At 52.0% G+C, this 72,089-nt stretch overlaps 1 protein-coding gene across 2 annotated transcripts; it reads right to left on the bottom strand.

Annotated features, from left to right (window-relative positions):
• Nucleotides 1–18,170: 18,170 nt before the first annotated feature.
• On the bottom strand, nt 18,171–42,696 carry LOC133359702 (E3 ubiquitin-protein ligase TRIM7-like). Of its 2 annotated transcripts, none has more exons than XM_061578222.1 (7): nt 42,080–42,696; nt 39,745–39,840; nt 38,809–39,042; nt 31,574–31,631; nt 30,184–30,232; nt 28,950–29,065; nt 18,171–18,877 (listed from the first exon to the last, which is right to left on the bottom strand). In XM_061578222.1, exons 1-7 carry the CDS (start codon nt 42,638–42,640, stop codon nt 18,306–18,308), a joined length of 1,686 nt encoding a protein of 561 aa, XP_061434206.1. In that variant the 5' UTR covers nt 42,641–42,696; the 3' UTR covers nt 18,171–18,305. The 2 variants fall into 2 exon arrangements, with proteins under 2 accessions (XP_061434206.1, XP_061434207.1); XM_061578223.1 differs by having other exon boundaries at nt 18,401–18,877; nt 28,996–29,065.
• Between the last annotated feature and the right edge of the window lie 29,393 nt (nt 42,697–72,089).

Below are 72,089 nucleotides of genomic sequence, written 5' to 3' on the forward strand. Positions count from 1 at the left end.
AATAAAGGTGACCAATTATTTATTTTTAGGGGGGCGTTGTCCCCCCGTGTCCCACCCTCCTCCAAGAGACACCGCATCGGCACACATGGCCACAGACCACTACTAACACCACCACCAGCATCACCACTACCACCACACACACCACCACTACCACCACCAACATCACCACCACGATCAACACCACCACCACTACCAAACCACCACCACTACCAACACCACAACCAACACCACTACCACCCCCAACACCACCACCACTAGCAACAGCAACACCACCAGCAACACCACCAGCAACACCACCACCACGCTCCACGCCCACCAACGGAGTGGAGCTGACGAGCTGCTCCACTCAGCCCCCTGCCCCACACCGCCCCAGCTGCGCATCGTCAGAGTCGTGGTTTAGACTGCAGGAGGGGGAATCCGATGAGCTGTGACGCTCTTTAAATTTTCACAGATGTCCAGTAAGGGCACGGGGTCACGGCAAGTTACAGCAGCAAACATTGTTAAATAAAAACAGTTAGGCGTGTAAATAGGGAGAAAAGTAAAGAAGTCACGTAAAAACGTATGCAAATGAAATTATACAAAATATACAAAACTAAACGATGTTTTATCTTAATAGGTAAAGCCGACTGAGGTATTAGCTTCTTTTTAAAAAGGTACGCAAGTCACTAAATATAAGTAAATCAAGATAAATAAATTAAGTTCGATTACATTATCAACTTGAACATACAACTGAATTATAAATGTGTTTATTTGTTATCCTTGTACAAATACAAATAATTGGAAGCTTTCGCGACTGCAGGAATCCATACTCTTTGGTTCTTTCGGTAAGCCACGTAGGTAGAAATGTGCAGCGATTACATTATCAACTTGAACACACAATTCTAGATTTGAAGCTTTCGTGACTGCAAGGATTCATACTCTTAGGTTTTTTCAGTAAAGTCACGGAGGTAAAAATAAATAATAAACATAAAAATAATAGAAATAATAATAGAAATAAAATTATAAATCACGACGTTTTGGAGGCAACACAAGTCTCCGTCATCAGGTGGGACTGTCACAGCTAAATTTACTGTATCAAGTGAAGCAAAATTCCAAGAGACCAGCTCTTAAATACAAGTTAAGGGGGAGGGGCTTATCTGAATGTGGTAGTCAATGAATGGAATGTGTTGGGGGGGGGGGCGAGCCTAAACATGCAACTGAATAATAAATGTTTATGTATTCGTTACCCTTGTACAAGTAACCAACGAGCGAGTAGCGCGTGTGTGGATGTGAGAGTGGCCACTAAATGGCAGCAGCGCAGTGCACAGACAAAGATCCCCCGCGTAGCCTCCACAGGCGGCGGGGGCAAGTGCTGTTAGCGAGCGCCTATTAAGACCGGAAAGGTACACGGGAGGGCTGTGTGTGGACAGCACCACGCCCGACCTCCTTTGTCTCCCCGGTGCTAGCGATGTTTACATGCCACGTTAGGGAATCATTTGAGGCTGAGTCGGTTCAGATAATCGTCGCCGGTGTTGGCCGTGAGCAGGTGTAATAAAGGACTCTTTCACTGTGTCTGTCTCCGTTGTCCTTTATTGGGTTCTTTACACTTGTCCCACACGGCCCTCGCTCACAGCCTCTCCTCTTGGCAGCTCGACAGCTGCCGTCGCACCCGTAGCCTTTCCCCACTCCGCTGCAGCTCCGCTGCAGGCTTCCTTGTGCAGTCCTTCAGCTGCTCTCGCTGCAGCCCCACCGCTGCTCTCTGTTCCTCCTGTGCCCGGTCACGGCTGGCCGACGGTGCCGAGTCTCACCGCGTGGCGATCTCGCCACTCTCCACCCTCTGCCCTGCGTGGCCTCACCCTGTCTCTATTCCCACACTCTCCTCCCGTCTCTTCCGGTTCTCTCCCTTAAGAGCTTACCCCTCTCCCCCCACGTGACCTAACCCCTCCCCCCGTGACGTCATATCCGCTAGGCCGTTTACGCCCGCATTACACAACCCTCCCCCGTGGATAAAATTGCAGCGTTCCTCGGCTGAACAACAACAAGTAATGCGAGCGACTACAACCATCATACCTGTGAGGACAACGAAGCATACAATAAATATAACAATAACAACAAGAACACGAACAGTATAAATCAACGAAACGAAAGAGACTTAAACCGCGTGCGGGTCGCCGGCCCGTCCCGTACGGGCGGCGGCCCCCCTGCAGACCGGGAACGCGACGGGGTTTTAAGAGTGACAGGATTAAGTCGTCCTGTCGCTATTGGAGGCCCGCCAACGTCCCGGTCCCGCATCCCTGAAGGCCCAGAGTCCAGGGTGTCCCGCAATCGTGTCTGTGGCGGGGTCGGAAGGGCGGCGGGGCTCGGTGTCCCCGCAGCCGTGGTAGGCACACCCCGAGCAGAGTCGTCTGTCTCCTGCAGTGTCACGGCCGGCTTGTCTGTAAAAGGCACGACAGGCGCTCTTGCAGGGTCAACAAGCACAGGCAAGGGTGCGTCGGCTGCAACAGACCCCGGCAAGGCAACATCAGGAAATGACGCATCCGTTCGAGGGGCAACATATGGTTTCAAGCAAGACGTGTGAACAAACCAACGCCGAGATCCAAACCGAACGCGTGCAGACTGTGGGTTGGGAACCTCGATGAGGCGAACAGGCCCTTGCCATGGTTTATGTAATTTAGGGGAGGTCCCTGGCCGCACCTGTGGGCAATGCAGCCAGGCCATGTCCCCCACCTTCCAGGGGCACTTCCCCTTAGAGCGTCGAGCGCACCATTCGTTCCGGGCCTGGGCTTTGGCCAGTAGCCATGCGGGCCCCTTCCCGCACCTCAGTGACACGGCGAACGGTGTCCTGAATGTAATCAGGAAGAGGCTTAATAGGTCCCCTCACTCCTGTTCCCAACTGCACATCCATCGGCAGCACGTTTTCGCGACCGTACATAAGGAAAAACGGCGAATATCCTGTAGACGCATGCGGTGTCATCCGGTATGCCGAGAGTACCCCAGGGATATGCAAATCCCAATCTGATTGTTTTTCACTCACCGTGTGGCAGAGCATGGCGGACAAAGTCCGATTTAGCCGTTCGACCATACCATCCGTCTGTGGGTGGTAGGGAGATGTCCGTATCTTTTTGGTTCCCAAAGCCGCACACACTTCCCCCAACAATTTAGAAGAAAAATTTCGGCCTTGATCTGTGAGGAGCCTCTCCGGCGCCCCCTTGTCCAAAACGTACCCAAATAGAAAGGCGTCTGTAATGGACGCCGCCGACTGGTCGGGCAAGGGCCAGGCCATCGGCCAGCAGGAGAGGTACTCCACCTCAACTAGTAAGTATTTATTACCTTTAGCAGATGGCGGGAAGGGTCCCAAAATATCTAACGCGACCAGTTCATTAACTCGAGACACTTGAATAGACTGTATCGGTGGCACATATTGGTGTTTAGGCGGCTTCCACCGGGCACAATCGGGACACGCGCGAACGTGACCGACGACATCTGTTGTCATGCCGTGCCAAAAGTAATCTCGCTGCAACGTCAATAGGGTCTTCTGCACCCCCAGATGTAAGAGCGTGTCGCAATGCAGAGTCCTAATTAATTTGTACCGCAAGGATGCCAGTACAACAAGATGCCAGCGTTCCTGTAACCCTTCCCTCCACATCAGCAGACCATCGCGGAGAGCGGTTTCCGGCGTACCCCCAGAACCCGGTCCCCCACTCTCTTTTGCAGCCCGACTCCGTAAGGTCGCCAATGAATCGTCCAGCATTTGTTCCCGAATCCACACAGCCCTTGGAAGATTCAAAACCCCATCAGCCGGTCCCGGCCCCATTGGAGCCTCAGGCACCTCAACTGCCAACGCAACAGGCTGAGGGGGATGCTGGATCGACGCACACCTATGCGTCCCGGATGCGCACGCGCAAGGGGATCGCTGCGGCAACCTAGAGAGAGTGTCCGCATTCGTGTGACGCACCCCCTTCCGATGATGAATTTGAAAGGAAAATTCTTGCAGCGTGTCCAACCACCGCGCTAGCTGGCCGGATGGTTGGTCCACCTTCAGCGCATACTGCAAGGCCGCATGATCCGTGCGCACAATAAACGAACGGCCGTAGAGATACGGTCGAAATTGGCAGAGAAAATAAACAATAGCCAAAAGTTCTCGGCGAGTGACGCAGTAGCGGGTTTCTGCGGGAGACAAAACTGAGACAACACGGCTCCAATGCCCGTGTCACTCGCGTCCGTATCCAGAATGAAGGGTTGGTCAAAATTTGGATAATCCAACGTCGGCGCCGTAGTCAACCGATCGCGCAGGCCTTGAAACGCCGCCTCTTCTGGCGGTCGCCAAGCAAATTTCCTTCCCTTACCCGTAAGGAGGTGCAGAGGCCTCGCGATCGTTGCAAAATTTGGAACAAACCTACGATAATATGAGGCGAACCCCAAAAACCGACGTACATCCCCCACCGTGGCCGGGGTTGACCAGTCACGGACGCACGCCGTCTTGTCCGGATCCGTGGCAAACCCGTCCGCACTAACGATATGTCCCAAATAGCGCACGGACCGTTGCAGTAGGTGACATTTCTTAGGTTTAGATTTCAAGTTAGCGGAACGCATCCTGGCGAACACCGCCTCCAACCTCAATAAATGTTCGTCAAATGTGCGGCTGAAGACGATAATATCGTCTAAATATATCAGACATGTCTCCCACTGCAACCCAGTTAATACCAGTTCCATCAACCTCTGAAATGTGGCAGGGGCAGCATTCAACCCCATCGGAAGACAATTAAATTGGAATAACCCCTGCGGCGTACGGAAAGCAGTCTTTTCCCGCCAGGACTCATCGAGGGGAAGCTGCCAGAATCCCGAAGAGAGATCCAGCGTCGAAAAAAATTTCACCCCTGACAAGGCATCGAGGGAATCGTCCATACGCGGCAGGGGGTACGCATCTGCCACGGATACTTTATTCAATTTCCGAAAATCAACACAAAATCACAATTTCCCGTCTTTCTTTTTAACCAAGACAACAGGCGCGCCCCATGGGCTGCTAGATGGAGATATTATGTCCGCAGCCAACATGTCATCTACTGCCCCTCGAACATGATCTCGCTCTGCCGGACTCATCCGATGCGAGTTCAACCGAATAGGGGCAGCGTCCCCTGTGTCAATATGATGGGAAAGCAGAGTGGTGCGTCCCAAGTCCAATTCGTCGGAGCTAAACACGTCAGAATAACTCAGCAATAACTTACGAAGGGCGACACGTTGGTCCCCGGAAAGGGAAGGATTTTCCCCACATAATTCGGCGATCCAGCGATTATCTGTGGCCCCAGGGCCCGAAACACCGGCAACCATGACCTGGCTGCCCAGATAATCCTGGGCCGTAAACGCCGTAGTGGCATGTGCCACAACCGTACCAGCTGGCACACACACGTTTTCCGTACTTCCATTAAGCACCTGCAAAAATGGCTGCTGGTCCGGCCGAACAATAGTTTGCGCCCCGACGAGCGCTGATCCGCCCGTTATGGTGGCGGACGGCGACAACAAAATCCCAAGTGCTCCTTCACGACTAGGTACAGGTTTCCGATATCGCAAAGGGATAAGCATCTGTGAGCCAGGTGGAACGTCAACAGATACCTCGGACAGCGCCTGCACCTGGCCGACCGGAGCAGGTCGCCCCCAGGGCGACGGCAGAAATGTGATTTTACGACCCCCCGGTAATTCGATACAGTTTTCATTAATTCTAATCAGAATGGGCATTTTGGCCAAAAATCAGTTCCCAACAAACAAGGAACCGCAAGGGACCTCGAAATTAACACAATCCCCGAGGCGACACTCCCCCGATAGATATATTGGCGTCCACCTGGCCTACAATGCCCATACTACCCTCGTTCGCCGCAATGCAGGAGTCGTAAACCGGATGCACGGCCTCCGGTGGGATGCCCAACAGATGGAAAATTACATCCGATATAATGGTCGCGGACGCCCCGGAGTCCACTAAAATGCGCACGTCAACCCCCTGTATAGAACCAGGTACAGTGGACGAACCAGTAGCGGCCGCGACGACCTGCCGTGCCAATTTACGCCACTGCGTTACCGAGCGACATGGCCCAGTCGATGGCCTTCCGTTATTAACAACACCCGGATCGCGCGACAATGGTGATGAATGAGGTGTCAAGCCTTGCCAGGTGTCTGGTGCGCACCGACTTGCCTGTCCTGGAGGATCTTTCCGCGGCGCGTCCGCTGTCGAGGCCTCTTGCTGGGGCGGACCTGGGATACGGGCCCAGCAGTCCCTGGCGTAATGGCCCTTACGACCGCAGCGGAAGCAGTCGATGTCGTTGCGCCGAGCCGCAGGCACCTCGTCCCGACGCTCCCGCGTCGGCGGCGCCGATCGCGGCCCCGGTCTACTGTGGCCCAACCACTGAGCAGAGGCGGCTGTCAGCTCCTGCGGGCCCCCCCCCCCGCCCCCCCCGTCAGGAACGTACACCGCCTTCTTGGGATCCCAACCCACGGCACCTCCCTCGATGATGGGCCCCCCCGTCCACGCCGTGACTTGCTTCCAGCGGCGTAGATTGAACTGGGCATCCAGACATTTAGCGGCCGCCCGGGATGTCAGCTTTTCGTGCCCACACACCGGCATAGGGATCCCCAAATCCTGGGACAGCTCGAGCATTTGTCCCAAAAAGAGGGGTTCGAGTAGGTCAGGCTCCGTCTCCGGGTATGCGGCCATGGCTAACTCCAAGACAGCACCCCTGTATGCCACCGGCGACTCCTCGGGTGCCCGCTGGCGTTGAACAAACCGACGATGGGCATCATCCGGTGGCTCGTATGCATCAGCCATCTCGTCGAAAACTCCTCTCAACGTTTTCTTCTTCTCGGCCTTTATAGAATGGAAGAATCGCACCGACTCGTCGTCGAGAAGAGTCGGTAGAACCTTCAATGCCTCAGCGTCAGTCCACCTGCGGAGCGCACCGCCGCCAAAAATCTGCAGGCGAAAGCACTCCAGTCGCCACCGATGGAGAATTCTTTAACGGTTGTCAGATGACGACTGCGACTCCTTGGTGCGCCGTCGTCAGCAGATGACTCATCACGCAGCATATTCAAAATGGCGTCGCATCGCAACGTGTCCAAGATGGCGGCCACCCGCCGCGGAGAGCGCAAGATGGCGGCTTCCCGCCGTTTTTCTCCTTCCACGCCCAAGATGGCGTCTTCGTGCCGCGTGGCAGATGGCGCTGACAGCGCAGGCAAGGCGGCGGCCTGCAGATCACCACCGGCCCTCCCCGATGCCGTCCTCGGCGTGACGAGCTCGCACAGTTGCGCCAGCACGATTTTCAAGGTCTCCAGCTGCGCCGCCATCTGTCTCCATTATAAGTCCGCGTCCTCCGGCGTGGACGGGTCCACCAACGCGGCGACATCTTGAACTCCCGGACCCGTACTCGTTCCCGCACGGATCTCCTCCTCCATCGCAGGCAGGTCCACCGCCTGAGGAAGGTCGTCGTCGTTGGATGATGTAGCAGATGATGGCGCAGGAATATTCTTTCTTCTGAGCTGTTTTGACATGCCGTTTCACTTCTGACACCAGTGTAATAAAGGACTCTTTCACTGTGTCTGTCTCCGTTGTCCTTTATTGGGTTCTTAACACTTGTCCCACACGGCCCTCGCTCAGAGCCTCTCCTCTTGGCAGCTCGACAGCTGCCGTCGCTCCCGTAACCTTTCCCCACTCCGCTGCAGCTCCGCTGCAGGCTTCCTTGTGCAGTCCTTCAGCTGCTCTCGCTGCAGCTCCACCGCTGCTCTCTGTTCCTCCTGTGCCCGGTCACCGCTGGCCGACGGTGCCGAGTCTCACCGCGTGGCGATCTCGCCACTCTCCACCCTCTGCCCTGCGTGGCCTCACCCTGTCTTTATTCCCACACTCTCCTCCCGTCTCTTCCGGTTCTCTCCCTTAAGAGCTTACCCCTCTCCCCCCACGTGACCTAACCCCTCCTCCCGTGACGTCATATCTGCTAGGCCGTTTACGCCCGCATTACACAGGGATCGAACCCGGGTGGCACAGCGAGCTGATCGCTACACACAGCACACACGGGGAGCCTGCGTCTCTCTCTCTCTCTTACCGCTTGTGTGAAGCCCTCTGTGTCCTGTCTGTAGACCACTGTGCACGATTCTGTGTCTCTGTGTAGTACTGTACACTATATATACACTTGTGTGTCTGTGTAGTACTGTACATTCTATATACACTTCTGTGTGTCTCTGTAGTACTGTACACTATATAAACGTGTGTGTGTCTGTGTAGTACTGTACACTATATATACACTTGTGTGTCTCTGTGTAGTACTGTACACTCTGTATACACTTCTGTGTGTCTCTGTGTAGTACTGTACACTATATATACACTTCTGTGTGCCTCTGTGTAGTACTGTACACTATATATACTTCTGTGTCTAGTCTGTGTGTCTCTGTGTGTGTAGTGCTGTATATGTGTCTGTGTGTCTCTAGTCTGTGTGTCTGTGTAGTACTGTACACTCTATATACACTTCTGTGTGTCTCTGTATAGAGACCTCTGTGTCCCGTCTGTACACGGCCACCAGCAGCAGCAGTGTTGTCAATGACCTGAAGCGGCCCTGGGCCTCCCCTAGGTCGACTCAGCACCAAATGCATCCTGCCTGGTGCGGTGTGCATTGAACATCGCTGCTGGGCAGAGGCGAAGCCAGGCGGCTGTGGTGCTGACAGCCACCAACTCGTGAGCCGTCACGGCCTCCCTAGGCACTGCTGCTACTCGCTAACGGGACTTGTCCACACGATCTACTGAGGCTATACGGAGGAATATTTGTGGAATCTGTTGGCATATAAGTCTCTCTGTATATGTACAGCCTCTGTGTGTAGCCCTGTACATGATGCTGTGTGTCTCTCGTCTGTGTCGGTGTGTGCAGTACTGTGCATGCCTCTTGTGTAGTCTGTGTCTTTGTGTGTAGGACTGTACGTGATTCTGCGTGTCTGTAGTCTGTGAGTCTCTGTGTAGGATGTGTATCTGTGTCTCCAGTCTGTGTGTATATCGGTGTAGTGTGTGTCTTTCTAGCCTGTGTATAGTAATGCCTATGTTTCTATGCGTTTCTAGTATGTGTTTGTCTCTGTGTGCAGGGAGTAGGCTGTGTATCGAGTAAATACAGTGTAGAGAGTAGGCTGTGTGTGTGTGTGGGAGTTCCCAGCAGCGTCAGTTGTGATCCACCAACCCCCCTCCCCCCCCCCACAGTGCTGGGTCACAGCAGCGAGGCTGCAGGGTGCCCCTCAGGGCCTCTGTTTGTTTTTGTTGTCGTGACGTGCTGACGTCACAGCAACTGTGTTTGTAGTGCAGGAGGAATCCGATGAGCTGTGAAGCTCTTTGTGTTCACAGATGGTGCAGTGGTGAGGGGCGGGCGTGGGGGGAGTGCGTGGGGGGTGGAGGAGAGGGGGAGCGGTGACGTGCTGACGTTGGGGGAGAATTTGTGGTGACGTCACCTCTTTGGGGCAGCGTGCATGGTGACGTCACCACGTCCACGACGCAGCTGCAGCAGATAACTTGAACAGGTCGGACATTGTAATAGGTTTTTATCCTTTCAACTGGTACAAAAACTGACACCTTTATACAAGGCATCATGTTTGCAATAACCACAACACAAGCAGTCAAAATGCAAACAAAAAGAAACAACTCTGATAATGGTCGGACATTGTTGGCACCTTTTGTGTTTGGCGCCATCTCTGTTATTTGTTTATTAGCACGAATGACGCTGCACACAACTACATTGTTGTTGTTGTTGGGGCCGCTGGTCCCCGGAGTCCCTCCCTGCTCCGTGCCTATGGCAGGGGCTCCGCCGTGCGCCGACCCCTCGCTGCTCTGCGAGCAGCTGCTGCCGTCGCTGGGCTCATCGCCCGACGGCTCCCCTCCCTGGTCCGTCCCTCCGCGAGCTCGTGTGAGAGGCATAGCTCGCCGCACGCCCTCGTTCACCTGCAGACGCTGCGTTGTCTCTCCACGGATCACGCGCTATTAAAACGGGGGTCGGGGGCGAACGGCGCTGCCCTCACACTGCGCGAGTCCCGGCGGCGACAGACGGATCGGGGACCTGCGGACGCACCGACCCCTTCACCCACACTACGAGCGCACACACCTGCACACACGCGACACCCACTCGTGCGCCGCTCTACGCAGAGCTCACTCACGTGGTGAACCACAGTGTACACACGCGCACCCACACGCTCACACTGCACGACAATATCACGCGAGACCACGCTTCGCTATTAATGATTTATTATCTGATACCTGGTAATTTAATGTTAAATCAGTGAGTCGACGAGGCTGGCCTACGCTGATACCTTTATACCTATTCCCGATTTATCTGCTATGATTCTAATTCACCTACTTACTTCCTGCTGGATGCCCACGGCGGTTCGTTGATCCCGTGCTCGCAGCGCACCTCGATGCGTCTCACGGACGATCGGGTCGCTGGACTGGAGAGCGTCCTGTCGCCTGGCGCTGGAGAGAAGAGAGCTATTTTCCCTCTGCGCCCCTCTATTTATCCTCCCTACCTCAAAGGGGATGCTGCGCTAAACAATGGGCTCGCGATCCTCTGGCACGCGCACGGCGGTTCTGGGCGCTGTTGATATGCTAATCAGTGTGCTGCGTGCAAGGCGTAAATCCTACTTAATCCCTTACCCTCCCTAACAATGGGGCCTGCGCGCTCAAGCGCAATTATCCCAACCCTCCATGACTATGCGCAACAGCCCCTGTGACCCCCCTATTCATGCTGTCCCGTGCCTCCCCTGCTCGCCCCGTCGACCCGTGGGAGTGTGTGTGGGGGGAGATGCGCTTCAACCGCGGTGGCCGAATGCCCCACGCCGCGACCACACCATATTAAGGCCGGCCGCAGCGCCACGGTGCCACGTAGCACGGGGGAGGTCATCCAATCCCCTGATCGCCGGAAACCGTGAGAATTAATCCCGATAAGGGTCTCTCGGATAAAAACCGGTCGGCCAGGCGACCTCCCCTCGGAGCTCTATGGGGGGGGGGGGAAATGAGTGCGGGTGTGTTCATGTGAGGTGAGGTGAGGGGGACGCGGGGTCGGCTCCGTTGCTTGGTGGTGGCGAGGTCGGGGATTTGGTGCCTGCCGAACGGCTTCGTGGCGGCGGCATCACATAGCCCCCCGAGGTGCCAGTCGCCGTCCCGGGTTGACTGGAGCACCTCGCTTGGGCCGCGCCCACGAGGAAACGTTGCGGGGTCCGGGGGATCCGTCCGGACCTGGTGGCTGGCCTCGGGGCGGGTGGTTCCGTCCTCTGTAGCTCCTGCGGCGGTCTCCTCCTCCACTCCAGCGGCTCTCCCCGTCCCCCGGCACCTGTGGGCTGGGGCACAAACTCAGCAGCGGAAGGGTTTAGTGGCCGTCGTCCGCGCCGTCTCCGGACTGGATCGGGGCGTCTCGGGGACCAGGCGGGGCCCATGTAGTGTGCGAGGCCCCCCAACACGAGGGGTGCGGGTACTCCGGGATTTCGGGGCTTTCGGGTGACGGAGTCCTCTCTCGCCGGGGCCGCTTTCCATGGTTTTAAGCGGCGGACATTGACCACCGTCTCTCGACCCCTCTCCCCGCCGTAAATTAGTACCGTCCAGGGGGATATCTGCCGCACCACGGTCCAGGGTCCCCGCCAGTAGGTCGTCAGTTTCCCCACCTGCCCGGCCCCGACGCGAGGGGTGTGTAGCCACACCTTAGCGCCTGTCAGGAATAAGGGGGGTTCCATGCGGGGTCGGGTGCCCTGTTCCTGCCGCCGATGCGCGGCTTCCCCTTGCGGGTATGCTCGGCCTCGGGCTTCTCGCAGGGTCTCCAACAGGTGTTCCACGGGGCGGCTTCCCTCCTCCGGCTGGGGGGAAGGGACGCCGAATAGCAGATCTGCGGGTAAACGAGACTCACGGCCGAACATCATTAAAAACGGGGTTTGTCCCGTCGACGTGTGTACGGTGGTGGCGTAGGCGAAAAGGGCGTAGGGGAGGTGTTCGTCCCAATCCCGTTGATTTGCGGCCGCCATACGTTTGAGTTTCCCCGCTAGGGTCTGATTCATGCGCTCTACCATACCGTTCGCTTGGGGGTGATACGCTGTGGTTCGGTCCTTCTGGATTCCGAATTCTCGGCACAGTGCCTGGAACAGCTCGGCCTCGAACTCGCTACCCTGGTCGGTGAGGACTCGTTCCGGGATCCCGTGCTTGAGTACGTAATGTTCTACGAATGCCCGGGCCACCACCAAGGCCGTTTTATCAGGGATGGCCACTGCCACGGGGTAGCGGGTGAAATACTCTACTGCGACTAGAATATACCGGTTGCCTCGATGGGATCGTGGGAATGGCCCCTGTAGATCGATCCCGACCAGCTGATTCGTGCGGCTGACGCGGAACGGCCTTAGGGGTACCTGGTATCGTGCCGGTTTCGGCCCGCACTGCTGACAGGCGCGGCAGCCCTGTACCCAGGCCGCCACGTCTTGTGCCAATTTGGGCCAGAGATACTGGCGACGCAGGGTCTCTCGAGTGCGTCGTTCCCCATCGTGGCCCCCGAGTGGGTGGTCATGCACCAGCCGTAGCAGCTGGGGTCGCACCTGGGCAGGAACACAGATGCACCCTGGCTGGCCGGCCTCGGTTAACTCCCGTACCACTCCGTTCTGCACACACAACCGGGCATACAAACCGCTCCAGGGTCCTGGTAGGGCGCTCTTTTCCTCCCGCAGTGCCGCCTCCACGGCCGCCAGATCCGGATCTCGCTGCTGGGTCTGTCTCTGCTGCTCGTCGTTCAGGCCCGGGAAGGCGCAGCCGACGTCCTTCTGGATCCGTCCGATCGGGTCCCGAGCCGCGGGTCCCGCGCTTGCCGGGCGGTCGACGGGATCTTCGGTGCCACCTGTGAGGGTCTCTGTGGCGCACACTGCACTCTCTCTCGCTGGGGGGGGGTCAGTGGCCGCGGCCTCTCGGGGGTCCGTTGCCTGCCGGCAGCGTCCCCCCGTGAAACAGGGGCAGGCCTCCTCCGCCCTTGTCTCGGCGTACACCGTGGGCCGCCTCGACAAGGCGTCCGCGTTTGCATGCGTCCGGCCAGCCCGATACTCGATTTGCAGGTTGTACTCCTGCAACTGCGCCAACCAACGGGCCATCTGCCCCCGCGGCTCCTTGAATGTAAGAAGGAACTGAAGAGCATAATGGTCAGTGCGTACGCGACATCTCCTGCCGTACAAATACGGCCGGAACTGCTTACATGCGAAAATCACAGCGTACAACTCTTGGCGGGTCACGCAATAGTTCAGCTCGGCCCCACTCAAGGTCCGGCTGGCGTACGCGATGACTCGTTCCGTCCCATCCTGTACCTGTGACAACACCGCGCCCAGCCCGCTGCTGCAGGCGTCGGTGTCCAAAATAAAATCGGTGGTAAAATCGGGGAAAGCGAGGGTGGGGGCGTGGGTGAGGTGGTCTTTGAGAGTGGTGAAGGCCGTCTGGCAGGCCCCCGTCCACTGATAGGGGTGCTTAGGGGAAGTGAGTTGGGTGAGGGGGCGTGCAATCTCGCTGAATCCCTTTACAAATCGACGATAATAGGTGGCAAGCCCCAAAAATGATCTGATCTCCGTCAGATTCCTTGGCCGTGGCCACTCCACTACGGCGCGTACCTTCTCCGGATCGGTGTGCACGCCTGCCTCGCTGACGCGATGCCCGAGGTACCCCACCTCGCGTTGTGCGATGTAACACTTACGTGGCTTGAGCTTGAGATGAGCCGCTCGCAGTCGCTGGAACACCTCTCGAAGCCTGGACCAATGCTCAGACAAAGATCTACTGAACACTATCACATCGTCCAAGTAAATCAGGCACTGTTCCCATTGCAAGCCCCGCATCACCAACTCCATCAGCCGCTGGAACGTCGCGGGCGCATTGGTGAGTCCGAACGGGAGTACTCGAAACTCGAATAGCCCCATCGGGGTGGTGAATGCGGTTTTCGGCCGATCCTCCTCCGCCATCTCCACCTGCCAGTACCCGGACGCGATATCGAGGGTGGAAAAATATCGCGCTCCGGCGAGGCTGTCGAAGGTGTCGTCGATGCGGGGTATAGGGAAGGCATCGCCGAGCGTGACTGCATTTAGTTTACGGTAATCGACGCAGAACCGTGTTGACCCATCCTTTTTCGTTACTAGTACCACCGGGGCTGACCAGGGGCTCGCCAAGGGCTGAATTATGTTATCGCGAAGCATGTCCCCAACTGCCTCTTTGATTTGGGCGCGTTCGGGTGCGCCCACTCGGTACGCAGGGAGTTTGATGGGTCGGGCTGCACCGGTGTCAATTTGGTGCTTAACAAGATCGGTCCGACCCACGTCCGAGTCGTGTTCACTGAATACGTCGGCATACTCCCGCAGTAACTCGCGCAGCCGATCGGCCCCTCCCTTAGGTAAATCCGCCCATGGTACATGTAACGCGTCGAGCAGGGGAACGACCTCGGCTCGGGGAGTCGGGCCGACTCGCCAGGCCAGGTCCTGGTCACCCTCAGGATGCCCGGGGTCCTCAGCCCAGAGTGCGAACACCGAGTCGTTAGAGTGGCGTGCGTGCAGGGGGTGTACTGTGGCTATCGGGGTGCGCCGTCGCAGTATCGCTGGGGTATTGTGGGGGTTAAACATTCGCATAAACAATCGGTCCCCATCTGAGTTTACCAACGTGGCGGATCCTACAACCCCATACCGTTTTGCCAACTCCGGGTGAGGAGTTAGCATTACCTCCCCTGATGGTCGGAGCGCGGGGTCGGTGGGGGATGTTGCCACCGGCACCAGCATCTCGGTGAGCGGGCCGATGGTGACTGTCGTCGCCAGGATAGCGGCCACAGGTGCAAAGCGGCGGCGCGTTGGTTCTCGTCCCAGGAACGGTATCCGCTCGCCGTTGCTCTCCATGGTGGCGCATCGCTGGCGGGGTTGCACGTTGAGTCCCAACCGTTCTAGGAGGTCGGTGCCTGCGATACACTCGTGACACAACGCACTCGACACGTAGAACTCCTGCGTGCACACCTGGCTGCCTATGCGGACCTCTAGGGTGGCTCTCCCCAGCAGTCCCATTCCGGCTCCGCTCGCAGTGTGCAGCGCGTGGTCCGGGGCCTGCAGGTGACGCACGTCGACCCCGATCGCGCTGCAGTGCGCTGCGCTCACGAGCGAGGCCACCGCCCCCGTGTCCAGCAGGATTCGGGTACGCACTCCGTTTACCTCCCCTTCCACCAGCGACGTGGCCCCCGTGATCCCTGCCACCAGCTCCCGCAGCCAGTCGCCAGGAGTCACCGTTTCTGTGGGCGTTGTTGCTGGAACCTGTGTGGAGATCACTCGCTCGCCATTATTCTCATTATCGTCTATTTGTATCGGGACCGCGTCGATTGCACCCCTAGTTGGTCCGCTTTCTAGGGGGCGTTGGAGTTTAACCCCCGCGTCTGCCTAGCTCGGGTGATTTCAGGACAGTCTCTCACTAGATGCCCTCGGCGGTCGCACATATAACATGCCCGGGGAGGGGGGGCGGCTCCGTAGCGGGTCCCCTGTCCGCTCCCTCTCCCTCCCCCAGTACGCAGTTGTCCCACATCGGACTCTAATTGGGCTACTCTCCCGGCCAGCCCCCCTACGGTCGAGCGTAGTTCCCCCATCTCAGACTGGAGGGTCTTCATATTTTTATTCGCTTCCTCGCGTACCTGGGTTACCCTCTCACCTACGTGGGTTACCCTCTCCCCTACTTGGGTTACCTTACCGTCCATTCGGTCTACTCGGCCAGCAATATCTCCCATGCCGGTCTGTAACCCAGCTACCCAACCCGGGGTTGTCTCGCGGGGTTTCTGGGCCTCTCTTGCTCGTCTCCCCATGGGGCTGGCGGGCTCATCCTCATCCTCCTCCTCGTCAGGGATCAGGCTCGCCACGGTGTACTCCTGTCCCGACCCTCGGAGCTGCGCGCGTTCGCTGGAGAGCTCCTCACACTCCAGCGCTTGCTCGACTAGGGTATCGAAAGGGAGGCCTGCGCTACTCTTTTTGGGCTGCCACCACGCGGTGCGAGCTAGGTACCTGAGTAGCTTGTCTGCAGCTAGCGCGTCAATGACCTCCTTCGAGAACTCTGGACGGGCGATCCGGGTTAGTGATCGCACGTCCTCAGCGTAGTCTCGGAAGTCCTCGCCAGTTTGGCGTCGGCGCGCCTCTAAGGCAGTCTTCGCCCGTATCACGTTGCGCGTGCCGAAACGCAGGTCTAATCTACGCATTAGTTCTTCTAGTTGGGTTTGCGCGCTTTCGGGTAGTGCCTCTACAAAGTCGGCTGCCCGCCCGTCTAAGTTTAACGTAAGATGTCGCAACGCCTGCGCGTCCGACCAGCCATTAAGCTCTTTAGCCCCTATGATATTACGGGAAAACGCTTTCCATGTAGGGGTCCCCTGGCCGGTGAACACAGGCCTTACCTTTGCGTGGAGTAGCGCGCCACCTTCCCGTGAAGATGTGAGGGTTCGTCCCACTTCTGGCACCAAGTTGTTGGGGCCGCTGGTCCCCGGAGTCCCTCCCTGCTCCGTGCCTATGGCAGGGGCTCCGCCGTGCGCCGACCCCTCGCTGCTCTGCGAGCAGCTGCTGCCGTCGCTGGGCTCATCGCCCGACGGCTCCCCTCCCTGGTCCGTCCCTCCGCGAGCTCGTGTGAGAGGCATAGCTCGCCGCACGCCCTCGTTCACCTGCAGACGCTGCGTTGTCTCTCCACGGATCACGCGCTATTAAAACGGGGGTCGGGAGCGAACGGCGCTGCCCTCACACTGCGCGAGTCCCGGCGGCGACAGACGGATCGGGGACCTGCGGACGCACCGACCCCTTCACCCACACTACGAGCGCACACACCTGCACACACGCGACACCCACTCGTGCGCCGCTCTACGCAGAGCTCACTCACGTGGTGAACCACAGTGTACACACGCGCACCCACACGCTCACACTGCACGACAATATCACGCGAGACCACGCTTCGCTATTAATGATTTATTATCTGATACCTGGTAATTTAATGTTAAATCAGTGAGTCGACGAGGCTGGCCTACGCTGATACCTTTATACCTATTCCCGATTTATCTGCTATGATTCTAATTCACCTACTTACTTCCTGCTGGATGCCCACGGCGGTTCGTTGATCCCGTGCTCGCAGCGCACCTCGATGCGTCTCACGGACGATCGGGTCGCTGGACTGGAGAGCGTCCTGTCGCCTGGCGCTGGAGAGAAGAGAGCTATTTTCCCTCTGCGCCCCTCTATTTATCCTCCCTACCTCAAAGGGGATGCTGCGCTAAACAATGGGCTCGCGATCCTCTGGCACGCGCACGGCGGTTCTGGGCGCTGTTGTATGCTAATCAGTGTGCTGCGTGCAAGGCGTAAATCCTACTTAATCCCTTACCCTCCCTAACAATGGGGCCTGCGCGCTCAAGCGCAATTATCCCAACCCTCCATGACTATGCGCAACAGCCCCTGTGACCCCCCTATTCATGCTGTCCCGTGCCTCCCCTGCTCGCCCCGTCGACCCGTGGGAGTGTGTGTGGGGGGAGATGCGCTTCAACCGCGGTGGCCGAATGCCCCACGCCGCGACCACACCATATTAAGGCCGGCCGCAGCGCCACGGTGCCACGTAGCACGGGGGAGGTCATCCAATCCCCTGATCGACGGAAAACGTGAGAATTAATCCCGATAAGGGTCTCTCGGATAAAAACCGGTCGGCCAGGCGACCTCCCCTCGGAGCTCTATGGGGGGGGGGGGGAAATGAGTGCGGGTGTGTTCATGTGAGGTGAGGTGAGGGGGACGCGGGGTCGGCTCCGTTGCTTGGTGGTGGCGAGGTCGGGGATTTGGTGCCTGCCGAACGGCTTCGTGGCGGCGGCATCACATTGTTGTGTTCTGTATTTTTATTGTGGAATCGACGATACAAGCGTCACAACAAAAAAAGTTATAATGCTACTGTCGTACGCACACATTTATACGTTTAATTGTTAATTATATTATTGTTGCTGTTGTATCCCACAACCCATGACACCACCAGTGTATAAACACATCCCAGTTCACCATTGCTAATCACTGCACCCTACACCACAGTCACACTCCTCTGGCAGGGTAAATACATCCACGTTGGCTTCACACACACAGAACGGTAACCATTTTATCACCCTCCCCCCCCCATGAATGTTGTTTACGCTCAGCCCCCCCCCCCCCCGTTGTGATGGAGAGCCACGCAGCCCCTAGCCCTAGCCACCGACAGCCACCAGCTAGCCACGGGCTTGGCCCTGCGCGAGACGGTGACGAGGGTGGCGAGCGCCGTGTGTCTTGGCGTCTGCCCTCTGCGCTGTTCACGTTAACCTCTCTCAGGACGCGCCACTCAGATCCACAATCCTCACTGAGTCACGAACTTTACCCCCGAACAACCCCCCACCCACCCATAGCCCAGGATGTAGGGGCTGAGTGAAGGTTTGGTGAAACGAGTGCAACGGTGCCATAGAGTGGGCGCTGTAAAACGACAGCAGCCCCGCGTCCCAGTCCAGGTGGACCCCGACTCTCCGTGGAGGCTCTGGCACCGACAGTGACGTCTCTACCCCGCCATGCAGCACTGAGAAGCTGTTGCCATGTTTCTCTAGACACCAGGATACGTCACTCCCTCCCAGGCGGCCCTCAATCGCGTAGGGGGCGATCCCTCTCCGTGGGATCGTCCCGTACGTGACTCCAACCCGACACAGCCCCGCGCTCCCCATGTCCACCTCCCAGTAGTGCTGACCCGACGAGAAGCTCTCGGAGCACAGGGCTTGGCCCCAGACATCAAAGCGATGTGGGTGATGGGGGCGACCCTGGGAGACAGCGCTCCGCGTCGCCGTCCTGAGATCCGTGGAAATCTGGAGGCGGTCACCGGCTGAGTTTGTGTCCAGAGTCGGTGAGCGTCCATCTGTGGTGAGTATTAGTGTACACACACTAATTTTAGTTAGTGTTAGTGTACACATACTAATATTAGTTAGTATTAGTGTACACATACTATTATTAGTTAGTATTAGTGTAGTAAGTATATGGAGGCTTGACGACAGGATCGGAGGCACACTTATTTTTTACACCAACACAGTTATTACAGGTCACTTGGCTACAGGGATTTCTCGACAGCTAACCCCTCTAACCTATACCAATTCCTCCACTACGGGACTAGGGGAGGCTATCTGTCCCAGCTTGGTTAAGCTGGGATCCCGGCTCCCTGAGTCACCAGACCAGCTTCGTCTGGGCTCTCGGGGCCACGCCACCGGCTTGCCCTGGTCGGCCCTTATAAGGACAGCGAGCCAGGGGAGCTCTGGGGCCTACACTAGCTGGTCTTCCGTCTTCTCTGGTTAAAGCTGAGTCCCGACCTCGAGCCCTCGAGCTCATCACCTTTTATAGGACTCGCCCCCGAGGGGGGGCCCGTGGGGGATACACATGCGGACGTCGGTGCGAGCGCCACCCTTGTGTACGGCCGTAACCCCGCCCCTTGTGTTTGTTGGCCATCCGTGGCCATGCATAATCACACCTCAACATTCGTAGCCATGCGCAATTACACCTCTACATCACCCCCCCCTGTACAGCTCGCAGCCATCCCTGGTTGCAAAAAAAAATCAGAATAAAGGTGCATCCCTCACGAAAACCCCGTGTGTGTGCCTCGCGTAAATTTTTTCAACAAGAACAAGAGAACCTTAACAAGAACAACAACAGGAAGAGAGAGAGAGAAAAAAAATAACCCGACGCACCCCCCCCGAATAACCACCCCAAAACCAACATATATACACACTCCGGACGCCGCCCCCCCCATTGTCCGCAAGGCCCCCCAACGGCCGACCTCACAAAAGTCTGCGCGTTTTGGCGCGCGTTCTTGCGGCGGGCCCGTCACAAGGGCCCGTCCTGGCACGTTCAGTGATGGTTGTTGACGGTCCGGGTGCAAGAGAGTCAGGCGTCGCCGCCGAGTGACCCCCGACCCCTCCGGGAGGGGTTGGTGGGCGTGGGCCCGTCACTCCTGTTTCACCTGGGGACGGGACAGTTGGTGCCAGGTTAGGCGAGTGCAGCGGCGTCGGGGAGTCGGCGAAACCCTCACACGTTTGGCCATGCGTGTGTGTGTGTGAACCACGGGGCGGCGCGATGAATGGTTTCAACCTTGAGGGGTGCACATACCACCGGCGCCTCCCCCATTTGACACGAACACATTGCGGCCGCAAAACCTGTACGACCTCCACTGGCCCCCGCCACGGCCGTACCAATTTCGACGAGGTTGCCAGCGGCACCTGAGGACAGTGCAACCACGCCCTGTCCCCTGGTTTCCATTTGACCACCTGCACCCGCCCCAGCCGAAGCCTCTCGTTCGCCCTCTGGCGGAGTTCAGAATTTTGCACGGCCGCTTCCCGCGCCTCAGACAATTTACCGATGTTAAATTTAACGTGTTCGGACAAGTTAGACTTCACTTGGGGCGCCGAGAGCTTCAGCTGGGTCGCCACAGGGGGGTTAACTTCGCGCCCATACATTAAAAAGAAAGGGGAAAATCCGGTGGCCGCATGGGGAGCCATTCTGTAAGCCTGCAACACACCGGCTATACGGAGGTCCCAATCCGTCTGGGATACTGACACCTGCTGGGACAGCATAGACGTGATGGTCCGATGCAGCCGTTCCACCATCCCGTCAGTTTGTGGGTGATACGGAGAGGTCCGAACCTTCTCCGTACCCAAGAGGTCGCACACCTCACGCAGGAGTTTACCAGAAAAATTCCTACCCTGGTCAGTAAGCAGCCGTTCCGGAGCACCCTTGTCGAGGACATAGCCCTGGACAAAGGCCTCCGCGATGGCTGCTGCCGACTGGTTTGCCAGGGGCCAGGCCATAGGCCATCTCGTGAAGTATTCGACCCCCGTTAATAGATACCTATTGCCCCTGGGCGTAGCGGGAAATGGGCCGAGTATGTCCAGAGCGACGAGCTCGTTAACCCGGGAAACCTTAATGGACTGCAGCGGAGGGTTGGACCCCCTAGCAGGTGGCTTCCTCTGCGCGCATTGCGTGCATGACCCCAGGAGATCCCCCACGTCCTTTTCCATGCCCGGCCAGAAGAAATCGAGCTGGAGCGTGGCAAAGGTCTTGTGAACCCCCAAGTGCAGAAGCCGCTCATGAACAGCCCATACCACCTTACCCCTTAATGCTGCAGGAACCACGAGCCGCTGGCGGCGGGTTTTTCCATCCCAGTGCATTAAAAGACCCTGGAACAACCCCCACGAGTCAACGTTCGCCACCCCCTGACCAGCCCCCCTGACGCGACGGCGCAGAGCGAGGAGGGAGGTGTCCTCCATTTGGAGGCGTCCCCATTCCGCGACCGACAACCCCAGCAACGAATCCCTCCCTTCTTGCTCGATAGGACCCGAAGCCGAAGGCGCATCGGCAGCGGCCACGAGGACCGAATCGGTGGTGACGTTCGAGGGCCTACAACGCCCCGAACCCAAGAGGCACGCGCACTCCGAAGTGGGTGGCAATCGTGACAGGGCGTCAGCGTTCGTGTGGCGGACACCCTTACGATATGTGGTGACAAAGTCATAGTCTTGGAGGATCTCCAACCATCGAGACAACTGGCCCGATGGTTGTTGAACCCGCAGGGCGTACTGTAGGGCCGCATGATCTGTACGGACGGTGAACCGCCGACCGTACAGATACGGGCGGTACTGCTGAATGAAATAAACAATCGCCAATAATTCCCGACGGGTAACGCAGTACCGCTGTTTGGCTGGAGACAGTACCCGACTACCGTAAGCCACCACATGCTCTACGCCCCCAATGAGCTGGGACAGCACGCCCCCGATGCCCGTGTTACTTGCATCAGTATCGAGCAAGAAGGGTTGTGAAAAATCGGGGTAATTCAACGGCGGAGCCCCCACCAAAGCATTCCGGAGGGCGCGAAAAGCAGCCTCCTCCTCCGGCCCCCAATGAAACCTGACTCCCTTGGACGTCAAGGCATGCAATGGTTTCGCAATCGTAGCGAAGTCAGCCACAAATCGTCGATAATACGACGCGAACCCAATGAAACTCCTGACCTCTCCCACCGAGGTGGGAGTCGGCCAGGAGCTGACGCATTCCGTTTTGGCGGGATCAGTGGATATCCCCGAGCGCCCAACAATGTGACCCAAATATCGCACCGATTCGCGGAGTAAATGGCACTTCTGCGGTTTAAATTTCAAATTGGCAGCCCGCATTTTGAGAAAAACAGCACGCAACCTCTGGAGGTGTTCCTCGAAGGATTTGCTAAAGACGATGACATCGTCTAAGTAAATCAAACACGAATCCCATTGCAAACCTGCCAAGACCAATTCCATTAACCGCTGAAAAGTTGCCGGCGCAGAATGTAAACCCATCGGCAAGCGGTTAAATTGGAAGAGACCTTGCGGTGTACGAAAAGCAGTCTTAGGTTTTGATTCGTCATCCAGAGGAAGCTGCCAGAATCCAGATAGCAAATCGAGGGTGGAAAAGAATCGCGCCCCCGCCAAGGCATCGAGCGACTCATCCATTCGAGGAAGCGGGTACGCATCTGCCACAGAGATTTTGTTCAGACGCCGAAAGTCGACACAAAACCGCAGTGAGCCGTCGTGTTTTTTCACCAAAACGATCGGCGCGCCCCACGGGCTGTTGGAAGGGGAAATGATATCGGCGGCTAGCATGTCATCAACAGCCGATTTGACATGATCCTTTTCGGCGGGACTCAACCGAAAGGGATTTTGGCGGATTGGCGCGCTGTCACCCGTGTCAATATGGTGTCGCAGCAATTTAGTACAACCAATATCAAATTTGTGTTGACTAAAAACGTCAGCAAATTCGCTCAGGAGAACTCGCAGCTGCGCGCGCTGCGAGTCGGACAGGTCCACTGAACCCGCGCAAAGCGCATCCAGCCATCCGTCATCACAGTCCGAATGCGGTCGCGACGGAGGATCGGTGGATACCTGACCCACGAGTGGTTCCTCATAGGGTACCGGCGTTGCGTGTGCAAGCACGGTCCCTTGAGGAACCACGGCCGTTCGCGATCCCACATTAAGGACTGCAATGAAGGGGTCCCCATCCCCTCTCACCATGGTCTGAGCCGCGAGCAAATCGGGTCCATTTACCCCGGCCCGAGATGGTCCCAACAAGACCCCCCGATCCGCAACCCCTTCATTAAACGGCCGACGCAACCTAAGAGGGACGAGCATCTGAGCCCCCGGAGGTACGCGCACAGTTTTTGTCACGAGCGCCTGCACGGTGGCAAACGCCCGACGCTCCGTGGTGGGGGAAGACAAAAATGTAACGCGTCGGCCCGATGGGAGCTCAATGCACCCCTGGTCAATCAGGATACGGATGGGCATTTTGGCCAAGAAATCCGTCCCCAACAGGCACGGAACCGCGAGTGAGGAGGAAACCAAAACAGGCCCGGATAATTTAATGTCTCCAATGCAGATAGTGGCGCGGATTTGCCCAATAATGCCCAGCGAGCCCCCGTTAGCAGCATAGCATGGCACGTCAACAGGGAGCAAGGGACGACTTTGAACGGGAAGGATGTTATAAATCAAATCAGATATAATGGTCGCCGATGCCCCTGTGTCAATTAAAATCCGCACCTCTACCCCATCAATGTGACCGACCACGACCGATGATCCCGCCGACGCAGCAACGACACGATGGGCGAGCTCCGACCACTGACCCGGTTGGAGTGCTCGCCGCATTACAGAACAATCGCGCGCGACGGACGGGGAATTTGGAGCCCTGTTTAGTTGAGCGCGTGAGTGTGTGTCGGATGTGTGCGTGGGCCAAACGTGTGAGGTGCCGCGACTCGCCGTATTTCTCTGCTGGAGCTTGGGAGGAGACGGCGTGGCGTCCGGACGAGGTGTCGCACCGCGCTGACGGGGAGCCCGGCATCCTGAGGCAACGTGGCCTTGCAGGCCACAGTTGTAGCAGCGTGTGAGCGCCCCCGATGTCCTGGGCTGCTCCTGGCGGCTCGGTCCATTCCGAGCCTGCGGTGCCGCCGATCTCCATTCCCCTCGCCGCTCCACCCCGCAGACCTCCTCCGATGGGAGGGCGGTAGCCGCCATGGCATGGCCGGCCGCCCCCTTTGCCGCCTTTCGACGTAGGGACCGCAAGCCCCCGTGGATGTGGTGCGCGACCAGCAGGGACGACATCTCCGCGTCGTCTTGAGCCAGGACGTTGACGTCCAGCTCATCAGCGAGTAGCAGCAGCTTCTCAGCCACCATGGCATCCACTCCTTCCTCGTCCATCCTTGGAAAAGCAGCCTTCGCCAGGGCCAGGAGAGCCGTCCGGAAGGCCAGGGGCGATTCGTTGGCGCCCCGACGCCGATCGTGGAACAGCTGCCTGCAGTCCGAAGGCGGCCCATAGACGGCTGACAGCAGCTGCAACGCCAGGTGTAGAGTGGCGCGCTTTTCCCTAGGCGCCGAGGTGAGGGTAGCCAGGGCGTCGTTGTCCAGCATCGCTGGCAGCGCGCGTAGAGCCTCGGCGTCCGACCAGTTCGCCATCTCTTGATGAGCGATGAACCGCCTCTTGAAACCACCCCAGTCTCCGTCTGCGCCTACGAATTCTTTAAGAGGCGGCAGACGCTGTTGTAAGGCGGCGTCCGTGGCTGCAGAACGCTCTCCGTCGCTCCCCGCCGATGATACAGTGTGGGCGGGCTGTGAGCATGGCATCGCCGGTCGCTCTGATGTTGACGCGCCGGCCGGTGTTGATGATGTCACGGCTTGTGCTTGGCGCTCAGCAGACACGTGACGCGGCCCGGCCCCGCCCTCCGCTCGCACTGTAGCGATGGCGGGAAATTTGACCGCGAGCCGCGTCGGGGTGGCGGGAAACGTTGCCCCGCGTCGGCTGCCGTCGTCGACCCGCGCTGCTCCTCCAGCCCCCAGCCGCGTGATCTCCTCCAACGCGGCGGCCGCGGCGTAGAGCAGTTCCGCCAGGCGGGAGTGGGCCAGCCGGAGTCCTTCGGCCGACGCATCCCCCCCCTCTTGTCGTGGCGGCGCGGGCGTACTCGGCCCCGGCAGCTCCGATCCGACCCCGGCCATCTCTGGTGGTGATTCGGCCGCGGCGTCTTCCATCTCCGACTCCCTGGTACGTGTCGTCCCTCGTGTGTCCATCGTTGGACGTTTTACTTCTGACACCAGATGTAGTAAGTATATGGAGGCTTGACGACAGGATCGGAGGCACACTTATTTATTACACCAACACAGTTATTACAGGTCACTTGGCTACAGGGATTTCTCGACAGCTAACCCCTCTAACCTATACCAATTCCTCCACTACGGGACTAGGGGAGGCTATCTGTCCCAGCTTGGTTAAGCTGGGATCCCGGCTCCCTGAGTCACCAGACCAGCTTCGTCTGGGCTCTCGGGGCCACGCCACCGGCTTGCCCTGGTCGGCCCTTATAAGGACAGCGAGCCAGGGGAGCTCTGGGGCCTACACTAGCTGGTCTTCCGTCTTCTCTGGTTAAAGCTGAGTCCCGACCTCGAGCCCTCGAGCTCATCACCTTTTATAGGACTCGCCCCCGAGGGGGGGCCCGTGGGGGATACACATGCGGACGTCGGTGCGAGCGCCACCCTTGTGTACGGCCATAACCCCGCCCCTTGTGTTTGTTGGCCATCCGTGGCCATGCATAATCACACCTCAACATTCGTAGCCATGCGCAATTACACCTCTACATCAGTGTACACACACTACTATTAGTTAGTATTAGTGTACACATACTAATATTTTGTTAGTATTAGTGTACACAAACTAATATTAGTTAGTATTAGTGTACACTTACTCATATTAATTAGTATTAGTGTACACACTAATATTAGTTAGTATTAGTGTACACATACTAATATTAGTTAGTGTACACATACTAATATTAGTTAGTGTACACACACTAATTTAAGTTATAATTAGTGTACACACATTAATATTCGTTAGTATGAGTGTACACAGACTAATATTAGTTAGTATTAGTGTACACTTACTCATATTAATTAGTATTAGTGTACACACTAATATTAGTTAGTATTAGTGTACACATACTAATATTAGTTAGTGTACACATACTAATATTAGTTAGTGTACACACACTAATTTAAGTTATAATTAGTGTACACACATTAATATTCGTTAGTATGAGTGTACACAGACTAATATTAGTTAGTATTAGTGTACATATACTAATATTAGTTAGTATTAGTGTACATATACTAAAATTATTTAGTATTAGTGTACATACACTAATATTCGTTAGTATTAGTGTAAACAACCTAATTTTTGTTAGTATTAGTGTACACAAACTAATATTCATTAGTATTATTGTACACAAACTAATATTAGTTAGTATTAGTGTACACATACTAATATTAGTTAGTATTAGTGTACACATACTAATATTAGTTAGTATTAGTGTACACATACTAATATTAGTTAGTATTAGTGTACACATACTAATATTAGATAGTATTAGTGTACACATACTAATATCGTTAGTATTAGTGTACACATACTAATATTAGTTAGTATTAGTGTACACATATTAATATTAGTTAGCATAAATGTACACATACTGCTAATCACTTGTGAATAATAATTAGTGAATTATAATTAATAATAACAAAAGTGCTACACTAACATGAGCATGGGTGTGTGTGCAATGTTCGTGAACAGTGGTGATGCCAGCCCCACGATGTTGACGCCACTCTCAAAGCGTCTCTCTCCAAACACGACGCCTGTACCACAGCCTCGCATACTCTCACATCCACACACAGACATTGTGTGTCACAGCTTCGCACACTCTTACATCCACACACAGACATTGTGTCACAGCCTCGCACACTCTCACATCCACACGCAGACATTGTGTGTCACAGCCTCGCACACTCTCACATCCACGCACACACATTGTGTGTAACAGCCTCGCACACTCTCACATCCACACACAGACATTGTGTGTCACAGCCTCGCACACTCTCACACCCATGCACATAAATTGTGTGTTACAGCCTCGCACACTCACACATCCACACACAGACATTGTGTGTCACAGACTCGCACACTCTCACATCCACGCACACACATTGTGTGTAACAGCCTCGCACACTCTCACATCCACACACAGACATTGTGTGTCACAGCCTCGCACACTCTCACATCCACACACAGACATTGTGTGTCACAGCCTCGCACACTCACACACACACAGACATTGTGTGTCACTCCGCTGCTTGGTGTGCGCCTCCCCACGCCGTGCGCGTCCTGGCGGTGGGAGGTTATTTGACCATACTTCACACGCTCTCGTCGGTGCTCGTTGGCGATGGTGGGGATCGTGAAGGTGGAAGCGTAGAGGTACAGTACAATAATAGTTCACGCTGCACTGCCCTCTGCTGCCCACCCCGTCACAACAGTTTAAAGTTTGTATTTAATTAAATAATATCGATTCCCAAAGCTCTGCCGGGTCCTCCATTTTTCCCTCCAGCAGCGACTGTTTGTCTGCTTCTATAAATGTCCACACTGTGACGATATCAGCCACTTGGTTGAGCTGTCATTTCTAGTTGGCAGGTCGCTTCTGAACAAGATCTAGACAGCTTAATGGGGCCTTACTTGGTAAAATATAATAAGTTCAGTATATGGGTCTCTATGTATCTCTATGTGTCCCTATGTATCTCTATGAGTATGTATGTCTATGTTTCTACATGGATGTTTATGGGTGTTTGGGTATCTCTATGGGTGTTTATGTATCTTTATGTGTCCCTGTTGTATCTCAAGGTGTCCCTTGGTATCGTTATGTTTTCTACGTGTAACTATGAGTCTAGTATCTATATGGGTCTCTCTGTATCTATATGGGTCTCTATGTATATTTGGCTGCTGATATAAATGTCCACGGGATGACGTTGATGTCAGCCATTTGGTTGAGCTATAATTTGTGACAGCCAGCTCGCTTGTGAACACGAGCTACCTTAGCTCAGTGGGTACCTGCACCTGGTCAAATAAAAATACGTTCAATAGGTAGGTCATAGAGCCCTGCAGCCTATCGCACCTGGTATGCACGGTGGTCACCCATCCCAGCACTAGCCAAGCTCATCGCTGCTTAGCCAGGAATCGACCCCACGTTGTGCAGCGTGTTAGCCGCTGTCCCACCGCTCCCCTGGTGTGTATACTAACTGTTAAACATATAAACTAGTGAGTGGGTGAGAGAGTGAGTGGGTGAGCGAGTGGGTGAGTGAGTGTGAGGAGTGGTAACGTAGCGGTATGCACACTGCACTGCTTAGAAGCGACCTGGCCACACATACTGATTGCTCATCGAAGTGCCTTTTCACGTGGAAATGTATAGCAGCCAAATACCCTGAAGGCAGATTTCTAAATGTGGAGGGAAAAAAAACGGAGGACCCGGAGAAAAATTAAAATCTTGCACTAAAACTTTGAAACCCCGTCAATCATTTACATTCCGTTGTACTTTTTTAAGTCCTGGTTGTGAAGGTTACCATCGCGATTAGGAAACAGCTGCAGTCTCCATCCTGCACTTCGTTTTATGTGCACATTTTAATCCCAATTTGCCCCAAGTGAGCACCCTAAGTAGAATAAGTTACTTATCATTTGGCTCACGTTCATCTTAATTATCACCTAGCAGCCACTTTCCTCAACCAACCGTGAACCCACTGCACCCACGCATTATGGTCAGCGTCTAAATGAGCGTGACGGGACTGGAACGTGCTTCGTCCGTAGCTTACAAAGTCGCCCTTTTGCTCTCAAGAAACGCGCTGTCACGTTGCTATTGTTACTTGCAACTCTTGATGAGTGAGACCCTTCGAGTTGTTAGCGATATTTCAACCAGCACCTTGGTGCCCGTTTCATGACCTGAATGTACGCAGGTCTCCCTTGCCAATGGTTCACGCTGCATTAATGCACTCCAGCCCTCCAAATGGGTAGGATTTGTCGGCAATCCGGAGTCTGTAATGGAGTCTAACGAAGATCGTCGTGGCAGAGCGACATACCGAGAAAAGGCAGAAGTTTGGTTTGGACGCCGCCCACTGAGATTACCTTTGCGAGGTTCAGACCGTGGGAGACGGGGTCTGGGTCATCCTGAGTCTCCTGGGAGACGGAGCTCCTTCTGCACTCACAGCACAGGAACACACAGAGTCTAATGAGGGTCCATGTCTCTCTACACATAGCATGGGACACAGTCTAATGAGGGTGCATGTCTCTTTACACACACAGCATGATACACACATAGTCTAATGAGGGTCCATGTTTCTCTACACACACAGCATGAGACACACAGTCTAATGAGGGCCTATGTCTCTCTACACAACAACCGCCAATCGCCACTAAGTGGCGGTGACGTGCACCTTGAGGCCACGTGAATTGTCGAACGCCCGCTGGCAGGAGGTCACGGGGCAGACCCAGGTGCCACAGGTCGACTGACTGAGATGACTGAGATGACTGGCTGATGCACCACCTGTGCCCCCTACTGTGCCAACTTGCTGTGCTTTACCACCCGGCGCGCCGCTCGTTGTTGTGAACGTCACTCCTCTGCCCTCTGTTGTTGTTGGAGGGCAACTGCCAGCAACTGCCCAGTAGCGTCTTTCACGAGCCTCCTCCACAGAGGCCGATCTTGACACTGCTGGTACCAGTCATCGGCAAGTCCACTCAGCTCCACGTCCTCCTGTACCACATCACTCTATCTCTTCTCTAGCCCATGCCGCGCCCGTTTAGCCCCCTCTATCCGGCCGAACAAAAGCTGTTTAGACAACGCAGCTTTGCCTGTTGGAGGAGCTCACCGATTGGACTTTGCCCAGATCTTTAAAGGATTTGTGAGCTCCTCACACAATCCAGCCTGGTTAAACCCAGGATGGATCCTAGGCAGGCCAGCCTAAATGTTTCTAACCGGCGAAGATGCTCCATTAGGGGGATCCACGTTTCGCAAGTCTAGAGAAGGGAGGGATTGACCGTGGCCGAGAAGACCTGAAGCTTCGTGCAGAGCGACAGACCAGGTAGCTTCCACACAGCGTCACGCAACCGATGAAAATACATTGCCGCTCGACTGATTCTGAGACTTTTGCTGTTAAACCAGAACCGGTCATGAGCACACTGTCCAGGTATGGGAAACTCTCCACTCTCTCCACAACTGCCCCATCACTGATTGGGAGTTGTGGGGGTGCAGTGTCCAATGGTACAAAATACCCAGGCAGGTGCTTAGTATTGGTGGGGCTGATGGTAAGGCCCTACCTCTGAGTGGCACGGTCCAGTTTCGGCAGCAGTGTCTCCAACTCCTCCTCTGAATGAGCAGCAATTACCAAATCATCGGCATACATAACGTGGTTGACCACTCACAGCACAGGACACACAGAGTCTAATGAGGTCCCATGTCTCTCTATAAATAGACAAAACAGGCAGCCCTCGACTTGCAAACGCTGGTACTTATAAATCAGCTTCCATGAAATAAAAAAATAACTTTGACTTAAAATACAAACTCGCGGTTGCAAACTGAACCGCAGAACTATTTTGTTCAGAGAAGCGATCCTCTGCCAGATGTAATGAGTCGGCCTCATGCTGTGAGTGTTTGCGTGTGTACGAACATTTGTGTGTGGGTGTGTGAAAGTGTGGTGGGTACAGCTGGTGCATCTACCAGTCATCTCTGTCAGCCAATCCATGGAACCTGGGTCTGTCCCGAGACCTGTCAGTGAGCCTTCCACATTTCACGTGGCCTCAAAGTGCACCTGGTCTGGCCCAGGCGCCATGGTAATGTCACCGTCACTTAGTGGCGAATGGCGGGTATTGGTATTGGTGTGGGGAGCGGTAGCGTCACGTTGAGTGCGCTGTACTACGAAAGCGGCGATCCGAGTTCGAGTTTTTGCTCACGCCAACACTAGTACCTGGTGTGGAGTGTGAACATCGCCACCGGGGCGACAAAAGCAGCGGGCCGTGACGCTGACCACCCGCCCCCTCGTTTGCCACAGTTGCGGCCATCTTGGGCACTGCTCGCTGAGACTACTTGCCCCAAACAGCCTGTTAAGGCGACACGGGGGATTGTTGTCGTTGGGGTGTCTTTGTCTTTGTGTGTGCATGCGTGCCCTGTTTGTTGTGGTGACTCATTGCCCCCCTTTCGACTACAAGGTAGCGTAAATGTAAGTGAAAATAAAGTTAGTTTCTATTTATGTTAATTTATTTTATGTTTAATTTACTATACAGTACATTTTTCAGTATTAGATGCAAATGTACAACATTCCTTATTTATTATGAGCTTAACAATGCTTCCCTTTTTATTGAACCATAACACATTTTATAACCGTGTCGGCATTTAAATACGGTGCATTATTGTTTTTCGACTTCCAAACCGTTCGACTTACGAACGAGTCTCGAGAACAAATTGCATGTGTAACCTGAGGACCGTCTGTATGGGATACAATTGACTATATGGGATATAACTGCATACAATTGGGTTTATTAGGAATCACATCACGACGGTTTGCTGATTAATCCACCAGGTGGCAGACAGAGCTCGAGTTTGAGTCTGGGTTGGTACTGATCTGAGATTCTCACGCAGGGGATTCTGAAAAACACAAACCCGCATTTCACATTAACATTGACATCCTACAGACCTATACAGATGCCCCACCTCCACACAGTCGCCTTCTATTTACAGCGGAGTGCGACATCAGGGAATTAGCAAATACCTGCACACGGAGAACGGAGAAAAAGACAAAACCACTCTTTACAGGTGTAATGCGGGCGCGGGCGACCTCCCGGATGTGACGTCACGGAGAGGTGGAGTTAGGTGACGTGGGAGCAAGGTTAAGGTTCTTAAGGGATGAGACCGGAAGAGGAGGAGAGAGAGTGAGAGACTGGACAAGAGTAAGGCCACGTTGGGCGAAGCCAGGAAGAGTGGCACCGGCGGCCAGCGGTGGCCAGCTAAGGGAGCAGCCAGAGGAGCTGCGAGAGAAGACAGCAGTGTGGCTGCTGGAGAGAGGGTGGTTGAGGAGCTGCGGTGAACACAGCCGGCGAGGCTGTGTGTGTGAGAGGCTACGAGAGCGACGAGAAGAGAAACAGCAGCGAGTGCAGCCAGTGGGAGCTGCGTGAGGGTGACAGCGGCGAGGCTGCGGGAAGGCTACGAGAACAACGGGAGACAACAGAGGAGCTGTTGGCGTGACGGGGTTAACAGCAGTATCAGTATCAGTGCGGAAGGCTTATAGAAGGACAGCCGTGTGGGTTGCGAGGAAGAACCGAATAAAGGACACCAAGCCAGACTTCGTGGTCGAGTCCTTTATTACATTGGTGTCGGAAGTGCAACGGCATGTCGAAACAAGTGAGAAAGAAAAATATTCCAGCGCCAGCATCGGCTTCTTCGTCCGAAGACGACGACTTCCCTCCAAACATGGATCCTGCCGGGGTGGTGGAGGAGAGCCCTGCTGAAACGAGTGCGGGGACTGGGGTTGAAGATGTAGCCGCAGTGTCGGGGCCGCCGACAACATCAGACGCTGATCCGCGATGGCTGCAGATGGCGGAGCAACTGGAGACTCTCAAGGACGTCCTGGGCCAATTGTGTCATCTCGTCACCCCGAGGACGGCGACGGAGAGGGCGGAGAGTGCTCCACAGGCCGCCACGGTATCTTCGCTCCCAGCGCCATTGGCCACGCGGCAGGAGGCCGCCATCTTGCGCGTTCCGCGGCGGGAAACCGCCATCTTGACCACGCCGCGGTTCGACGCCATTTTGAATTTTCCACCAGAGGAGCCATCGGCGGAGGGCGGAGTAAAGAGAAGTCGGAGTCGCCATCTCACCACGGTCAAAGAATTCGCCATTGGGGGCGACTGGAGCGCTTTCGCCTGCAGATTTTTGGTGGCGGTCCGTTCTGCGAGATGGACCGATGCTGAGGCCTTAGAAGTGTTGCCGACTCTTCTGGACGATGAATCTGTTCGATTTTTTCGTTCCATTAAGGCCGAAAAGAAGAAGACATTATATGGAGTTTTTCAAGAAATGGCCGACGCCTACGAGCCACCTGACAACGCGCATCGGCGATTTGCTCAACGACAACGAGCGCCCGAGGAATCGCCCGTAGCATACAGGGGTGCGGTGCTTGATTTGGCAATGGCCGCGTATCCAGAAACAACACCTGACCTGCTCGAGCCTCTCATCTTGGGCAAGATGCTCGAGCTGTCGCGGGATCTTGGGATTCCCATGCCGGTGTGTGGGCATGAGAAGCTCACTTCCCGGGCGGCGGCAAAATGTCTGGATGCACAATTCAACCTCCGACGGTGGAAACAAGTCGCGGCGTGGACAGGGGGGCCCGTCGCAGAGGGTGGCGCTCTGGGTTGGGACCCTACGAAGTCGGTATACGTGCCGGATGGGGGGGGCCCTCAGGAGCTGACGGCCGCCTCTGGGCCATGGTCAGGCCGCGGTGGGCCGGCCTCTCGCGCTGCACCACCGGTACGGGGCCGGCGGGATGCAAGGCCTGCACTTCGGTGCAACGACGCCGATTGTTTCCGCTGCGGACGGAGGGGCCACTACGCGAAGGACTGCTGGGCCCGCATCCCGGGTCCGCCGCAACAGGAGGCCTCATCAACGGCCAAGCTGACCAAGGAACCACCGAACCAGGCAAGTCGGCACGCACCAGACACCCGGCAAGGCTTTACACCTCACCCATCACCTTCGTTGTGCAATCCTAGGGTTGTTGTTAAGGAGAGACCTTCGACGGGGCCTTGTCGCTCTGTGACGCAGTGGCGCAAATTGGCACGGAGGGTTGTCGCAGCCGCTACGGGTTCGTCCACCGTGCCGGGATCTATACAAGGGGTGGACGTGCGCATTTTGGTCGATTCCGGAGCGTCCGCGACTATAATATCGGATGTCATTTTTCATCTGTTGGGCATCTCACCCGGGGCCGTGCGTCCGGTTTACGGGTCGTGCGTCGCTGCGAACGGGGGTAGTATGGGGATCGTGGGCCAGGTGGACGCTAAAATATCTATCGGGGATGTGTCGGCCTCGGGCGTTGTGTTGATTTCAAGATCCTTGGCAGTTCCTTGTTTATTGGGCACTGATTTCCTGGCTAAGATGCCTATTTTGATTAAAATTAATGAGAATTGTATTGAACTGCCGGGTGGCCGTCAAATTTCGTTTCTGCCGTCGCCCTGGGGGCGACCTGCTTCGGCCGTACAAGTGCAGGCGCTATCCGTGACATCTGTTGACATCCCACCTGGCTCACAGATGCTTATTCCCTTGCGGTATCGGAAGCCCCTGCCTAGTCAGCTAGGAGCGGTTGGGGTCTTGTTGTCACCTTCAGCCTCGATAACGGCCGGGTTGGCGCTGGTTGGGGCACAGACCATCGTCCGGCCAGATCAATTGCCGTTTTTGCAGGTGCTCAACGCGGGTACTGAAAATGTTCGCGTCCCGGCTGGCACGGTGGTGGCACATGCCACTACGGCATTTACGGCTCACGATTGTTCGCGAAGCCAGGAAGTGGTTGCTGGTGTTTCAGAGCCTGTGGCTTCGGATGATCGCTGGATTGCTAGCTTATGTGACGGAAATTCTTCCCTGTCTGTGGATCAACGGGGTGCGCTTCACAAATTATTACTGACGTTTTCGGATGTGTTCAGCTCCAATGATTTGGATTTGGGACGCACCTCGTTGCTTCACCATCATATTGATACAGGCGACGCTGCCCCTATTCGGTTGAATTCGCACCGAATGAGTCCCGCCGAGCGAGAACACGTTCGGGGGGCAGTGGAAGACATGTTGGCTGCGGATATTATATCGCCATCAAACAGCCCATGGGGCGCGCCTGTGGTTTTGGTTAAGAAAAAGGATGGCAAATTGCGATTCTGTGTTGACTTTTGAAAATTGAATAAGATATCGGTGGCAGATGCGTATCCCCTGCCGCGTATGGACGACTCCCTCGACGCATTGTCGGGGGCTAAGTTCTTCTCTACACTGGACCTCTCTTCGGGATTTTGGCAGCTTCCCCTTGACGAGCCCTCACGGGAGAAGACCGCATTCCGTACGCCGCAGGGATTATTTCAATTTAACTGCCTTCTGATGGGGCTGAATGCGGCCCCTGCCAAAGGCTCATGGAGCTCGTTTTGACGGGGTTGCAGTGGGAGACATGTCTCATATATTTGGACGATATTATTGTCTTCAGCCGCACATTTGATGAACATTTAAGGCGGTTGGAGACGGTGTTCGCGAGGATGCGCTCCGCGAACCTGAAATTCAAACCAAAGAAATGTCACCTACTGCAACGGTCCGTCCGTTATTTGGGGCACATCGTGAGCGCTGAGAGGGTGTCTACGGACCCGGAAAAAACGGCGTGCATCCGAGATTGGCCAACTCCGGCCACCGTGGGGGATGTACGTCGCTTTCTGGGATTTGCCTCGTATTATCGAAGATTTGTACCGAATTTTGCGACCATCGCGAGGCCCTTACACCTCCTTACGGGTAAGGGACGTAAGTTTGTGTGGGGACCGCCAGAAGAGGCGGCCTTTCAGAGTCTGCGCAATCTGTTGGCTACGGCCCCAACATTAGATTATCCCGATTTCGATCAACCGTTTATCCTTGATACAGACGCGAGTGACACAGGTATTGGCGCGGTGTTATCTCAGTCTAAAGGGGGCGCAGAGCGCGTCGTTGCGTATGGTAGTCGGGTCTTGTCGCCCGCGGAAACCCGCTACTGTGTCACTCGCAGGGAACTCCTAGCCGTTGTTTTTTTCCTACGTCAGTTTCGACCGTACCTGTACGGCCGTTCCTTTATCGTACGTACGGATCACGCGGCCTTGCAATATGCCCTTAAAATGGACCAACCTTCCGGTCAGCTGTCGCGTTGGTTGGACACGCTACAGGAATTTTCATTTCAAATTCAACATCGCAAAGGGGTGCGCCATGCGAACGCTGACGCACTTTCCAGATTGCCACAGCGCTCCCCTTGCAAATGTGCGTCGGGGACGCATAGATGTACACCCAGCCTATCCCCCCCTCAGCCGCTGGTGTTGGCTGTTGAGGAGCCAGATGCTCCTGTGAAACCGGGCCCGACTGATGGGGTTTTGAATCTGCCGCGGTCTGTCTGGATACGGGAGCAGATGATGGATGATTCGTTAGTGTCCTTGCGCAAGCAATCTAAAGTGGAGATTGGGGGTCCGGTTACGGAGGGTGCGCCGGAAACCGCGATCCGAGATGGTCTGCTCATGTGGAGGGAAGGTCTCCAGGAGCGCTGGCGTCTGGTGGTGCCTGCGTCCCTGCGATACGAGTTGATTATAACTCTCCATTGTGACACGCTGATACATCTGGGTGTGCAGAAGACCTTGTTGACGTTGCAACGTCATTATTTTTGGCATGGCATGGCGACGGATGTCGTGGGGCACGTCCGCGCGTGCCCTGATTGTGCCCGACGTAAGCCACCTAAACATCCTTACGTGCCGCCTTTACAGTCAATTCAGGTGTCGCGGGTTAATGAATTGGTGGCACTGGACATTTTGGGACCCTTCCCACCATCGGCGAGGGGTAATAAATATTTGCTGGTCGGGGTTGAGTACCTCTCCCGTTGGCCGATGGCCTGGCCGTTGCCCGACCAATCGGCCTTGGCTATTACCAACGCCTTTTTGTTCGGATACGTTGTGGACAAGGGTGCGCCGGAGAGACTCCTCACGGACCAGGGCCGGAATTTTTCTTCTAAATTATTGGCGGAAGTATGCGCGGGCCTAGGGACTAAGAAGGTCCGGACATCCCCATACCATCCGCAAACGGATGGTATGGTTGAGCGGCTAAACCGGACATTGTCTGCCATGCTGTGCCATACGGTGAGTGAACAACAATCGGATTGGGACCTGCACATTCCGGGGGTGCTTTCGGCGTACAGGATGACTCCTCATGCGGCTACGGGTTATTCGCCGTTTTACCTTATGTATGGTCGGGAAAACGTGCCGCCGATGGATGTGCAGCTGGGAACCGGTGTTAAGGGACCTTGTAAACCACTCCCTGACTACATTCGGGACACTGTTCGCCGGGTCTCGGAGGCGCGGGAGAGTGCCCGCGTGGCTACGGCCAAAGCCCAGGCCCGGAACGAGAGGTATGCGCGGCGTTCCAAGGGGGAATGCCCCTGGAAGGTTGGGGACCTGGCCTGGCTCCATTGTCCGCAGGTGCGGCCGGGTACCTCTCCCAAATTTCACAAACCTTGGCAAGGGCCTGTCCGCCTCATTGAGGTTCCTAACCCTCAGTCGGCGCGTGTTCAGATTGGTTCTTGCCGCTGGTTTGTTCACACGTCGCGCTTGAAACCGTATGTTGCTCCCCTACATGATGCTTCATCTCCCAATGTTGCCTTGCCGGGGTCTGTTGCTGCCGACTCTCCCCCGCCTGCGTCCATTGATCTTGCTAGAGCGCCTGTCATACCTGTTCCAGGCAGGCCGGCCTTGACACCAGAGGGGACGAGGCGCCCTGCTCGGAGGGTGCCTGCCAGATCTGCGGAAACTTCGAGCCCTGCAGCCCTTCCGACCCCGCTGCAGACACATCCGCGGGACACGCCCGAGACTGATCCTTCAGGGACACGGGACGTTGGTGGACTTCCAACAGCGACAGGGGGATTTCACCCTGTCACTCCTCAAACTCCATCACGTTCCCGTTCCGCGGATGGGCCGCCGACCGTCCGGGACGGGCCGGCGACCCGCACACGTTCTAAATCCCTTGTGTTTCGTTGATTGTTACGTTGCGTTATTGCTCTTACTGTGTATTTATTGCCTGCTTCTGCTACGTTACTTGATTATTGAGTTGTGTTGATTGTTCTTACTGTTATATTGCATGCTTGGTGTCCTTTGGTGTGTTAGGGTCGGTTTCGCCCGCATTACTGTTGGTGTTGTTCAGCCGATATCGGCTGGGTTTTTCTCCATGGGGGAGGGTGGTGTAATGCGGGCGCGGGCGACCTCCCGGATGTGACGTCACGGAGAGGTGGAGTTAGGTGACGTGGGAGCAAGGTTAAGGTTCTTAAGGGATGAGACCGGAAGAGGAGGAGAGAGAGTGAGAGACTGGACAAGAGTAAGGCCACGTTGGGCGAAGCCAGGAAGAGTGGCACCGGCGGCCAGCGGTGGCCAGCTAAGGGAGCAGCCAGAGGAGCTGCGAGAGAAGACAGCAGTGTGGCTGCTGGAGAGAGGGTGGTTGAGGAGCTGCGGTGAACACAGCCGGCGAGGCTGTGTGTGTGAGAGGCTACGAGAGCGACGAGAAGAGAAACAGCAGCGAGTGCAGCCAGTGGGAGCTGCGTGAGGGTGACAGCGGCGAGGCTGCGGGAAGGCTACGAGAACAACGGGAGACAACAGAGGAGCTGTTGGCGTGACGGGGTTAACAGCAGTATCAGTATCAGTGCGGAAGGCTTATAGAAGGACAGCCGTGTGGGTTGCGAGGAAGAACCGAATAAAGGACACCAAGCCAGACTTCGTGGTCGAGTCCTTTATTACACAGGTTTAGTCCAGCACCTACATGAGTGGTTTAATAACAATTTTTGTTCTCACTACAACAATTAATGTGTTGCACTCTGAATAAAGTGAACTTTGAAAATTTTTTAGCAGGTAAATTCCACTGAGCAATGTCGCTCTTTTTCAGAAGCAACCTGGCTATCACAAATGACAGCTCAACTCCGTGGCTTATCGCGTGGGAATTTATAGTAGCTGCCTGATACTCAGAATTTGTGATGTTGATTATTAATGTGTAAGAAAAAATCAGAGGACCCGGAGAAAAATCTACGGGACAATGGAGAGAGAGAGAGAAAAACGCAAACTCTAAATTTACAGCAGGCATCGTCAGGGTCAGGGTCAAACCCACAACCTCCTGCATACCAGGCGAGGTAGTTAACATCTCCTAGCCACCACGGCTAGGAGTGGTGCCACCTGCAGGAAGGAGAGCGGGTCCTGCACGGTGAGGGCGGCGAGCAGCTGGTTGATCTCCTGCTCCAGGCCGCGTACTCTGCTCTCATAGCGAGCGATGTCTGCCTGGATGCGGGACAGCACGGAGCGGCCCTCCTCGTCCACGCGCTCCAGCGCCTCCCTCTCCTCCTCCCTCAGCTGCTCCCTCCGGCGCTCAAACTCTCGGCTGATCCGCGCCTTGGTCCCACGCAGAGACTCCTACGCAGAGGTACGATGACACGCTATTGAAACGCAACACAACACAGTGCGATGTGACTTCATAAACGACTTCGATACGGCCACGTCTCATAACTCCGTACAAAGAGGCGAGTGACTTAATTTTTTAGAACGTCGAGTAATGAAATGCATGAAAGGAGATTTAGTGATGATATTTATGGGCACTCTTATGCAAAAGTCTAAGTACCGTATTGTTTGCATGTTTGTCTATATATGCACGTGTCTGTGCGTCTCTCTGTACCTGCACGTCTCTGTGTCTCTCTATTTACCTGCACGTGTCTGTGTGTCTCTCTGTACCTGCACGTGACTGTGTCTCTCTCTCTACCTGCACGTGTCTCTGTGTCTCTCTGTACCTGCACGTGTCTCTGTGTCTCTCTGTACCTGCACGTGTCTGTGTGTCTCTCTGTACCTGCACGTGTCTGTGTCTCTCTGTACCTGCACACGTGTTGTGTCTCTCTGTACCTGCACGTGTCTGTGTCTCTCTGTACCTGCACGTGTCTGTGTGTCTCTATGTACCTGCACGTGTCTGTGTGTCTCTCTGTACCTGCACGTGTTTGTGTGCCTCTCTGTATCTGCATGTGTCTATGTCTCTCTCTGTACCTGCACGTGTCAGTGTGTCTCTCTGTACCTGGACGTGTCTGTGTGTCTCTCTGTACCTGCACGTGTTGGTGTGTCTCTCTGTACCTGCACGCGCTTGTAGGCACCCTTGAGCTGCTGTTTCCGTGATTCTGCCGTAGTCTTCTTCTCCTCTTTCCCCGTCTTCTCGAGTCTGAACGCCTCCTATACACGGGGTAGACAAATACGCGATGTTTGTTACTCCCATCATTATCATCATCAACTGGCCCATGTTTTTAACCCAGAGCCTTGCAGGCCAGTTTTCTGGATCGCCCAGCGATAATCATCGCCTTTTGAATCTTCCAACCTCCCACATTGTGCTGTGGACTTCAGGAGGCAGCACAACATCTGTGTCAGAGGTAGGTGGCTGGATCACAGCGTGGTGTATTGAGGAATCCCCACTTACACGCTCGTGTTTTCTCCAGTTTTTCCTAACAATGCAATCTCGCGGAACCGACAACCATAACCCCCCGATATATCTACAGCACACACTTTGCGTGACAGTGCGGTAAACACCAAACTTAAATCTGAAACATTACAGGAAACCAAGCTGAGTGCCAGAGCGGTATTAGGAGTACAGACAGCTCTGGTGCTGATGGGGCTGCTGCTTGGGTGTGTTGGGACAAGTTGGACAGGACTCAGAAGAGGGAGAGCCATGTGGCCAGGTTCGCAGCATGCGAACCACTACACCACCGCTCCCCAATATAGGAACTGCACACTCATAACACAGTTTAAACATTTCTAGACTATTTCTAAAAGTAAATATATGCAGATTAAGTTAAACAATTAAGCTTTGGCGACCAATACTATTCATAAAAAAGTTTTTTTTGGTTAGAGCGTGTAAATCCAAATGCGTGGTTCAACCCGCCACCACCCGACTCAGTCAATTAGGAAGGTTTGTCACCTAAACAAAACGTGCCAATTAGTCACTAGCTCAGCACCACCGGTGTGTTGAAAAGTAAACCCACAACATTTACAACTTCGAGTACCGTGACGTTTTGCTTCACTACTAATTACAACCAGCCTCATCAGGCGACAGCCAGAATTGAATACGCAGAGTAACATTGTTAGTAGCAGCAAACACAATAATGTAAATCTTTATTTTAAGCTTTCGTGACTGCAGGAATTATTTTCTGGTTCTTTCAGTAAAGTCACGTACAAAGAAAATAAATTAAATATTAGAATACGACGTTTCGATTGCAACACAAGCAATCATCATCAGGTCGCTAAATTTGAGAGAGACAAACATAGACACGGGAACACACAGACACACAAGTGTTGTCTCTTTCTGCTTCTGTGCCTGTGTGTCCCCGTGTCTGTGTTTGTCTCTCTCTCAAATTTAGCGACCTGATGACGACTGATTGTGTTGCAATCTAAACGTCGTATTCTATAATTTAATTTATTTTCTTTCTACGTGACTTTACCGAAAGAACCACAGAGTAATAATATCAATATTAACACTATCATATTAACACTATAACGATAACAGGAATATTACCAGCAGCAACAACGACAACAGAAACAACAACCGCATCCATAATCATGATGATAATGATTGACTTGAATATCCTTCATTGGGATGTTTGACTTAAGCTCTCCCCATTTGATTGCCCCTGGCAGGGCTTGACACTAGCAGGATGAAGCGCTGTGAACGTGAAGCTCTGACCACGTCAAGTCCCACCCAGTCTGCTGGCTGTGCCCTTAGACCCGCACTCTGTTGCCCCATTTCACCTGCCAATAAAAGCGTGGCAGGCTAAACGCTCTGGTAGTTGGTCAAGCTGCACCGTAGCAGCGCTGAATCACAATCCACTGTTCTGTCACGGATTGCAAATACACAGCGTCTATGTTAGAGGCCGGGTGGCATTTTAGACACCAAACATTGCAACAGAATCAAATCTAAATCTGCCCTATGGACAATCAAACTCTGCCTGACGGCCTGACTCTCCCAATGGAATGGCTTCTGATTTGCCTCTTTAAAGTTCATGGACAGTGCACTTTTGAACCGTCTCACATTTGAAGTATCTCGCGTTAGTCGACATTTCTCTCCACCCATCATTGCTACTCAAAAGTACGAATCTTATCGCGTGAAGTGTATTTTACATCTGTGCCAGCCATGTCACAAAGTGCTTGGTCTTCTAACTAAAACATGGAACACCCTGCTTTGCTATCCATTAAAATCAACATTGCCATCATCCGTGTCTCTGCTGTCTATCGTGTGCCAGTTTTTCAATCCGCATTGCCCAAAGTGATTTGATTTACTGTCACAATGCTAGCACAATAGGAGTTACCTAATAATATGCAAATATAAATGATAAAATACAGACTCTCTATCTGAACAACACACACAAAGAATGCTGCAGTCACACTGAGGGATATTGGATTACAGCAGTGATTTATATCTCACCTGTTTTGTCTGTTGTGCATTTTCCACTGGAATGACCTCATGCCCTCTATGTTCCCCAGCGATGGTGCAGACTGTACAGACCAGGCTCTCATCTTGTTCACAGTAGAACTTGATCTGCTCCTGTCTGTGCTGCCGGCACCGTCGTCCCTCCAGGTTCGCGATGGGAGCCACTAGGACGTGGTCACTCAGCCTGAGATTCTCCAAGTGAGGCCTCGCGTGCCTCGCACAGTAGGACATCTCGCATTTCACGCAGGTCCTCACTGCAGGAGTCTGGCCGTCAGTGCAGATGTCACACACGACGGCCGCGGCCATCCCGTCTCCAACTCTGAGCTGCTCTGCCAGGTTGGCGAGGGCCACGTTCTTCCTCAGCTGGGGTCGCACAGGGAAGGTCGCTTGGCACTGCGGGCAGCTGAAGCTGCTCGCCGTCTCCCAGGCGGCCTCCAGGCACCGCAGGCAGAACGAGTGCCCGCAGCTCAGTGTGGAGGGGCAGACGAACTTGCCCAGGCAGATAGAGCAGCACAACTCACTATCCACACTCTCACTGGGAGTCGCGCTCGCCATGGCCCATGACTTCACTGGGATTGCTCGCTGTGTGGCTCAGAGAGACGCTGGACCAGGATCTCTCTCTTATAGCGACGGTGGAGAAGGAAGTAAAATACTTAAAATATTTTCATTGTCGTCATTGACTTCACAAGACACTGCCTGGAATGTGAACCCACGCTCCGAGGTGCGCAAACAGCAGCCTCAAGGTGAACACGGCTATTGTACACACGTTGACATTTAAAAAATTTGTCCTGTTGTTAATATTAATCGGTGAGGCTCAGCTGCGGTGCTCATTCGTAAGATCAGTGTGGAGAGATAAACTGATCCTTCTACAGCAAGTTGGTGACAAGATGTATTCTCCCTCGCCCGGTGTACAAGAGATGGTGGGGTTTGATCCCGACCCTGACGCCTGCTTTATATTTAAAGTTTGTGTCTCTCTCTCTTCGTGGTCGCGTGAATTTTTCTTCGGGCCCTCCGGTTGTTCCCTCCACATTTACAATCAACATCACGCGTTTAGAGTAGTTGGCCAACTACATTTCACGGTGATAAGCCATCATTTGTGGCCAAGTCGCTTCAGAAAATAGCCACATTGCTCAGTGAGCTTTACCTGGTAAAATAAATAAATAGTTGCATAGTTTTAGATATCTCATGATGTCCCGTAATTTCACCTCCGTGTAATTACCCCAACGTGACGAGTTGCTTGAATGTCATTGTAGCATCTGAGATGGAATTTTTATGTTGACTCCCGTGACCCATCCTGGAATCTTGAGCCTTTTGCTAGCAGTGTGAATCTATCACCAACTCTACCTGCCTCCATCACCCACTGCTGGCGATGTCACCGTCTCTCAGTCTCACCTTGTCTGGGACTGCAGATCCGCGTGCCGGCCATTCACAGCCGCACCCACCGCTTACTTCACCTGCGTTGTTGTTTCACATTCACACGCACGGCTACTCAACACGCCTGCACACGCAGCAACACAGATGGGAATCGGAGTTCCCCATGATTGTAAAATAAAATAAAACTATTTTTTATGTTACCAGGTGTAATGCCCCACTGAGCTATTAGCTTATTTTTCAGAAGCGACCTGCCCATCACAAATGACAGCTCAACAAAGTGGCTCATCATGTTGGAAATGTATAGAAGCTAAATAATATAAATACTGTACTATAAACGCTTGCTTGAACCCAAAGACGGTCTCTTGGGCTTTGCTGGTAGGTTCACAGCAGAAAACGAATGCCATAGACTCTGCACCCCAGTCGGACTCGTGGGGAAACCCGACCTGGATTACACTGAACACGGCCTGGACTCATCCACTGCGAGTGAATGGGGTTCCCACAATGTATCATGGCTCAGCACCCGTCGGGTGCCAAGCAGCCCACACCCGGCGACGCATTCAGTTACACTCACACACTCACTCACACACTCACTCGTACACTCACAACAAACGCCATTCGCCACTAAGTGGCGGTGACGTCACCACAACGCTTGTGCCAAGCCATGTGCACCTTGAGGCCACGTGAAGTGTCGAACGCCCGCTGGCAGGTCACGGGGCAGACCCAGGTGCCACGGGTCGACTGACTGAGATGACCGTGACGAGTGGCTGATGCACCACCTGTGCCTCCTACTGTGCCAACTTGCTGTGCTTTAGCCACCCGGCGCTCTGCTCGTTGTTGTGAGCGTCGCTCCTCCACCCCCCGTTGTTGTTGGAGGGCGACTGCCTCCAACTGCCCATTAGCATCCTTCACGAGCCTCCTCCGAAAGCATGAAAAACAACCCATAGCCCAGGCCTTCCTATTGATATCATAGGCCAGGTCAATAAAGCAGAGATGTAGGTGTTGTTGGAACTCCCTACACCTCTGCTGTAGCAGACGGACAGAAAATATGGCATCTGTGCAGGACCGTCCCTTCCTGAAACTGCATTGGGGCTCCGCAAGCCTCTCATCAGCGTGCATAGCAAGGCGATGTTGAATAATCCTTGCCAGGACCTTTCCCGGCACACTGAAGAGTGAGATGCCCCTGTAATTGTTACAGTTTGTGCGGTCCTCCTTCTTAAAGAGACTGTTGTTATGATGTAGGGCAGTCTGTGTACAAATGCCACCCTCCCTCAGCACTTCGCTTGGGAGATCATCTCTGCCCGGTGCCTTTCCTGGTCTCAGACTCTGGATCACCTTCAGTACTTCCTCAACAGATGGCACCTCAGCCAGCCACTGACAGGGGGTGACTTCCTCTTCCAATATTTGAGGCACCACAGCCTCAGGAGGGTCATCCCCACTTTGTCCCAAGTTGTTTTCCTGGCTGAGGGATTTTCCTTCCCCCAAGACCGCACAAAAATGCTTAGCAAATCTGCAAACCTGTTCCTGGGGGTCGGAGATTGGATCACCGTTCTTTCCCCTGATGATAGTAATAGGTATGGTGCTGCAGGTTGCTTTTTTGACGGAGTTAAAAAGCGATTTATGATCGCGTGTCACTGAGGCAGACTCCATCTCGTCAACAACCCGCGACCACCACCTATCCATGCAGCGCCTCACGGCTATCTGAACATCTGAGCGAAGGCTGCGGTAAGCCTCCTCATTTTCCGATGTGGGATGCTGTAGACGATTAGAGTGGGCCTGTCGCTTTTTCTCAACCATCCTGAACACCTCCTCTGTCAGCCAGGGTCTCTGGGGAGGTCTGTACCGCGTACCCAAAGCAGCTATTGCAACTGCATGAGCCACAGTCCTAAACCTCACCCATTTCCCCTCGACATCAGGAGAAGTGGAGGACGATGCCAACCCCAGCTGCAAGTGATGATGAAATTCTCGCTTGCAACTTTCATCAGCTAACTGAGACCAGGCCACTTTAGGTTGGAATGGGGTCCTGGGTGTACACCCACCACCGGAGTGGAATAATGGCAGGCGCTTCTTACAGATGACAAGTCGATGATCAGTGGACAGATCAACTTCACGGTAGGTCCTGGTGTCAAGGACATGGGCCCGCATCCGCTGTTCTATCACTATGTAGTCCAGCAGATGTTCTTGCTTGGACCCGGCATGCATCCATGATGTTGTGTGGATGCGACGATGCCGGAACAGCGTGTTGGTGATTACAAGCCCATGGGCTGCACAATAATATAGCAGCCTCCTGCCGTTGTTATTGAGCTGATCTGGCCCATGCCTTCCAATCATTCCAGAACAGGTGCCAGCATCATGACCAACTCGGGCAATGAAGTCACCCAACAAGATGACTCTATCCCAATGAGCTACTTTAGCTAGCACCTGTGACAGGAGGTCATAAAAGGCATCTGCCTCATCGGCCTTACCTTCATCCCTCCACGGATGTTCGTCTTCAGTGGGGGCATAAGTAACCACGACCACCACTCCTCGCCTCCGGTTGATAGGAAGGCGAGCCCAAACTAGCCTCGGGCTTACAGCTTCCAACGCCTCACCGCCACGCTCCCACGCCCCCTTCATTCTTTTATTCAGAAGTAGAGCCACACCCTGTTTTTTGGCAGTCTCCTGCCCCAAGTAGAGGACTGTCCACCCCTCATGGTGGCAGGAGCCAGAGCCGGTTCACTGGACCTCCTGAATACCACAGAGATCCAGGCGGTACAGGTGCAGCTCCCGACAGGGGATTGGCAGCCTCTCCTCCGCAGTGAGCGTTCGAACATTCTATGTGGCCACACGTAGTAATTTTCTCTTATTTCTGGAGGAGCCCCGATGATAAAGGTTCAGTCTCCTGGCTCTGCCAAATGGGGTTTGGCCAGGAGACGTCATAGATGCCTGTCCCCCCGGGGCCTCCGGCACAAGCTTATTTATTAATCATATTTTGGACGTGGTTTAGTGGTAATTAATTGAAGGTGGGGGGGTTACCAGCCCCTCGCACCCGTCCAGAGCCCCCATTTAGCCGCTGTGGTGGTTACAAATGCCATGAGGGGAAAGGCCAATGAGAATTGCCCCCCCCCCCCCACGGCACTGCCCACGGCAGCGTTGCCCATCCGGAACCACAAGGAGGTAGGGGGTTGTTTTTCCAGACCCACATAAACACACACACACATAAACACACACACAATCACACACACACATAAGCACTAACACATAATCACACACACAAACACAAAATCATTAACACATAATCACACACACAAACACATAATCACTAACACATAATCACACACACAAACACATAATCACTAACACATAATCACCTAAAAATACCCCTCGACAACGAGAGAGTCAATAATAATTGCACTATGTAATAATCACACACAAACAATCACTAACATATTATCATACACACACACATTATCACACCCAAAATCACACATGCATACCCCTAGACAACACGTAATCACGTACACACACATTAATCATAAAAACATAACACTCGTTCTTAATTACGCTTATCACGCATTTTAGCTAATAAACAATTAATTGCATACGTTAACATATTTAATGTAAACGTTTTTTTAAATTATTTTATCAATATAAAAATAAAATCACAATACATTCAACAGGGGTCGTCCAGACATCTGGACCAGACATCTGTACAAGGCACGCAATGGGATGGCCCCCACAACATTGAAGCAGTGATTATTTACCTTTACTGTAGCCTTGCACCCCTTGGGTTCTCAAACGTACAAATGTTTAATAATGTTAATACATACTTGGGGGGTTTGATAAACAGAAGAGTTGTACTTACGTGCCTGTGCTTAATTTGTGTTTCGATGATTTACCTTCCAAAGAAGTCTGGCCACTAATTCTAGATTTGAAGCTTTCGTGACTGCAAGGATTCATATTTGGCCATAGTTTAGAGCTTTTGGCCATAGTTTATTTTGTTCAGTTGTATAGACCATATTTGTATGGTAGGCTGTTTACGGTCCGAACCGACCACGCGGCCCTGCAATATTCGCTGAAGATTAGTCAGCCCTCGGGTCAGCTGTCTCGCTGGCTCGAAGTGCTCCAGGATTACCCCTTTGATGTAATCCACAAGAAGGGGACACAGCATGGAAATGCGGACGGTTTATCCCGATTGCCGGCAGGCGGCGGGTGTGCTTGCGCCCTAGGCTCTAGCCGTTGCAAGGCCCCAGGGGACGCCGCGGCCCAGTTGGTCGCGTCGGCCGAGGCGGACACCCCTCCAGGTGCGGCGGCGCCCGCGGATTTCGGCCTTGGACTTCCCCGGGAGGTATGGTCCGGCTTGCAGATGGAGGATTCCTCTCTGCTGAAGCTACGGCGCCGTGTCGGACATAAGGCCCGGAGCTCAGCTTCGTCGGCTGCCCCGGCGATCGCCGTGCATGACGGACTACTCATGCGTTGGGATGCCCAATTGGAACGCTATTGTGTGGTTGTGCCCACTAGCCTGCGTGGTAAATTAACCCGAGCCATTCACGAGAAGCTTATGCAACTTGGCTACCACAAGACCTTATTGACCCTTAAGGGGTGATTGCAGCCGGGTCGGCTGTTTTTTTTTCACGGGGGGGGGGGGGTGATGTAGAGGAGTAGAGGAGAGTGGTGGCGTCGTGTGCGCTGTCCGGTGCGGTGACCTCACGGGACGTGGGGTCGCACGCGCTGGACAGCGCACGTGACATCACCCCTCCTAGGGTATTTAAGGGAGACCCCGTAACGTAAGCGGGGTCACTGGAGGAACGGGGATAGTGGAAAGGGTAAAGAGGGAACCAGGGTTAGTGATAAGTGTTAATAAACCCTGGCGGAAGCCCCTAACTCAACCTCCGTCTCCGAGTACCTCCGTCTACAACTCAACACATACGCAGGGCACATTGGTGGCTGGACCCTACGGATGCAATTCGCAACTCTCTAAGTGTAAATTATTGTTGTTGTCATATGCACACGATAAGTAGTAAGCAGTGTTCCTATAACGTACACAGCATCTTTAACAGCAGGAAAAAAAGACGTAAATAAATAGAAGAAAATATTTGACCTTCTTGTTCTGAGTTTCATTTTGACATTCGCATGACGAAACTTCTGCATTTTTAAAAACAAACAACGCTATCCTTTATACTTATTTTTTTCTTCTTCTAATGTCGTTCCAAACGGACTCGCCAACTCCTTCCTCCGAGGTGGACCATTCAGCAATGGCTCTTCCAGATAAGTTGCCAATAACACAACTAAAACGGGGACCCCTCTGCTTATGAACGAGTGAGGTTTCCAGAAGTCTGTTCATAAGCCGTCACGCATGCAGAGCGTCCGCAATAATGTTTGTACAGTCGACTCTTCCACATCGCGGGGGTTAGGGGCGCAGGCCCCCTGCAATCTGGAAAATCGCGTAACATGTTTTTGTCCCCTTGGTCCCCTTGGCGTGCACCTCCAGCCGGGCGGTTCGGGGGGGCTGTGAGCCTTTGCGTGTCGTCTGCTGGCTTTCACGTTCTTTTCGTAAACTTTAACTTTTTACAAAAGTTTACTTAAAAAATGGCGTATATGTATGGTATTAAAAGATAAAATATATTAATATTTTACAGTACTATACATGTATTTTATGCATTTATGAGTTACTAGAATTTGTGTGTGTCGTCGGCGGATTTTGCTAAATTCCCAAAAAAGTCCCCATTTAATTTCTTATGCCGACCCCGCGATATATCGAAACCGCGATGGGGAAAGTCGCGTGGTAGAAGGATTGTTTGTATTCGCTTGCAGTTAATGGCGAATTAGAACACCTCTCAAAATGGACAATTGGTTAAAATATTGACGTTCATTCTTCATGCATTTATTTCTCAGAACCATGTTGGGTCAGGCAAGGGCGGTACTCGGTTGAAACTAAATGCAACAAGGGGGGCACAGCAGTGGCCAACAAAGGTTGAGCCACTGCTGCCAACATTGCGGGGGCCGTCCCATTGTGTGCCTGGCACAGGGGTGGTCCAGATGTCTGGTGATCCCACAATTAATTGACCCGTAACAGTTTTTCCTTTGTATATTAATTATTTTTTAAATAAATCTTACTTTAAGTTACGTATTACATTTTATATAATTAAATGGGGGGGGGGGGGTGAGGTCGCAATATATCTGCACCACGCCTGTCGCGTTAAACTTCAGTATGCGTAAGACGACTGGAGTGGTGTTGTATCACGTGATGGAGGTGTGAAAGTTTCCTCTTTAAACAACAGCTTTACATATCGCACAGAGCTACACAGCCGTGCCCAAGACACAAACTGTACAAAACAACTTTTTTATTTTACCAGGTAAGACCCCACCTGGCTATGTAGCTTTTTTTTCAGAAACGACCTGGCCACCACGAAAAAAAAAGCTCTGCAAATTGGCTGATTGTCAGCCAAAAATACATAGAGACCCATAGACATATAAGACCCATAGTGAAACGTAGATTTTCCTTGGCTCTGCTGCGTGATCCTCTTCCTTTTCAACTGCGACACGACTCTCGCTCTCGCTCCCAATGCCGGCCACGTGCACGCGCGCACGCCACGCGCGCACGCCACATACACACCCCACACTCACACACCAAACACACACCACACACTCACACCACACACACTCACACCACACACACTCACACCACACACACACCACACACACACCACACACACCACACACACATCCACACACCACACATACACACACCACACACACCACACACACAAACCCACACACACACCACCCACACACACACCGCACACACACACACACCGCACACACACACACACACTCCGCACACACACCACACACTCACACCACACACTCACACCTCACACCACACACTCACACCTCACACCACACACACTCACATCACACACCCTCACACCACACATACCACACACTCACACCACTCACACCACACACCTCACCAGGGGCGGTTTCTTCATTAGGGCGATTGGGCGACGCACCACCAATGTCATTGAACCACAGAGTCACGCTAGCCGTCACTGTCAGCCTCTGGATATAGTCCAATCAGCGTCATGTCACGTTCTGTGGAGTACCGCCTCTTTTTGGGCGATTTCACTCCGGCTGAGAATCGCCCCGAGTGGCCCCATAGACTTACATTGAAAGATGTTTTTTTCGAACGGCGGGCACTCCAATGCTTTCTCTATGGCTTCCGGGAGGGCAAGCCCTAACGTGCTTACGTCATCATACGTGCTAACGTCATCATACGTAAGCACGTTTCATCCAACAATATAATTTATCGCCACCTAGTGGAATCTTCTTCTTGGTTCTTTCGGTAAAGTCACGTAGAAGGGAAGTAATAAAATAATAAAAATAAAACATAATAAAATTATTCTAATGACGTTTCGGCCACAACGCAAGTTATTCTCACGACGTTTCGGCCACAACGTTCCACTCACTGGCATGGTGCAGTGTGCAGAGTAATGTATGGTGTCGTAATTGTATAGTAAATATATAGCAGTGTGATACACATTAGGGTCGGTAGAATAATACATAGTGTTGTATTAAAATGGATAAGGCAGCAACTGCAGCAGCAGCAGCAACTGCAGCAGCAGCAGCAACTGCAGCAGCAGCAGCAACTGCAGCAGCAGCAACTGCAGCAGCAGCAGCAACTGCAGCAGCAGCAGCAACTGCAGCAGCAGCAGCAACTGCAGCAGCAGCAGCAACTGCAGCAGCAGCAGCAACTGCAGCAGCAGCAGCAACTGCAGCAGCAGCAGCAACTGCAGCAGCAGCAGCAACTGCAGCAGCAGCAGCAACTGCAGCAGCAGCAGCAACTGCAGCAGCAGCAGCAACTGCAGCAGCAGCAGCAACTGCAGCAGCAGCAGCAACTGCAGCAGCAGCAGCAACTGCAGCAGCAGCAGCAACTGCAGCAGCAGCAGCAACTGCAGCAGCAGCAGCAACTGCAGCAGCAGCAGCAACTGCAGCAGCAGCAGCAACTGCAGCTCACTTTGATGCTGTTAATCCTGCATAATGCACATGCATATGCAGTACTAATCACATTCCTGCATTTCCCATAAATATGCTAAATTCCTCTTGATATGCAAATTCCTTTGTCAAGGCGCCCAGCTTATATATATGCTCCAAGCTCGTGTGCTGTTTCATTCAGACTCTGTCACCTCGACGGACCTGGTTTTCACCTGAGGACGGCTGCTTGCGTTGTGGCCGAAACGTCGTGAGAATAATTTTATTATGTTTTATTTTTATTATTTTATTACTTCCCTTCTACGTGACTTTACCGAAAGAACCAAGAAGATGAATCCCTGCAGTCACGAAAGTTTTAAATCAAAATCTAGTGGAATCTTTAATAAAATAAACTTGAGTGGTTTGTTTTAATAGTGAGTATAGAAACAAACAAGATGTATTGTAAGAGTCACTTTATTTTTTATTAATATTAAAGAAGTGAAGTTGCCTTTACATGCTTAAGCTGTTAATTTATCCATTGCATGGGTGGACCTTATCCTTATCAATCATCCAGACATTTGCCCCTCTTGAGAGATTTTGCAGGAGCCGCCACTGCACCTCACACCACACAAACACCACACACACACCATACACACACACCACACACCATTGAATATGAATTCCTGCAATCACGAAAGTTTTGTCACAATTCCCCATTATTATCTTAACAATCATTCATGTCATACTAATCATAACTATCCTTTAGAAATACTATGCTTTTCTTGACTATCATTTCGATTTAAAGCTTTCGTGACTGCAGGGATTCATCTTCTTGGTTCTTTCGGTAAAGTCACGTAGAAGGGAAGTAATAAAGTAATACAAATAAAAAATAACAAAATAATTATCACGACGTTTCGGCCACAACGCAAGCAGCCGTCTTCAGGTGGAGAACAGGTCTGTCGAGAAGGCAGAGTCTAAATGGCACGCCCCAGGCTTGGAGCGACTATTTATGCTGGGATGGCGGGAGGGGGAGAGCGTCTTGACAAAATAATTTGCATATCAAGAGAAATTTAGCATACCCATGGGAAATGCAGATATGTGATTAGTACTACTTGTGAAATGCGTAGGAGGTTTGGCGAGGGGTGTAAAGTCATTATGCCCGTGCATTATGCAGGATTAGCAGTATCAAAGGGAGGGAGTAAGGTTAGAAGTAATAAAGGGAAGGAATGTTAATAATATGGCGTCGCAGCAACTAATATGCTTATAGACTATACATTGTAATATTACACTATGCATTATTCTACCCACCCAACTGTATATCACACTGCTGTATATTCACTATACAATTACGATACTATGTATTACCTTATACATTGTATTAACCATTACACTTTAATACTATTTGTTAGTATACAATATGCTATACAATATACCATTGACCGTCGCGTGAAAGGTACTAAGAGAAAGCAACGAAATATGTCAATGGGAGAGTTGTGTTAGGAAGCTTGCAGTGGAGAAAAGAATCAATTATCTGCGGAGAATACAAGATATATAGTCAATGTCAGTGAGTGGACTTCGGTCTGAAAGTCACCGTAAACGTGAACACAATCAGTTAAGATCCGAAATGGTTTATTACGTCCTTCCAATGATTGCTGAGCCAGAATCCATCTTCTCGTTTAAAATTGTCTCTGTGTTTGTATATGTGGATCGCCTCATGGACGAATCTCTCATGGTAGCCGGATGGCTTGCAGAGAAGCTCTGTCTTGGAGAAGTCAATATCATGTGAGCCCACTGAATTGTAACAGTGATCTGCCACGGCTTAGGTGTTTGTCCTACCGTGTTTCAGGTCTGCCTTATGTTCACGGATGCGGTCCGAGACATGTCGTTTGGTTTCTCCAATGTAACTGCTACCACAGAGGAAACTTAGTTTGTAAACGCCAGGGTACTGTATGTCTGGAACTACGTCTTTTACAGACGGGACCAGATCACGGATTTTATGTACTGTGTTGAATCGGACCTGGATCTTGTGTTTTACCAGGATTTTGGAGATCTTTTTTTGTGACCCCAGCAATGTAGGGTAAGGTGATGGTTTTGAAAGGCTCCTCAACAGGATCCTTCTTGATGGTTGGAGTGATGGCCTTGCGGATTGTGTAGTCGGAGTAACCATTAGCCTTCAGAGCTTGGCGTACGTGTTTGAGTTCACTAGCAATGTATTCCTGGTCGGAGATGCATTGAGCTCTATGGTATAGAGTCTTGATGAGGGAATTCTTCTGGGATGGATGGTGGTGGGAATCCGGTTTTAGGTAAGCATCCGTATGGGTGGCTTTCCTGTAGACAGAGTGGCTCATTGAACCATCAGGTCTCCTTTTGGATGTCCTAATTAAAAGGCTGCTTGCGTTGTGGCCGTAAAGTCGTGAGAATTATTTTATTATGTTTTATTTGTATTACTTTATTACTTCCCTTCTACGTGACTTTACCGAAATAACCAAGAAGTTGACTATCATTAATAATGCTGCACCTATTATAGCTATCATTTATATTACCGTTTTTCTAGCTATGATATATTCAATACATAACCTATCCAGACTACAATTTACAATGCAATGCTTATCCTAGATATTATTTCCAACACTACATTTATTATATCCAAAGTACAGGCATCCCCCGGGTTACGGAAGGGTTAGGTTCCAGAGAATGATCTGTCACCCGAATTTTCTCTGTCGGATCTGAACAATTTTGCCCCAAAATCAAGATTAAATCTTATTGTCGTGCGAGACATGAGCAGATTATTTTAGAAGGTAAATAATCGAAAACACAAATTAAGCACGGGCACGTTAATACAACTGCTTGGTTTCATCAAAAATATTTATTTATTAACAATATACAGCACACACTTCACACTACATTATACACTACTATACACTCCACACTATACACCACACTATGCACCACACACTTTACACTCCACTATACACTACACTATACACGCCACTATAACTCCAATATACACTCCACTATACACTACACTACTATACACTACACTATACACTCCAATATACACCACTATACAATACACTATAACTCTACTATACACTATATTGTACACTACTATACAGGACACTATACACTCCATTATACACTACACAAGTGGTTCATAAATTAAGCGACCGTCAAGTAAGTACATCTTTTTTTGTTTCATCAAACGCTTTGTGTGTATTAACATTATCACATTGTTAGCGACTGACAACCAAAGGGTTGCAGGCTGCATTGACTGCTCACGGCTGAGATTTATTTCCACGCAGAGCGAAAGAATGTGAAGCCGAACCGGTTGGAGGGGTTCTCATTTGGCGGTGCGTGACACAACAACTTTGAGTGATAAACCTTCACCTTATGAAGTTACTGGACTGTAGTGTGATACTCAAAATGCGTGTTGCTTTTGATTACGGCACGAATTATTAGATGTTGTGAATGTCCTATCCTGCTTAGGCATGTGTACACAAAAGCATTATTCACTATGATCGAGTGCAAATATATCTTGCAAAGGGAACAAAACGATGTTGTATTATGTGTAACTTAAACGACATTGTAGAATGAGTCGAACACCTTCGTGTCGACGTATTTACAATCCTAACATTAGACACGATTCCTAATCCCGTTTATTGGATGTAAATGTGCCACCTGCGGGGTGTAGCGGTGGTGCAGCGGTTAGCGCATTGCACTGCGAATCGCCCCACCTGAGATCAACGCCTGGCCAAGTCTAACATCGCCCATCGCTCGCACAACTTCACCGCCCGCGTTGTTCATTCGTGCTTCTTGTTAATTGTTTTGTTGTTTGAAAGACTCATCACAGACGAATGTGTGTGCGTATTAACGCGTCCATGGTTCGTCTCCTCTCAGCCGCGAGTCGTCCAAGGGCGGCTTCACCGCTCGAGCTGGGTGTGACGTACCCCTGAAGATGCCTGCGGAAGCGCCTTGCGGACGCTCGAGAGGGGAACATTGCTCAGCACGCAGCCCGACACAGAAAGCCGCACTTGAAGTATTTCCACTTGATGGGCTATACATATATAATTATATAATTACATATCTCTCTTTTTAACGAAATCAGACAGCGCAGAAAGTAAAAAACACACCAATAAGCACAATCCAGGACACCAAATAGAGTACTGTAATTTGACAATTCAAAGGCATCTAAACATTTTCATAAAATACAAATACAGAGATCCACATAGTGCCTGCATAGACGTGTGGGACCAGTACTGTTAGCGTGCACCTATTAACGAAGGGAGTTGTACGAGATGGTGGTTGTGACGATAGCTCCACGCCCGACCGCCTTTGTCTCCCCAGTGGCTGTGTTTACACAACGCACCAGATACTCATTTGAGGTTGAGTCCACCAGGGAAGGCCCAGTACCGGTTCAGATGATCGTCGCCGGTGTTTGGCCGCGAGCGGGAATCGGAACTCGGGTCGCTGGGTTCGTAGCCCAGCGCAGCGCTCACCACTGTGGCCACCGCCCCCACCACGGAGTCGTCTGCAGGCGCCAGGGACACGCCGAAGGGAATCCCCGTCGCGTGATCAGCGCCCCACTCGCCCCCCATGGCCACCCACGGCAGCCAGGAGATGTTTTTGTTTCGTCTTCCAAACGGCCTCTCGCTTTCAAGCGAAAGCCTCGCCCCGAATCTCGCCTCTCCTCCTCCACTCGAGCGGTTGTTCTGTGAGCAGCTCGGCAACGTTGCCACTCACGACCCCTCACGTCCATTCTCATTGACGTGCGCACACTCCTTCACTTTGATGTTGTAGCTCGTGTGCCTACACTCAGACTCCCAGAGGGTTCTGTCACGCGTGGTTTCTTTGAATTAAAAATAAAATATATTCTCAACAGCAGTGATTTCCCCGTACTTTGTGATGTCCAATGGGTGGGTGGCGTTCGTGCGAGTGAATAAGTTCATGCAAACCGCACCGGGATTGTCCACCCGACGCTGGGGGGACGAGCTGTCTCGAGCACGCCCTGCCCACAGGACGTCCACAACGCGCCGAGTGTCTCGCAACTCCGTGCTCTGTACAAGACGCATCTACTCACACTCGCCTGCCCCTAACATCCACCATTTAACAAGGGAGATGGGAACTGGTGTATTTATATTTTATTGTATTTGCTTGTTGTTTATTTTATTATGAATGTATTATTCGGACATTATTTATTTTATTTAAATTATAACATATTTCATAAATATTATTTTATATTTTTTTATTATTGCGTTTATTTAAATTATTTATTTAGTATTCATAAATAGTTTACTTTATTAACATTTTTGAAAAAATATAGAACTTTTAAAATCTTATTTTATTCAAATTTGAAAATTCATGTGTGCAACTTATAAATCTTCCCATGTCTTGCACCCCACACAACGGGCATCTTGCACCCACAGGGGCTGCGTGATGCACCCCAGGTTGAGCCATTTTCGGCTATGGGATTTTATCTTTATTTTAGGACGAAATTGATCAGATTTCAACATACAGAAAATTCGAGTTACAGATAAATATCTGGAACCTAACCCTTCCGTAACCCTGGGACTGCCTGTACCATGGAGCGAATAAACGTAGTGTAGGAAATGATAGAGAGCATTGTAAATTGTAATCTGTATAGATTATGTAATGAATATCATAGCTATTCATATCATAGATATTCATTACATAACCTTATTACATAAGATAACTACGGTAATATAACTGATTACTAGAATTGGTGCATAATTATTAATGATAGTAAAGTTAGGAAAAGCATAGTATTATAAAGGATATTTATATGTATAACAATAATGATTGTTTAGATAAAAGGACATTTTGATAATTTCGATTTAAAGCTTTCGTGACTGCAGGGATTCATCTTCTTGGTTCTTTCGGTAAAGTCACGTAGATTCCAAAGAACACAGGATGAGATGTTACTATCCTTTGTGCAAGCACTTCCAAGAGTTCATGAACAGTGAGCCTGGTGAAATTTGGGGAGCGCATCGTCAGTAGTGAACCTTTGGTTCCTAGGGTGTTTCGGCCTTTCATACTATACACCCTCCCCAAAGGCGGCCAGCGACAGGGTGATCAATCCTACGCTTGCGTCCCATTCCCAATTAGTCATAGGAGTTGCCTTGTTGTTGATAGCCAACATCCCATGGGACTATGCATAGCAGGGGCGTCCTCCTCCCTGAGTCAAGCATTGTTGACTGCATACCTCCTGGCCCTCTCACTTTGGGGCCCAGCTGGGGTCTTTCCTCTTCATCCAGAGCCACTGACTGCTGCCTTTTGCCGCCTCCGATACAGCTCTGATTGCCGAACGCTGGCTCTGGCCCTTAATTCCCAGGTCTCTAAGCAGTCTGGTTGTAGATGTTGCCACAAAACCTCTGCAGCCCACCTCCACTGGTCGGACTTCTGTGTTCCAGCCATGATGCCGTGCTTCGGCAGCTAGATCGGCATAGCGCAGATGTTTTCGCTCATAAGCCTCATCTACTGAGTCCTCCCAGAATACTGTGAGCTCAATGATGAAGACCTTCTTGAGCGAATGGGACCAGAGCACCATGTCAGGTCTTAGGGTGGTGGTTGCGATCTCCGGAGAAAACACAAGTTGCCGGCCAATGTCAGCTAGCATTTTCCAGTCGCGGGCCAAGCGCAGCTCGTCTCACTCTATTGGTGTAGAGCCGTTCTTCGGTGGTTTAGCCCCTTCGCGGACAAAGGTCGTCCGTAAGGGGTGTGATGCTGCTGGGGGTGGTAGGGAGTTGGTGGCAGCTCGCTTGTCCTCCAGGGCGGACGCAAGGTTTTTAAGGACTTGGTTGTGACGCCAAGTGTAGCGTCCTTGGGTGAGGCTTGTTTTACACCCTGTGAGAATGTGCCTGAGGTTGGCTGGCATGGAACAGAGGGCACAGTCCGGATCTTCACCATACCATTGGTGAAGATTAACTGGTGTTGGAAGGACGTCATATGTTGCTCTGATGGAAAAGCTCAACCGCCTCGCTTCTATGGCCCACAGATCCTTCCAGCTGATCTTCCTCTTCTCCACACTGTCCCATCGAGTCCATTGTCCCGGTTTGGCAAGAGAGACTGCCTTGGCCCACCTTGCAGCCTCCTCCTGATGGCGTACTTCCTGCACTACCATCTTCCGCCGCTCTGGTGCAGTGGCCTTACTCCAAGCAGCACGGCTAGTTAGCCCAAGGCCTCCTCTCCCTTGCTGAACATGACCCACAATGTCAGCATGTCTGAGGGCTGCTGTTGCCTCCTGGACTGCTTTTCCTGGCCTCCATTTGCGCCCAGTTGCCAAGGTCGGCGCGTTGTTGCTCACCACTGGGTCTCGAGATTCATTCAGTGTCATCTGGAGCCTGGTTTTTGCACACTTGAATTCCTCGGTTAGACTGGTGAGGGGCAGCTTGAGGACACCATCTCCATAGAGGCCTATGGTGGTAAGGCATCGTGGAACTCCGAGCCACTTCTTTAAGTAGCTCGTGACTCCTATTTCCATCTTCTCCACTGTTGAGATTGGAACCTCATACACTGCTAGGGGCCACAACACCCGGGGTAGGAGACCAAACTGCAGACACCAGGCCTTTAACTTTCCAGGTAGCTGGGTGTTGTCGATGGACTGTAGGCTACTACTGATGTCTTTGTGCAGCTGTTGCACCTGGTCTTTGTCCTTCAGGCTTGCATCATACCACCTTCCAAGGCTTTTTACCGAGTGCTCAGACACTGTTGGGATTTGGTTATCTCCGATGAAGAATTTCAGGTCACAGAGTACTCCCTTCACAATCGAGATGCTGCGTGACTTGGATGGTTTAATCTTCATACGGGCCCAGCTGATGTTCTCCTCGAGTTTTCTGAGCAGTCTCCTGGTGCATGGGACAGTGGTGGTCAATGTTGTAATGTCGTCCATGTAGGCTCTGAGTGGAGGGAGGCGAAAACCAGAGTCGACTCGGGCATATGCAGTACTAATCACATACCTGCATTTCCCATAAATATGCTAAATTCCTCTCGATATGCATATTCTTTTGTTAAGGCTGCTTCTTTCTTCCCCCCTTCAAACGCAGCTTATATACATGCTCCAAGCACGTGTGCTTTTTCCATTCAGACGCTGTCGCCTCGACAGACCTGGTTTTCACCTGAGGACGGCTACTATTATGTTTTATTTTTATTATTTTATTCCTTCCCTTCTACGTGACTTTACCGAAAGAACCAAGAAGATTTTGATTATTGTTAAAAATATATATTTATATAATTGCGAGAGTCACGTGACCACTGGACGAGGATCTTGAAGAGAGGGAGGCCTGTGTCAGGGGGCCAATCGTGACGTCAGAACGTCGACACTAAAGGGGTCCATTGCAGAGGTCGCAAACGGGTTTTGATTCCTTACCCGTACCCGGCCGCACCAGGGTCGCAAACGGGTACCCGTACCAGTACCCTACCCGATGCCCAAGTACAGGTAGGGTACTTCACCTGAGGACGGCTGCTTGCGTTGTGGCCGAAACGTCGTGAGAATTGTATTTTATTATGTTTTATTATTATTTTATTATTTCCGTTCTACGTGACTTTACCGAAACAACCAAGAATATCTATATGGGTCTCTGTGTATCTATATGTATATTTGGCAGCTGCTATGATTTTCCACACAGTGACGATCAACCACTTCGTTAAGCTTTCATTTGTGGTGGCCATGTCGCTTATGAAAAAAGAGCTACATAGCTCAGTGGGGCCTCACCTGGTAAAATAAAAATAGTTGTTGCTAACAGTTTGTGCCTTGGGCACGGCTGGGTAGCTCTGTGCGATGTTTAAAGTTGTGTGTAAAAGGGCAACTTTCACACCTCCTTAAAGTGACACAGCACCACTCCAGTCGTCTTACGAGTGCTGAAGTTTAACATTACAGGGGTGGTCCAGATGTATTGTGACCCCCCCCCCCATTTAACGTAATATATTTTAAGTAATGTTAATTTAAAACAAATTCATATGCAAAGGAAAAAATGTTAGGGGTCAATTAATTTTGGGGGGGGGGGGGGTCACCAGACACCTGGACCACCCCTATGCAAGACACGCAATGGGATGGCCCCCGCAATGTTGACATAAGTGGCTCTCAACCTTTGTTGGCCATTGCTGTGCCCCCAATCTTGAATTTAGTTTCAACCGATTACCGCTCTTGCCTGACCCAACATGGTTCTGAGAAATAAATGCATGAAGAATGAACGTCAATATTTGAACCAATTGTCCATTTTGTGAGGTGTGCTAACTCGCCGGTAACTGCAAGCGAATACAAACAATCATACGGACGATCTGCATGCGTGACGACTTACGAACAGACCTCTGGAAACCTCACTCGTTCATAAGTAGAGGCGTCCCTGTATTAGTTTTGTTATTGGCAACTTGTCTGAAATAGCCATTGCTGAATGGTCCACCTCGGAGGAAGGTTTTAGGGAGTCCTTTTAGAACGACATTAGAAGAAGGAAAAAACTAAGATGAATAAATATATAAATGATACGGCGTGTTTGTCTTTAAAAAGCAGAAGTTTCTTCAAGCGAGTGTCAAAATGAAACTCAAAACAAGAAGCTGAAATATTTTCTCTTGCTATTTATTTAGAATATTTTTTTCCTGCTCTAACAGATGCTGTGTACATTATAGGGATACTGCTTACTACTTATCGTGTGCATATGACAACAACAACAATAATTTATACTTAGAAAGTTGCGAATTGCATCCGTAGGGTCCCGCCACCAATGCACCCCGCGTATGGAAGCAGAAAATAGACAGAGCCTGCAGGGTAGACGGGCAGAGCTTGGCAGGGGGGGTTAAAGGGGGATTTAGCCACTCAGCCACTCACTCACCCACGCACCACACTCTCCCACCTCCACTCACTCACCCACCCACCCGATCACCACACAAACAGAGCCTTGACCTCGGAGCCCTCAGAAGGCGACCCGTAGGCCTCAGGGTTCTCGTTGGTTTATGAGTGGAGATCGGTCCCTGTAGACAGTGGTTTTTAGCCTGGCGTGCACGCAGCCCCTGGGAGTGAGAGATGCCCTTTCTGGGTGGTGTGAGACGTGGCCAGACTTGTTTAGAAGGTAAATAATCGAAACACAAATTAAGCACGGGCACGTAAGTACAACTCCTTTGTTTATCAAACCCCCAGGTATGTATTAACATTATTAAACATTTTTACGATTGAGAACCAAAGGGGTGCAAGGTTGCAGTCAACGTTAAGAACCACTGCTGTCAATATTGCGGGGGCCATCCCATTGCGTGCCTTGTACAGGTGTGGTCCAGATGTGTGGTGACCCGTGTTGAATAAATTGATTTAAAATATATATATATTTTAAAATATATATATAATATATATATATAATATATATTTTAAAATGTTGATAAAATAATCACGCAAAAAATGCATTTCGTAAAATATTTTAAAGTATGCAATTACATGTGATTAACTCAAAATGTGTGCTAATTGTAATCAAGAATGTGTGTGTTAAACATTTTAACGATTAATGTATGTATGTGATTATGTGTTAGTGACAATGTGTGTGTGATTATGTTTCACGAATCGTGATAATAAAAATGATTCTCTCTCTGATTTTATGATTGTTGCTTTAACATTTGTGATTCTTGCTTTAACATTTATGATACTCGCTTTACCTATTACGACTGTAATTTTGGCAGGTCTTTTGATTCAGATCTCACCGCAGGAGACAGTTCGTCATCACGACAATGATGCATGAGTTTAGGAAAGAAGCACTTTGAAACCTGTTTTTAATCTGAGCAACGTTAATATCAATTTACTCTAATATCCAAACTTTTATCAGCAGAAATTCATAGCAACGACAGTACCCATGCAAATATACCTATTCATCAATTCGTATTGAATGTCAAGAAACAAGTAATGGCTAATATTCACGATTACGTGATAAAAACAATAGGCAGACCCTAAAATCGCAATATTCGTATGGAATGCATGTCCAAAAATATGCTTATTAAAGGTTAGAAGCATCAACAATCAGATCTCACGATCACGTGATCAAAGAATACTTACAGGCTAACCCATAACAACAGAATCAATGTCAGCATACGTGTTCAAAAAGATTAACATCCTGTTTGTTGCAAGAAAAAAGGGAAAAAACTATTCTCATATTTTGGTACTGGCAAAGGAGGTCCCATGATGTAGCTGCTCACCCCGCGCTTTCATTACTCTGATTATGCTTGTCTTTTTGCTGTACGCCTTTTGGCGTCCTCTGGTCTAACACCGTTTGAGACTAGGCTCAAAAGAAAGCTGTCTCTGGTGTGGACCAATCCGTTTCAAAGACAATGCATATATTAGCAGAGTAAGTTGTTTTGTTTACATTCTGACCACAAGTATTGTGGTTAATGCAGACATGATTCCTTGTAAAAGGTTTCAGTTTGGTGTTTTAACATCTTAACACCTGTTTGTTGCCAGAAAAAAGGGGAAACCCTATTCTCATATTCATATCCTTATCAAATGTTTCGAAGGCATCAACGATCAGATTTGAAAGATTATACGATTTGAAGAAAAAGAATCGCTAATATCAAAATTAACTTGAACTTGTTCATGCAGGCACATGGGTTAATACAAGTGTAATAAAAGGACTCAGACACTTCTCTCTGACTCCGTGTCCTTTATTTGGGGTTCGCGTTCTCCTTCCCACACGGCACTCCTCCTGAGACTCTCCCCCTGGCAGCCCCACATCTGCCTTCGCTCCCGTAGCCTTCCACGCTCCTGCAGCTCCGCTGCAGGCTCTTGGTGCAGCCCTCCGGCTGCCCCCACAGCAGCTACATCGCTGCTCCCTGTTCCTCCGTGCGTGGCGATCTCGCCACCTCCCAACGTCACCCCTTCGTGGCCTCTATGGCTATCTCGCCATTTCCTACCTCAGCCCTTCGTGGCCTCTGTGGCTATCTCGCCACTTCCTACCTCAGCCCTTCGTGGCCTCTGTGGCTATCCCGCCACTTCCTACCTCAGCCCTTCGTGGCCTCTGTGGCTATCTCGCCATCTCCAACCTCAATCCTCCACTCTCTCTTCCACCCCGCTGGCTGGCGCCGTCATGAGCCCCTCAGCCACCAGGCTGAGGCACGGCGACCACCCAACGTGTTCACCACCCTTCACTCCCCCGACTGACCCAGATAGCTTCCTGTCTCCCCGCTATAACTTCTCCCCCACGTCACCCTGACTCCTCCCTCTTGGATCGTCATATCCGCCCCGCCCATTTACGCCCGCATTACACTACCCTCCCCCGTAGAGAAAATTCCAGCCGTCCTCGGCTGAAACAGAACAAAATAATGCGGGCGAAGGCATCACAATCAGGAGTCCCCCAGACACAACGGAGATTATAACAACAACAACACAAGCAACGAAAGGGGAGGTATCAGGAACTGGAACAGAACACCGGCCTGTCCTCCGCGCAACAACAACAAGAATAAGAATGGCACAATGAACAACAACGGCAACTGACACGCAAGAACGGCCAACGCGCACAACCCAGAATGTGATGTTTTAGTGCGTGTCCATGTTGCAGTTCCATCCGCTCGGCTCAAGTCCAACGTCAAAGAGCAAGTGGTAGAGCAGAATGACGAACGGCGCTCAATTGCTCCTTCAAGTCCTCATCCAGCTAGCACACCAGGTAACACCCAGTGCGACGGGAGCTGAAGAATCTGTGACGAGAAGGAGAATCCAATCCCCTGAGGCACAGCACAACAACGCACATCCGCATGTCGTACACGACAGCCACCCGGCCCCAGGGTAGTGGAGATGATGTAAATCCGGCCCGCTTAAAAAAACTCCCCATAAATACCCAAAATAAACGCAATGGATGCCCCAGTATTTACATTTTAACAACAATATTATTTACACGTAACAACAACAACAACAAAATTTTCTGCTCTTGCCCACCAGCAGTCCTCCCTTGAGGACCAGCACAGACATCGCACGTACACAGCATGTACCCACGGTCACTCTCAGCAACCCAACAAAACACCTAATCACACACCCTCGCGTGGAGAGAGCCACGCTCCCCAGCGGTAACGTTTAACTCGCCGTAACCCTCACCGTGGTCGTCAACCCACAGCAACATCCATTTACCATACTCTCAGCTAGTGCCATTTCGGGGATGAGCAGCACTCGGCCATGCTCCTCCCTTACTATCCCATCAGCGATGGACACACACCAGCCTCGTATAGTCTGACGCTTTATAGCCCAGGGAAGGTTCATCCCCCGGCAATGCCAGACCCCATGGACTCCCCCCACGGGGCAATGTTCTCTTATAGAGACAATAACACCCTAACCCAGATCCCGTGAGCCCCCGGCACACCAGGTTCAGTCTGCCACCGCACAACTGAACCATGACTCCCCGAGCCATATGAGCACATGGCCCATTAGTTTAAGACATACCACGGAGGTTTCGCCTCCGGGCTGTCAGGTCAGCCATCAGCCATAGGCCGATGTGACCACAACTCATGCATCACCCAATCAACAATGGCAGGCATAACAGATGGAATATTTGCCCCACCGAGGTTTTTCCCGCGCGCTCAAAATGGCGGCCCCCTTCGCCAAGCGCGTTCTCGCAATAACTCGCACGCACTCAAAATGGCGGCCCTTTGCGCAAAGCGCATCGTCGCCATACCCCGCGTGCGCGCAAAATGGCGGCCCAACGTGCGAACACGTGGCCAGTTTTCTCCATTCGTGCACCCCAGCTTCCCTATGCTGGGGGTCACAAAATGCATCCCCCGTCTTATTATAACAACCCCAACAACGATAGACGCACAGCCCCAGCTTGCTGCGCGCAGCAGTCATATCGGGGAATTTTAACCAATATTTTACCAACCACATTAGTTACACAACCCAACTCGCAAAGCAACTCGTGGCTGCATGCAATCAACCAATACACGACGCCACTTGGCGCCCATTTACGATCCCATTAGCATTAACATCTAAGCCACCCACACGGCGTCATCGCGCACCCTCATTTTCAAAAAGCTCAATTACCCCTATAATATACACGCAATCTCGTGTGCACAACACCCATACAACCAAATTTTTGGGTCCCCCTCTATAATATACACGCAATCTCGTGTGCACAACAACCATACAACCAAATATTTGGGTCCCCCTCGAATTTGTTACCAATTTCCAACAGGTACGCACAATATAATAACAATCTCAATTCCAATTCCAATAGTCAACCACTGCATCGCACCCCATAACCATACAGAACGGTATAACAGCACATGCAATCAGCATATCGCGATCACACGCGTACATTTAAGCACAATAGCAAGCAGATCTGCAGGCAACCAACACACCATTAATCCTGTCGTAACTTTGCAGCAACAACACAATTATTCTCTCTCTTGCAACAATCGCATCGCACACAGCACCTCGCAGCACAATACACCAAAAAAATATATATTTTTTCAATTAAGCCCATCGCACAAGGCAACCCACGAGATAATACAGCGCAAGATACCCGACGCTCCCAAGTTAATAATTAACTTCACCATCAAGATAACAACTCCACGCAGCAGCGCACACACACAATTTGACACTCAGCAAATACAGCAGACTCTCCGTCCATTCTCTACACACGCACACACTTACATTGACACCAAGCAACAAGCAGAAAGCGCGTTCATCGTTATTACACACACATACACACAGTCCGAACCGCGCTCCGCACAATCGAGTCATAAGAGAAAACCAAAATAGCCCCCCGGCCCTCGAAAGATGAGTGAGGTGTGTGTTAAGGCCGGGTGCGTATCGTTATGACTCGCCCGGGCTGCAGCAAGAAGAGGACGGCAGGGTGGCAACTTGAGACGCCTCGCAGAACTCGTTCGGCGACTTGACGGCTCCGTTGTCACGCACCCGAGCCAGGACGGGAAGCTCCCGCCCCAGCAGCTGCAGCATCGGCGTCTTCTCCTCGCAGCACCCCCTCGAAAAACAGCAGCTCACAGCAGGCTGCTCACCCCGCGGCACCTCCAGATGGCAGCGCAAGGCTGCCTCTCCGCCGCGATGTTGAAGATGGCGGCGTCCTCCCGCCGCGGTGAAGACAAGATGGCGGCTTCCCGCCGTTTCTCCCCTGCCACGCCCAAGATGGCGTCTTCGTGCCACGTGGCAATGGCGCTGGCAGCGCAGGAAAGGCAGAGGCCTGCGGATCACCACCGGGCCTCCCCGACGTCGTTTTCGGCGTGGTGAACTCACACAGTTGCGCCAGCACGATTTTCAAGGTTCCCATCTGCATCGCCATCTGTCTCCATCGTAAGTTGGCGTCCTCCGGCACAGACAGGTCCACCGACGCGGCGACACCTTGCTCACCCGGACCCATACTCGTTCCAGAACGGATCTCCTCTTCCATCGCAGGCAGGTCCACCGTCTGAGGAAGGTCGTCGTCGTCGGATGATGTAGCAGGAATATTCTTTTTTTTCTTCTTTCTCTCAGTTGTTTTGAGATGCCGTTTCACTTCTGACTCCAGTGTAATAAAAGGACTCAGACACTTCTCTCTGACTCCGTGTCCTTTATTTGGGGTTCGCGTTCTCCTTCCCACACGGCACTCCTCCTGAGACTCTCCCCCTGGCAGCCCCACATCTGCCTTCGCTCCCGTAGCCTTCCACGCTCCTGCAGCTCCGCTGCAGGCTCTTGGTGCAGCCCTCCGGCTGCCCCCACAGCAGCTCCATCGCTGCTCCCTGTTCCTCCGTGCGTGGCGATCTCGCCACCTCCCAACGTCAGCCCTTCGTGGCCTCTATGGCTATCTCGCCATTTCCTACCTCAGCCCTTCGTGGCCTCTGTGGCTATCTCGCCACTTCCTACCTCAGCCCTTCGTGGCCTCTGTGGCTATCCCGCCACTTCCTACCTCAGCCCTTCGTGGCCTCTGTGGCTATCTCGCCATCTCCAACCTCAATCCTCCACTCTCTCTTCCACCCCGCTGGCTGGCGCCGTCATGAGCCCCTCAGCCACCAGGCTGAGGCACGGCGACCACCCAACGTGTTCACCACCCTTCACTCCCCCGACTGACCCAGATAGCTTCCTGTCTCCCCGCTATAACTTCTCCCCCACGTCACCCTGACTCCTCCCTCTTGGATCGTCATATCCGCCCCGCCCATTTACGCCCGCATTACACAAGTATAACCCGTAAAAACAAAGTTTTTCACTATAAATCCTTTATATGCGTGGCGGCTAGAGTCCTCTCGTCCTCTGGCTTGAGATGGCTGCCACCTATGGGTCAGATGATTGTCTGCCAGTATTAAGCAATTGGTAATTAAATATTTAATTTGTTTTCCCTTAACAGTGTAAAATTTTGGAAAAAAAATTTCACGAACATTAATTGTCTCGCACAACGAGTCTGTGTGCAAAATGTCAGCTCGATTGGATCACGGGAAGTGGGTTAAAAAACGACCGAAAGATTTGCACGGTCGTAAGCAAGCAAGCAAGCACGCAAGCAAGCAAGCGAACTTAATATAAAGGATTTAAAAATATATGCTTATTAAATGGTTAGAAGAACATCAACAATAGGCTGTTTCATGGTAACGCGACCATACACAATTTCCTTGTTGTGGTGTGTGAAGCGTGCAAGCTGAGATTCTTCTTGGCCCACAACCTGAACAAGGTACAGTTACAAATGGTGAGTGAATGTAAAGTTCATGTTTCTCCTGCTGTGCGCCGTTGTCTCACTTCTCCTCGCTCTCTCCCGAACTCATCAAGACTCTTATCATCAGAGTATCAGTAACTTGGTCAACGGAACTTTTCCAGCCTATGGCTTCGACAACATTTCATGCACTCTCGATATTGGTGTATAACTCAAATCTTCACGTAAATGGTCACACGTCTTAGCTGATCACAGTATTATAAGAAAATGCATTTGCACACCTCTTAGCTTCTCACAACTCTTAGCTTAGTACAGTACAACTTCTTGAAGTTCTTGACTCTGCAAGTGACTCGAAACATTAAGGAAAAATGTAGAATAAAACTTTCAGCGATACTCAGTGTCTGTCAACGCAAAACTCAAAACTTAGCAACACAGAGCCTTTGCCTCTGCAAGACTCGACACGTACGGTTGGTTTAGAGGACCATACCCCGGAGTTTGCCTCTTCAAGACTGACTTGTATGATTGTCGTATGTTGTTATATAGGGACTTTTTCCCTAAGACACATCAAAAGCCCAAAGCTCCTCCTATCACACCCCTTGCATTGATCTGGTCAGCCTAGGTGCCCCTTTGCTCTGGCTGTCTGGACATCCTGACACCTGATATCATAACCCTTCTAAAACTCCCCTCCCTGCCTCCGGTGGCCATCCCAAGATTGTGTGAGCACAGATGTTCTTAATTGCCCCTGGTGTGGTGTGTGTCTCTAGCCTTGTTTATTGTGAAACGGCCTTCCCTCCTCTTTCGGTCGACTCATCTTTAATATGAATTCCTGCTGCAGCATGCAATGGCATCCACTGGGAAGACAGAGGCGGTTGGGCAGGCTCTGGTTATATCTCTGAAATGCATATTATTCTGGTCGTGGAGAATTTACATAATTCGTATTACGTGATTGTTTTAGAACGCGCTAACTCCAGACATATGTAGAAAAAAATCTGTTACGTTAAAATAGGCAATATCACTCTTAATATATTTTTTTCGAAACGGCATATATACAACACAGACGGGACACGGAGGACTTTTTTTTATAGAAATATACAGACTAGAGACACACAGACTAGAGACACGCAGACTATAGACACACAGACTAGATAAACACAGATGCATGTGAGGTAGTATACAGACGGGACATAGACGGCTTTATACAAGTGGTGAGTGAGAGAGAGACAGACTGTGGGCCTGTGTGTGAGTGTGTAAGTGTGTGAGTGACTGTGTGAGTGCGTGAGCGATTGTGTGTGAGTAAGTGTGTGTGAGTGATTGTGTCCGGCAAAATAACCCCCTACCTCCTCGTGGTGCCAGACGGGAAACTCTATCGTAGACAGTGCTGTGGGGGGGGGGGGGCAATTCCGATTGGCCTCTCCCCTCATGGCGTCTGTGACCACCACAGTGGCTAAACGGGGGCTCTGGACGGGTGCGAAGGGCTGGTAACCCCTCCACCTTCAATTAATTACCACTAAATCACGAGTTAAACTTAAATATGTAACTAATAAGCTTGTGCCGGAGGCCCCAGGGGGACAGGCATCTATTATCTCTCCTGGCCAAACCCCAATTGGCGGAGCCAGGAGATTGAATCTTTACCCTCGGGGCTCCTCCAGAAACAATGACAAGCGACTTCCTGTGGCCACGTGGAATATTGGAACCCTCACTGCGGAAGAGAGGCTGCCACTCCTCTGTCGGGAGCTGGACCAGTACCGCCTGGATCTCTGTGGCATTCAGGAGGTCCGGTGGACCGGTTCTGGCTCCTGCCACCATGAGGGGTGGACAGTCCTCTACTCGGGGCAGGAGACTGCCAAACAACAGGGTGTGGCTCTTCTTCTGAACAAAAGAATGAAGGGGGCATGGGAGCGTGGCGGTGAAGTGTGGGAAGCTGGAAGCCCCAGGCTACTTTGGGCTCGCCTTCCCATCAACCGGAGGCGAGGAGTGGTGGTCGTGGTTACTTATGCCCCCACCGAAGACGAACATCCGTGGAGGGTTCCAGGCAAAGCCGATGAGTCAGATGCTTTCTATGACCTCCTGTCACAGGTGTTGGCTAAAGTGGCCCCTCGGGATAGAGTCATCTTTTTGGGTGACTTCAATGCTCGAGTTGGTCATAATGCTGGCACCTGGTTTGGAGTTATTGGAGGGCTTGGGGCAGATCAGCTCAATAACAACGGTAGGAGGCTGCTAAATTTGTGTGCAGCATCATGGGCTTGTAATTACCAACACGCTGTTCCGGCACCGGCGCATCCACACAACATAATGGATGCATGCCGGGTCCAAGCAAGAACATCTGCTGGACTACATAGTGACGAACCAGCGGATGCGAGCCCATGTCCTTGACACCAGGACTTACCGTGGAGCTGATCTGCCCTCTGACCATCGACTAGTCATCTGTAAGATGTGCCTGCCATTCTTCCACTCCGGTGGTGGGTGTTCACCCAGGACCCCATTCCAACATAAAGTGGCCTGGTCTCAGTTAGCTAATGAAAGTTGCAAGCGAGAATTTCATCATCGCTTGCGGCTGGGGTTGGCATCGTCCCCCACTCCTCCTGATGTCGAGGGTAAATGGGCGAGGTTTAGGACTGTGACTCATGCAGCTGCAATGGCTGCTTTGGGTACGCGGTCCAGACCTCCCCAGAGACCCTGGCTGACAGAGGAGGTGTTCAAGATAGTTGAGAAAAAGCGACAGGCCCACTCTCATCGGCTACAGCATCCCACGTCAGAAAATGAGGAGGCTTACCGCAGCCATCGCTCAGAGGTTCGGAGAGCCGTGAGGTGCTGCAAGGATGGGTGGTGGTCGCGGGTTGCTAAGGAGATGGAGTCTGCCTCAGTGGCCCGCGATCACAAATCCATATTTAACTCCATCAAAAAAGTAACCTGCAGCGCCACACCTATTACCATCATTAAAGGAAAAAAACGGTGATCCAATCTCCGACCCCCAGGAACAGGTTTGCAGATTTGCTGAGCATTCCTGTTAGGTCCTGGGGGAGGGGAAATCCCACAGCCAGGAAAACATCGTAGCACAAAGTGGGGATGACCCTGCTGAGGCTGCGGTGCCTCAAATATAGGAAGAAGTCACCCCCTGTGAGTGGCTGGCTGAGGTGCCATCTGTTGAGGAAGTACTTCAGGTGATCCAAAGTCTGAGACCAGGAAAAGCTCCGGGCAGAGATGATCTCCCAAGCAAAATTCTCAGGGAGGGTGGCGTTTGCGCACAGACTGCCCTATATGACATCATAACAACAGTGTGGACCACTGGACGTGTTCAACAGAATTGGAAGGATACCCTGGTGGTCCTCTTCTTTAAGAAGGGGGACCGCACAGACTGTAACAACTACAGAGGCATCTCACTCCTCAGTGTGCCGGGAAAGGTCCTGGCAAGGATTATTCAACATCGCCTTGCTAGGCACACTGAGGAGAGGCTTGCGGAGCCCCAATGTGGTTTCAGGAAAGGGCGGTCATGCACAGATGCCATATTTTCTGTCCATCTGCTACAGAATAGGTGTAGGGAAATCCAACAAGACCTACATCTCTGCTTTATTGACCTGGTCAAGGCCTATGATACCATCAGTAGGCTTTTTGGTTCTGGGTTGTTATTCGTGCTTTCGGAGTCTCTGACCCTCTGCTCACGATCATTAAGGACCTTCATGATGGTGAGCGGGCCCGGGTAAAACTACGTGGCCGGGAGTCAGAGCCATTCCCTGTACACTTTGGGGTGCGACAGGGATGTCCTCTGGCTCCCACATTATTTAACATCAATTTTGACCACGTAGTTCGTGAAGCCTTCAAAAGCTGTACCGGGGGAATTTCCAGAGGTGGGACAAAGTCATTGTTATACAAGTCCAAGTCGAGTCTGAAGTCATCAAATTCATGACTCGAGTCTGACTCGAGTCCAAGTCACATGACTCGAGTCCACACCTCTGGGAATTTCCATTTGGTACAGATATAATGGGAGGCTGATCGATGCCCGGGTGCGATCAAGGGATGGCTCCCTATTGGTCAACCACATTATGTATGCCGATGATTTGGTAATAGGTGCTCATTCAGAGGAGGAT

The sequence above is a fragment of the Lethenteron reissneri genome, chromosome 65, assembly GCF_015708825.2.
Source record: "Lethenteron reissneri isolate LAM-NWPU_2019-01 chromosome 65, ASM1570882v1, whole genome shotgun sequence".
NCBI classification, from domain to species: domain Eukaryota; kingdom Metazoa; phylum Chordata; class Hyperoartia; order Petromyzontiformes; family Petromyzontidae; genus Lethenteron; species Lethenteron reissneri.

Excerpts from the sequence above, each read along its gene's own strand:
- LOC133359702 (XM_061578222.1), bottom strand. The coding sequence starts at position 42,640 with ATGGCGAGCGCGACTCCCAGTGAGAGTGTGGATAGTGAGTTGTGCTGC. Across the intron at positions 39,043-39,744 it reads GTGCCTACAAGCGCGTGCAG|GAGTCTCTGCGTGGGACCAA; the intron begins GTACAGAGAGAC and ends ACCTCTGCGTAG. Across the intron at positions 31,632-38,808 it reads ACCCGCTCTCCTTCCTGCAG|GTATTTGCTAATTCCCTGAT; the intron begins GTGGCACCACTC and ends CTCCGTGTGCAG.